General features: G+C 35.6%; 5 protein-coding genes, 2 long non-coding RNA genes and 3 pseudogenes across 8 annotated transcripts; 7 read left to right on the forward strand and 3 right to left on the reverse strand.

The window, feature by feature from the left end:
• The first annotated feature begins 1794 nt into the window (after nucleotides 1–1794).
• LOC133868222 (cysteine-rich receptor-like protein kinase 10) lies at nucleotides 1795–6071 on the forward strand. The gene is made up of 7 exons (XM_062305041.1): nucleotides 1795–2734; nucleotides 4004–4141; nucleotides 4273–4394; nucleotides 4502–4712; nucleotides 4819–5056; nucleotides 5283–5433; nucleotides 5595–6071. Exons 1-7 carry the CDS (start codon nucleotides 1942–1944, stop codon nucleotides 5925–5927), a joined length of 1986 nt encoding a protein of 661 aa, XP_062161025.1. The 5' UTR covers nucleotides 1795–1941; the 3' UTR covers nucleotides 5928–6071.
• A 6143-nt stretch (nucleotides 6072–12214) lies between these two features.
• LOC133868221 (cysteine-rich receptor-like protein kinase 10) lies at nucleotides 12215–19145 on the forward strand. The gene is made up of 9 exons (XM_062305040.1): nucleotides 12215–13220; nucleotides 13971–14111; nucleotides 14256–14377; nucleotides 14623–14833; nucleotides 15168–15405; nucleotides 15981–16131; nucleotides 16226–16445; nucleotides 17526–17539; nucleotides 19044–19145. Exons 1-9 carry the CDS (start codon nucleotides 12353–12355, stop codon nucleotides 19143–19145), a joined length of 2067 nt encoding a protein of 688 aa, XP_062161024.1. The 5' UTR covers nucleotides 12215–12352.
• A 3319-nt stretch (nucleotides 19146–22464) lies between these two features.
• On the reverse strand, nucleotides 22465–24985 carry LOC133868254 (cysteine-rich receptor-like protein kinase 10; annotated as a pseudogene).
• A 113-nt stretch (nucleotides 24986–25098) lies between these two features.
• LOC133868255 (cysteine-rich receptor-like protein kinase 25) lies at nucleotides 25099–27508 on the reverse strand (annotated as a pseudogene).
• A 55-nt stretch (nucleotides 27509–27563) lies between these two features.
• LOC133868256 (cysteine-rich receptor-like protein kinase 10) lies at nucleotides 27564–44250 on the forward strand. The gene is made up of 9 exons (XM_062305071.1): nucleotides 27564–27589; nucleotides 27943–28259; nucleotides 33228–33638; nucleotides 41539–41679; nucleotides 41823–41944; nucleotides 42267–42477; nucleotides 42798–43035; nucleotides 43694–43844; nucleotides 43939–44250. Exons 1-9 carry the CDS (start codon nucleotides 27564–27566, stop codon nucleotides 44248–44250), a joined length of 1929 nt encoding a protein of 642 aa, XP_062161055.1.
• Nucleotides 36867–38345, reverse strand: LOC133868710 (uncharacterized). The gene is made up of 3 exons (XR_009900385.1): nucleotides 38157–38345; nucleotides 37335–37413; nucleotides 36867–37164 (listed from the first exon to the last, which is right to left on the reverse strand). It is a non-coding gene; the product is annotated as an uncharacterized LOC133868710 (long non-coding RNA).
• Nucleotides 44251–46025: 1775 nt separating the features above from the next.
• On the forward strand, nucleotides 46026–51215 carry LOC133868257 (cysteine-rich receptor-like protein kinase 10; annotated as a pseudogene).
• A 1443-nt stretch (nucleotides 51216–52658) lies between these two features.
• On the forward strand, nucleotides 52659–67638 carry LOC133867952 (cysteine-rich receptor-like protein kinase 10). 2 transcript variants are annotated; one of them, XM_062304736.1, is made up of 7 exons: nucleotides 52659–53588; nucleotides 54437–54574; nucleotides 54671–54792; nucleotides 54879–55089; nucleotides 55281–55518; nucleotides 55721–55871; nucleotides 55975–56547. In XM_062304736.1, the coding sequence occupies exons 1-7, from the start codon at nucleotides 52679–52681 to the stop codon at nucleotides 56308–56310; spliced, it is 2106 nt and encodes a 701-aa protein (XP_062160720.1). In that variant the 5' UTR covers nucleotides 52659–52678; the 3' UTR covers nucleotides 56311–56547. The 2 variants fall into 2 exon arrangements, with proteins under 2 accessions (XP_062160720.1, XP_062160719.1); XM_062304735.1 differs by lacking the exons at nucleotides 54879–55089; nucleotides 55281–55518; nucleotides 55721–55871; nucleotides 55975–56547 and adding exons at nucleotides 66094–66304; nucleotides 66496–66733; nucleotides 66949–67099; nucleotides 67195–67638 and having other exon boundaries at nucleotides 52675–53588.
• Nucleotides 59126–62144, forward strand: LOC133867957 (cysteine-rich receptor-like protein kinase 25). The gene is made up of 7 exons (XM_062304746.1): nucleotides 59126–59973; nucleotides 60082–60219; nucleotides 60343–60461; nucleotides 60575–60785; nucleotides 61030–61267; nucleotides 61373–61523; nucleotides 61625–62144. Exons 1-7 carry the CDS (start codon nucleotides 59148–59150, stop codon nucleotides 61943–61945), a joined length of 2004 nt encoding a protein of 667 aa, XP_062160730.1. The 5' UTR covers nucleotides 59126–59147; the 3' UTR covers nucleotides 61946–62144.
• On the forward strand, nucleotides 64272–66025 carry LOC133867968 (uncharacterized). Its single transcript, XR_009900252.1, has 3 exons — nucleotides 64272–65187; nucleotides 65708–65845; nucleotides 65942–66025. It is a non-coding gene; the product is annotated as an uncharacterized LOC133867968 (long non-coding RNA).
• Nucleotides 67639–70898: the final 3260 nt, after the last annotated feature.

Genomic DNA, 70898 nt, shown 5'->3' on the forward strand with positions numbered 1-70898 from the left:
TGGAAAAAGACTGCTACCAGTTCAAAATCATAGCACGGAAGTCCATCGAGATTAGAGACGGAGGGAAGGGGGGGTAGATAGGGGCCATGGCCCCCCCTCAACTTTTAAGAAGAAAAAATATTGAAGTGTAGAAGAAACACCGCATATTGAAGTGAAGTGGACGGCTGAAACTCAACTGGGATGCCGTTGATAAGAAGAAAAAGATTATGGGAGTGAGTCTGGCTGTTAGGGACAACTTATGGCTGCTTTATGCATGACCCAGCCGTACATCTCTGATCCAACCACTGCGGAAGCTTTTGCTGCTCGTCGTGGAATTCAATTGTGCAGAGAGTTGGGCATCCGGAACATCATTCTTGAGGGAGGTTCGCTTGAAATTGTCACTGCCATGCGGAAGAGCGAAAGGTGGGCGCAAGCTTACAGTAGTATTATTGATGAAGCTCGGATCCTCATGTCCTCTTTCCCGTCCTAGGAGATCAGCTAGCTTTGTGCGTCGAGAAAGGAATCACTTGGCTCATGGTTTGGCTCGTCTAGTTGTCTCTAAAGGAATTAATCGCACGTGGCTGGACACGTGGCCATATTGTCTTTCCTGAAGTTTTCGGATTGGTCTATGTACTGATTAAGTTCTAATACAATTCAGTCTCTTTTAAAAAATAAAAAAATAAATAAAGCCACATTCTTTTTTGTGGAAGCAACAACTTTAGGTCACTGGATCCATTAGCACCCATGGACTCCAAGAGTGCCTGATGCAAAATTATTGAAAAAATAAGCCCAACAGTTTATGGATGTAAACTGTTACAGAAAAAAAAAATATATTAAAATTGATTTATGTTTAATTTACTTAAAATTTACTTATATATATATATATATATATATATACTTTAACCCTACTTTAAAAAAAAAAAAATTATTTAGCCCCTCCCATTAAAATGTCCGGTTCGTCCTGATCGAGATGAGGCAGTAGAAAGTTAACGTAAAGGAGGAATAAGGAAAGAGAGAAACAATATTTCTGTTATAAATATATCATTGACATCAATTTTACGATATGATAAATTTTTCTGATGTTAAATGAGTTATAATAGGAATATCAATAATCACATTTATTTTATTTCTAATCAGTATGTCAGAAAAATTGAACGCTAAATGATATATGTTAAAAATTAGCAAATACTTTTAAAGTATTCATGCTAATTTTAGCATGTCATAACTAATATAAGTACAAGATGCTATTTCTTTTTAGAATAGAACAATCTACAAATGGCACTGCTTATAAGATACAATATTAATGTAATTATAAATTTCCTCAGGCTTTAATTCAATCAAGAAACACCTTCATCACTTGAATTTTTTTTTTTTTAATAAATGAAATTGTATACCATATCTTAAAAATAAATAAAGGCATATGAAACATAATTTAACATCTTACAACAAAGCCAACAGTTTTACTCCAACAATTTTAACAAAAATAAATAAATGCCACATCTTCCCCTTCTTATTCTCATAGGAAGAATATGTAATGAGAAATGATCCATACACTCATTTCTCACAACAGCCACACAACAAGCTGATGTGACTGGTAATATTTTATTATTTTTTTTTGTAAAAAAATAATAAAATATTACTAACACGTCAATTTATTGTGGGATTATTGTGAGAATTGAGTGTAGGGATCATTTCTCGTATGTAATACTTCGAATACATACGTCAAGATGGCTAGAAAAGTCCAAACTTTAATCGTGTAATTTCTTCTTTTATCTTTTTTTCCACACCCGTATGCAGAATAGTCAAAGCCCTTCCAGCCACGATCTCCAGTCTTATCGATCTGCTGATCTGCATAATAAACCAAAAAAAGACGCATGAAGTGGGAGAAAGATTGGTAAAGTTAAGCTGAAGACACTTGCAAATTTGCAAGTAACAGAGTGATCAGTCAGAATAATCACCAACATGGCCGGCGCTGCTTTCTTCAAATTTCCCATATGCCTTGTGATCACTCTCTCCCTCTTAACCTTGCTTGTTAGCCTAATTACCACCGAAGCAGCACCTACTTACGCCGATCACACTTGCTCAAATTCAAGCTTTTTCACTCCCAACAGCACCTATCAAGCCAACCTCAACCTCCTCCTCTCCGCTCTTTCCTCTAACGCCACCCGCCCCGACGGCTTCTACACAACCAAGGCCGGCCAGGCCCCTCCCGACGTCGTCATCGGCCGTTTGCTCTGCCGCGCTGATCTCACCCCGGATCTCTGTAAAAACTGCATCTCCACTGCCATGACAGATATAAGAAACCGCTGCCCCTCCGACAAGGTGGGGCTAATCTGGTACGACGAGTGCACGTTACAGTACTCCAACGAGTCCTACCTGAACGACAAGGTGCCTTTCCAGAACTTGCCGACCAGCACCCAGAACGTCCTGGAGCTGGACCGCTTCAACCCGTTGTTGTCCAGCACGATGAAGTCGCTGGCGACGAGAGCCGCGAATTCTCAATCGGACAAGAAGTTTGCGGTGGCGGAAGAAAGGTTTACGGGCTCACAGACGCTGTACTGCATGGTGCAGTGCTCGCCGGAGATGAGCGCGGATCAGTGTATGAGTTGCTTGGAAAGCGCCATAGGCTCTCTTCCTCAGTGCTGCTCGGGAAAACAAGGCGGAAAGGTTCTGCTTCCGAGCTCTAATATTAGATACGAGATGTTTCGATTTTACAATCTGACAGTATCTGCTGGACCTCCTTCTCTTCCTCCAGGTACGTTATAAAAAGCATCAGTAGTTTGTGATTTCACGAATAGTCTGAGACTCTGAGTTCATCTTTCTTAAAAAACTAAAATCAGTGATTTGGGTCTTCTGGCTGCAAAGACCCAAATCACCTCTTTTGATCTGAAAAAAATTTATATTTGAAGAGAGGAATCCTTAAAAAGATCACAAGATCGTATTTTTTTTTACAGATGTAATTGTGTATTTTGGGTTTAGGGAAAAAACTCAAAAAAAAAAAAAAAAAAAACTTTTTGGAGAGGGGGTAAAAATTTAATTTTGAGGGGGTTCATTCATAAAATTATATATTTTGCGGGGTTTTTGTAAATTTGGGGGCAGAACTCAACGTGGTCCCGCCTTCTTTTTTATTGAGGAGCCGTTAAATGCAATAGAGTAAAATAATTACCATAATTTATTTAACCAACAAATTTTTTTCTCCAAATTAGTTTCTTTCAACCTGGTCTAAGATTGTTGTATAATCTTCTCACATGTTTTTTTTTTGAGCTGTTCTCACATGTTTTTTAATAGCATTAAAGGTGCTCTCAGAGAAACTTATTAAATATATATGTGCTTTTCCTATATTATTAAAAAAGCATTTGCTTCTCAAATGCTTAAAAGATACATAACAATTTTATAAGCCTGAGTTTGAAGAAGTGGAAAAAATATGTATAGACTCTAAGAGCATCTTCAACAGATTAGATAAAGCTCTCGTAATAGGTATTTTTAGCTAATATCACTTAATTTTCATCTTTAACAAATTAGGTTCAGAAGAGCCGAAACTAAAATTAATAAAATATTGTTTCTCTTGTCGGAGAAAGAGCCATCGAGTTGTGTGCTTTCGATATATGTACTTCTATATTTATTTTTAAAACATTGCAAAATAATATTTAAAGAAAGTAAACAGTAATAAAGAATCTGTTGGAGTTTATATTGAAAAGTTAGTAGCTAAAAATTAAAAATATGTATTTTGAATAGCTAATAAAGCCTAGTATAGTTGGAGATGCTCTTAGACCATCCCAAAAGTCAAAGTCATCGTTCAATTTCCAACTACTTTTTCTACTTAATGTTTCGGTACCTGCCAGATATTTACTATTATTGCATCTAGCATATGGATATTATTATTGTTTGAACTCTAATGTTGGAAATTAAAATCACTGTTTTATATATATATATTCCCACAACGAAGCATCATAGTTTGTTTGTTTTTTAAAGAGAATTTCATGCTTTCATTAATCACAATGACACATGATAATTGTTAATGCAGGAAAAAGCAAGTCATCTCTAATTATTATCATCGCCATTGTTGTCCCAATTGCTGGTTCTGTCGTGCTTTTCTCCATTGGCTGTTTCTTCCTGCGTAGAAGAACAAAGAAGACTTACAATACATTCCTAGCAGAAAATGGTAAACAAAAAAGAATAGCTTTAGTTGATCATCATATGTAATTAATCTCTAATCTCCTTGCAGCTAAACATTCGGCTATAATAATTTTTTGAATTATCAGAATTCAATATATTTACTGTTTTGTTGTGTAGTTGGGGTTGAAATTACATGTGTAGAGTCCCTGCAATTTGACTTGGGTACAATTGAAGCTGCCACAAACAACTTCTCTGATGATAACAAGATTGGAAAAGGAGGATTTGGTACGGTTTACAAGGTAAAATATAGTTAGCAACAAAATTTATTTATATTTATAAATACATACGTATATATGTGTGTGTTCATTGAATGTTCTATATAACCTTGTTTCAAATATATTCTCAGGGAATCCTTTACAATGGACAAGAAATAGCAGTGAAGAGGCTATCCAAAAGCTCTGGGCAGGGTGCAGAAGAATTTAAGAATGAGGTTATGTTGGTTGCGAAGCTTCAACATAGAAATCTAGTGAGGCTCTTAGGATTTTGCTTGGAAGGAGACGAAAAGATACTCGTTTATGAATATGTGCCCAATAGCAGCCTTGATTACTTTTTATTTGGTTTGGCCAATCTAAACTTATATCTACTTTTTTATTAATTTTTCATTTTGGGACCATTTGAGACTTATTTATTTCCAAGTTGAATATTTAATTTTGACAAATACAGATACAGAAAGGCAAAGACAATTGGATTGGTTAACCCGTTACAAGATTATAGGAGGGATTGCTCGAGGGCTTCTTTATCTTCATGAAGATTCTCGGCTTAGAATTATTCATCGTGATCTTAAAGCTAGCAATGTTTTATTAGACGGCAATATGAATCCAAAGATTTCAGATTTTGGCATGGCAAGGATATTTGTAATGGATCAAACCCAAGGAAATACGAGTAGAATCGTGGGAACATAGTAAGTTCTTTATTACCATAACTGTATTTTCGTAGTTTAAATCAACAAATTCATTTCTTTTCTAGCTAGTAGCTTAATTATGAGAATTGCTGATAAGAAAAAGTTGCAACCTTGATAATTTGAGAGTTCTGTTTGAACTAATTGGCCCATGAGCTTCCACAATGTTACTTTTTTATTTTTATTTTTTTTAATAAGAAACTATTACAATGGTGGTTTTGGTTTGTAGTGGCTACATGTCTCCAGAGTATGCAATGCATGGACGATTCTCTGTGAAGTCCGATGTATTTAGCTTTGGCGTCCTACTTCTAGAGATTATCAGTGGGAAAATGAACAATTGTTTCTACCAATCAGAACATGATGAGGACCTCTTAAGCTTTGTGAGTATGGATCAGATTATTTCAATTTTGCTTTACTTTGTGAAAGCCAATGTAATCGCCTCCCAGTGCTGAACAGAAAAAAAAATACTAATAATCAATCACTACTGAAAAAGTGGAAAAGATAAGGATTCTGAATATTGTTTAATGAATTATTATTGCAGATATGGAAACAGTGGAAGAATGGAACCCCCTTGAAACTGTTGGATCCAACATTGAGAGATTCATTTTCAAAAAATGAAGTCATTAGATGCATCCATATTGGCTTATTGTGTGTTCAGGAGGATCCAGCCAGCCGACCAACAATGGCAACAGTTGTTCTCATGCTCGACAGTCACTCTGTGAGCCTGCAGTTGCCGCAGCAGCCGGCATTTTTGTTTCGGAGAAAAGCAAAGAGGAACATGAATACAAAGGAAGCAGGGCATGATGATTCTACAACCCAATCAGTTCCATATTCTGTTGATGACGCATCGATCACTCAAATATACCCTCGATAGTGTGAGGAAGCGAGGTGTTGTCTGTCTTAAGTGTTATTTGCTTCCTAGAATCTAAACTTTGGTCGACTTATGTACATTCATATATAAACATAGACGCCCATTTGGAAGTAGATGTGCCTAATAAAATGCCGAAGTGAAAACAAATATGCTTGGATCCGGCTTCAGATTCTGGAATTTTATGAACGGACATGATTGTTTTGGGTTCTGATTAACCCAAACCTCATCATTTTAAAAAGCCTGAGGAGGCTGAACCAAACGTTGGAAGTATTTTTGGTTTGAAGCCAATTTTTTGTACTCTGTTCTGATTTCCTCTTAACCAAAAAAAAAATTTCTGCGCAACGTTCAAGATCAGAGAGAAGCTGAAAATGAAGCTGCAAAGTATTGCGACTTGCTGCAAGGCGGAGGTAAAGGTTGCAGAGATAGAAGCCTCATCTGTAAGAAACAGAGCAATCTTCAGATCTGGCACAGTATTTGAGAAATTGGAATATTAGGGAAAAAAAAAAAAGAGGGAAAAGTACACATAACCCCCTCAAACTACTACTTAATTGTCAATGTACCCCCTAAATTACCAATTGTGTCAATGTCCCCCCCTAAACTACCAAAAAATGTCAATGTCCCCCCTAAGACCAACAAAAAGACAAAAATAACCCTAATTTTTGTTTAATAAGACAAAAATGTACTCATAAATTCAAAAAATTAAAACTAAAACAAAAAAACTTAAAAAAAAAAAATTAAATTAAATAAAAAACTAAAAATTAAATAAAAAACGATTTTTTTTTTTTTTTTTAAAAAAAGAACAAATTTTTTTATTTAAAAAAAAAAAAAAAGCAAACTAAAAAATAACTGAGATTTATTTATTTTTTTAAAAAAATTAAACAAATGAAAAAAAAGAAAAAAGAAAAACCAGTTTTTATTAAATTAAAAAACGAAAAAGAACAATTTTTTTTTTAAAGAAAAAAAATGAAAAAACAAAAAATAACTGAAATTTATTTTTATTTTTATTTTTTAAAAAAACCAGTTTTTATTAAATTAAAAAACAAAAAAGAACAATTTTTTTTGAAAGAAAAAAAAAAAAGAAAAAAGAAAAAATAACTGAAATTTATTTATTTATTTTTTAAAAATAAAACAAATGTTTTTTTTTTTAAAAAACCTGTTTTTATTAAATTAAAAAAAAAACGAAAAAGAACAATTTTTTTTTTAAAAGAAAAAAAAAACTGAAAAATATTATTATTATTTTTTTAAAAAAAAACAGTTTTTTTTTTTGGAATAAATTTTTGTTATTTTATATTTTTTTAATAAGTTTTTTTATTTTTTATTTTATTTTAATAATTTTATGAAGGGCATTTTTGTCATTAGGGGGACATTGACATTTTCTTGTAGTTTAAGGGGGGAGATTGACACAATTGATAGTTTGGGGGGGTATATTGACAATGATTTGGTAGTTTGAGGGGGTTATGTGTACTTTTCCCAAAAAAAAAAACACCCAGTTGCTGAATTGCAAGGAGTGTGGCAGTGTGAGGAGAGGGCTGCAGGATAACTCCCCATGACCGCACCTCATCAAATTCAGGCACTGATGAACCCTAGAAACGGTGTGAAAATCCGCAGGACTCCAATCATGAAAACTTTAACAGCATGTACAAATTTATTGAGGAATTTTCATTGTAGTGCTGTAAGGTGGGAGAGGGCTGCTTTAGGGAAAAAACCAATCACTTTTAGGAGATACGTAGCTTAAGGTTAGTTATAATATTGACAAGTCTAACATTAATTATTTCACTAATTATCATCCGTCATCTCAATTTGTAAGGAATTTTGTAATAAAAATTGAACATCTGCTCTTTTTTTTTTTTTGGCTACGGTGCTTGTGCAGTGTGGAACTTTTTATTATTATTTATTCTTGCCTCAATGTCGGTTTTGAAGTTTTAAAATATAATTAAATGATTGAATTTATTTATTCATACCAGCTTAATCAAATCCAAATAAGGGTCCTGATAGACGATCACCTCTGGGCCTACTAGCATGCCCCTAATCCTTTCAGAAGCGATAAGCCTTAAGAATTTTCCATATACGCTTCTTCATCAAGGTATCCAATTGACATATGCGCCGGTTAAAGTTAACTACAAAAACGAGAACGTACTATGGGGATTGTTGCTGATTTGGTAACTCAACTAAAGGTCTCATAGCAGTCACTTCCACTTTCTGATCAAACGCCTTGGCAACTAATTGGGCTTTGTATCTGTCCACACTTCCACCAGGTTTTTCTTCAACTTTAGATACCCATTTATTTCTCATCACATTATGATTACTAGGTTGTGGACAGAAAGTCCAAGTCTGATTTTTCATTAAAGCACTGTATTCACTGCTCATTGCAGCACACCACTCTGGTTTAGCAGCAGCTTGTCGAAAAGTTAATGGTTCAAGAGGAAGATGAATCATATGAAAAGCTTGGATAGGATATCGGGTGGAGTTATAGAGTTTAAAGAATGGGAAGGCTTTGGGTTAACAAAAAAAAAAAAAATAGTGAGATTCATAATCATTTATATAGCAGTAATAGCACAATCTCACTTAGTACTTTACATTTATTTATATTCTCCACCCAATATTAGTTTTTAACAATAAAAGCTATTACAAAATCAAAAATCCTTTATTACTGAACATAGCATCCAACATTAACGATCCATATGAAACTCTAATTTGGTGACGTGTCAAATTTCAGCATATTACTAAATTTTTAGTAGTGATGAATTGATTAGTGACGTAGAAGACACGTCACAAATCATATGTCACTAAAATTTAATAATGTGTCAAACCTCTTAACACGTCACTAAATACTCGTCAGGGAAAAAAAAAAAATTTGTAGTGCCCTAGGCTTGTGGTTCATTTTGTATTGTAGATGATACTTCGTTTATGGTTAAAGACGGAGATGATACATCCGTCCAACTTCTGTCTAAAAATTGAGGTGACTGAATCACCCCCAAATAGCAAAATGGAGGTGGGCGAAACCACCCCAAGAGCCTTGGGGGTGGCTCGGCTACCCCCGTTTGGCCTGACAAAGGCCAAACCCTAAACGTTTTTTTTTTATTTGTTTTGGTTGGCCGAACCACCTTAATCGGGTATAGGCTAAACGGGGGGTTTAAAATTAATTTTGTAATAAGTTTTATTATTTTTAGTTTTTAATTTTTATTTAAGTGTAGGACATGTGTCACTTTCTTAAAGATATTGACGTGGATCGGACTTCCGTCAATTTTTGGACGGAAGTTGGACGAAAGTACCATTTTCGTTTTTAACTATAAACGAGATACCATTTACGATACAAAATAAATCACAGAGAGCAAAAAATATAAAATACTTTAACTCTTAAATTTATTATTAAATTTGTATAACTTAAGATGGTTCCATAAATTTAATAATAAATTTAAAAATAAAATGTTAAAAAAGTATTAAAAAGAAAAATAGAAAAAAAAAAAGGAAAAAAAAAAAGGAATAAGTGCAAATATCATATCTCAGTCAACCAAGTTAGTCAAGCAAACTTGAATGCTTGTCTGTCTGTCCGTCCGTCCGTCCGTCATTAAGATTTAAGACCAAGTTGGCTAGTTAAGCAACCATGCATGGAAGAAGAAAGCCCTATGAATTTGAATCGGTCAAAAAATCTATCCCTAAAAACACTTGATCAGGTCGTTGCCGGAAAAAAACTGGCAGGAATTAATAGTTTTGGAAGGAGAAATGCCCGAGGGATTACCGGCCAATATTACTATTAAATCATAATTCAATAATAATATATTACAGATTTAATAATAAGTAGTCATGCATGCAGCCTACCACTTGGTCCACTTTGAGTCCTTCAAGTGAACACCTTTTGTTCTTAAATGTGGGGTACTCCCGGTGTGTTTATTAGAGGGTGATTTGGTGAAGTTTGTTTACGTTATCGTGAAATTAACTCTCAATCATATGGATCACACAATGATTTGAGAGATTGCCCTCGATTTGTAAGACAATAAAAATTTACATATGTGCCAATTTAAGTGCTTGCAATTTAAAAAAAATTGCAAAATCAACATTATGAGATTTGAGGTTGTGACAAATAACATTTAAGGGGTTGGAGTGAGCAAGTCACAATTTGACCAAGTTTTGAATATTGAACTGATCAAATGATAGAAGCATGCAAATTTCTATCTTTGTAAGGTATGCTGGAATGATCGAAATCACAAGGCCAACACATTACCATGTTCTATTTGACGAGATTGGCCTTTCTACAAATGATCTTTAGGAACTTGTGCATTCACTTTCTTATACATACCAGACAAGCACAACTTCGGTTTATGCATATAGTATTAATATATTGGAAATTGTTATATTTTTTAAAGTATATATTTTATGTGTAGTACACAACCCTACCCCTACGTATATATACTATATATAGCATTAAACTAGGGTTAGTGCTTTAATAATTAACAGTATATATATAGTACACAAATGTAAACCCTAGTCATACCGCATACATATATATGCATGCTATATAAATACTAAACTACAATTAGGGTTCAAACCATAGAATATACCAAAATATGTACGTAGTATTAATTAAAAATTGTATTTATTTTTTAAATGGTTTATTTCATATATATGTAAAGTACACATCATTTGGTAACTAACTTCTCGTAAAAAAAAATAGACATTGAGAGGTATATCATTTTGGATATTTTTAATACGTCAAATATATTATTTAAATAAGTATGCATCAATATATAAATGCATTATATATTTAATATATTAGTGACGTGCCGCATGTAATAGGTCGGTCGCCAAAAACGCCATGTATTGGATTATTTTCTCCCATCTGAAAAAAAAAATTGTAATTTTTTTAAAATTACAATAGTTAGCCAAATGGCATTCGGGCACGTGGCCATGCGGCCACATGGAATTCGGGCACATGGCTGAATGCGGCCACGTGGGATGCAGGCACGTGGCCACGTGGTGAAATGCAACAATTTTTGTAGTGGGACTTCTATCAATTTTTGGACGAAAGTTAGACAAAAGTATCATATTCATTTTTAACTATAAACGAGATACCATTTTCGATACGAAATAATTCACGTAGAGCAAAAAAAAATAAAATATTTTAACTCTTAAATTTATTATTTAATTTATATAACTTAAGATGGTCCCATAAATTTAAAAATAAAATGTAAAAAAAAGTATAACAAAAAAAAGAAGTGCAAATATCATATCTCAGTCAACCAAGTTAGTCAAGCAAACTTGAATGCTTGTCTGTCTGTCCGTCCGTCCTTATACATCATTAAGAGTCTAAGACCAAGTTAGCATGGAAGAAAGCTCTATGAATTTGAATCGGTCAAAAAATCTATCCCTAAAAACACTTCAGGTCGTTGCCTGAAAAAAACTGGCATGAATTAATAGTTTGGGAAGAAGAAATGCTCGAGGGATAACCGGCCAAGATTATTATTAAATCATAATTTAATAATGATATATTATAGATTTAATAATAATTTTAAATGTCAAATTAATTTTTAAGACCAATCATTTCAAATTAATTAGTCACTTAAGAATTAAATTCATTTGGTCATGTTTTATCAAATAAAACAATCCAAATAAATAAATACATAATCAAAACTCAAATTAAATAGTCAATTTACATCACTTAAACGAGAGACCTAAAAGAAAAAATACAATTAGTTTCAATAGGTTTGTGACAATATCACACGATATTATTAATTACAATTGATTTGATCACTAAACAAACGTAACTGCACTTTAATATGTATTTTCAATTTAATATGTAGTTTTTTTTATTAAAAATAAGATGTCATATCAGTATAGAAAGACTCCAAAAAAATACTAGAAGAACATCTAGCATTTCTTAATTTATATAATATATAAACTTTGTGCTCCCCATGTAGTGTCTTAAAAGTTAAAAGATTAAGAAAAACCTTCGATTAGGATTTGTTGTAAAATCACATATTTTAGAAATCTAATGACACGTCAGTTTAAAAACAAAAAATTCAATATAAATGAAAACAACAGATTTATAAATGTAAATTTTATAAACTCCAATTAATTCTCCAGCCCCATTAAGATTTGAATGTTTTTTATTTTATTTTATTTTGACATTTCCACCTAAAATAAGGTGAGAAGATTCGAACCAGTGTTCATAAAGCATAGTTCCCGACTGATTAAGCTACCTTCTACACATATCTAAATGTTCTAAAATCAACTTCTTCCGTCCATGCATGGTCCCTGGCGTATCTTTTAGGTTTTGGAAAAAATAAGTTTTGTTGACCATAGTCAAAAGGCCCCAATTGCATCTCTGATCAGTGATCACCACCCGTGTCCTCTTCATATATATCTGCACCTCATTGATGAAACAAACATGGAATGGAAGAGATCGACGGGAGAGATCGATCGATTAACTGATGAACGAACCCTGCCCAAAAATGACTTCTTTCAAATTTCTTATATTCCTTTCGTCTCTCTTCGTGATTTCGTTGCTTAGCCTTGCCGGTGGCAATGAAGCAGCACCCACTTACAGCTATCACTTTTGCTCAGTCACATACTTCACCGACAACAGCACCTACCAATCCAATCTCGACCTCGTCCTCTCTTCTCTTTCCTCTAACGCCACTCTGGTCACTGGGTTCTCCAACGCCTCCGCTGGCGAGGTCTCCGGGCTATTTTTGTGCCGTGGCGACGTCAACACCAGAGTCTGTCAAGACTGCGTTGCCAAAGCAGCCAAAGAGATACTACAACGCTGCCCCTTTCAGATTGGGGCTATAATATGGTATGACGAGTGCTTGTTACGTTACTCCAACGAATCCATCTTCTCCACCATTAACTACGGGCCCGGGCAACCCCTGCCGAACCCGCAATCTATCCAAGAGGCAGAGAGAGAGCGCTTCATTCGGTTGATGGACAGCACATTGGAGTCGTTGGCGACCCGTGCGTTGAATTCTGTGACTGGAAAGAAGTTTGTGACGGAGGAAGTGGAATTCAACAGCTCACTGGCGGTGTCACAGACGCTGTACAGCCTCGTGCAGTGCACGCCGGACCTGAGTGTGTCCGATTGCTATAAATGTCTCCGAGTCGCCATAGGAACTCTTCCTTCGTGCTGTGATGGAAGACAAGGCGGAAGGGTCCTGCTACCAAGTTGTAATATTAGATTTGAAGTGTACCCATTTTACAACTTCACACCTGCTTCGCCTGCATTTCCTCCTCTTCCTCTTCCTCCAGGTATGAAAAGAGATTGTGATCCACTCCATTATCTGTCTAGGTTACTAGTAAATGGTAGATGATGGGAAAGAATTTCATTAACAAGTAATCACGTATTTGCCCAAATAAATTTTAAGTTATTTAGTAATTTAATTTTATCCCAACAGATCGATGAATCTCATTTAAATTTTTATTTTTTATTTTTATTTTATTTTATGTTATTTATCTAAATTATTAGCAATTAGAACAAGTAAATTATGATTGATTATTATCCATAAAAAATCTCTAATTCTCAATTTTTGTTTTTCCAAGTCAGCGAGTTTTGAAAATATTCTCAATTTTTGTTTTTCTAATATTAATAATTCTATTTATCACTCCTCATTCAGAATATGTGGCATGATTCCCTAATAAAAAACCAATTTTCAAAAAAATCAGATGTACTTATAACATTCCTCCAATTTAATTAATTAATATACCTTACTATCTATCATTTGAGATTATTAATGTTCTCTTCTGTCAACTCAAAAATGACATGCAAGTATCTTGTACACTTTTTAATTTTTTTATTTTTATTTTGTTTTTTTATTCAATGGATCAAAGGGGAAATTACAAAAGTATCTTGTACACTTACCCTCAATGGGGATATTTTGAGGATAATTTGAGGATCCTGTACATTTACACTTCCAAAGTATAAATTGTACGTAGCTCTTCAAGCCAATTTACAAACCACAAACCACAGCTGTTAAGCTCTTGCCCCGCTATTCTCAATGGACTATCTTATTAATCTGTAGCATGCCAATGATGCATATTGTTGTATATATGCAGGAGGAAGCAAAATGTCGTCGCTGAAAATTGTCACCATTGTTATCCCAATTGCTGTGATCTCTGTGGTTCTTTTCTTCATTACCTATTCCTTCCTTCGGAGGAGACCAAAGAAGAAACACTACACTTCATCCGAAGAAAATGGTGAAGAAAAAAAAATTAATTTCTTTGATCACGAAATAATTAATTTTATTTTATTTTCTTAAAAAAAGTCTTTGTGGTGTCATAAATTTGCGATTCAAATCTTTTCATTTTAAGAATGCTTGTATTTACTGTTTGGATGTTTAGTTGGAGTTGAAATTACAACCATAGAGTCCTTGCAATTTGATTTGGATATAATTGAAGCTGCCACGGACAAGTTCTCAGATGATAACAAGATTGGTGAAGGAGGATTTGGCGCGGTTTATAAGGTAGGAGTTATTTAGCATACTAATTTTTTAAAATGTAAAAATTAAGAATTAATTTGATGGGATTACATTAAAATAGTATTATAAATACGTGAAATATTTAATTAAAATGGAATGTGAATTATAGAGACATGATTTGAACTCATAATCTTCTCTCTGATATCATATGTTTAGCACTTATCCCAAAAGCTAAAATTGATAGGAAGAAAATTAATTTAATTATTTAATTTATATTCTAACACGTATAGGGTATCTTTTCTAATGGACAACAAATCGCTGTGAAGAGGCTATCTGGAAGACATGGGCAAGGTGCAGCAGAATTCAAGAATGAGGTTGTATTGATAGCCAAGCTTAATCACAGAAATTTAGTGAAGCTATTAGGATTTTGCGATGAAGGAAAAGAAAAGTTACTTGTCTATGAATACGTGCCCAACAAAAGCCTCGATTACTTTCTATTCGGTTTGGCCAATCTGAACTTATGTCCACTTCTTTTCTTTTTTTACCATTCATTTTATGTCTAAATGAATGCATGATTAGCCGTTGAAGAATACATTATATTAATGACTTGCAAACCCTTCAATAATTCATTTACCATGAACTTTTCACAAACTGAATCATAGCTAAGGAGCTGAAGCTCTATGAAATAATGAGAGACTAAAGTTTTTTTTTTTTTTTTTTTTTTTTTTTTTTTTTTTTTTTAAGTACTTTTCATTAAGGGATCTGAACTTATATTTCCTTAATCTGTTGAATTTCGATCCTTTAATTCTAACTTGTAATTTTGACAAAATAATAGATCTTGTCAACCGAAGACAATTAAATTGGTCAATACGCTACAAGATCATTGGAGGAATAGCTCGTGGGATTCTTTATCTTCATGAAGATTCTCGAATTAGAATTATTCATCGTGATCTCAAAGTTAGCAATATTTTGTTAGATGACAGTATGAATCCAAAGATTTCAGATTTTGGCTTGGCAAGGATATTTGTAGTGGATCAAACTCAAGGAAATACAAGTAAAATTGTTGGAACAAAGTAAGTTTTTATGTTTATTTCATCTTTGCATAATCTAAATCAACAAACTCTATTATCTTTTTGTTGGGGAGAGAAAGATTTAGGGAGTCCAACAAGAGAAAGTTAACATACATACTAAGACACCACTTCTAACCCAAAAGCCTAAGCTTATGGGCTTAGGTACATTTAAGTATATTAAGTACTATTTTTCTTTATATTTTCTTAATGTGGGACAGGACAATCACAAGTGCACTCACAACATTTTTGAATGTGAGAAATACGAAAAAGGAAAATGTATGGTTGTTGTAGTCCACAAAAACACATTAATATACATGTTTAGACATCACTCCAACCCGAAAGCTTATTCTAATAAGTTTAGTTCCACTTATGTATATTAATTACTAATAATACTCTATTTATTTTTAATCAATGTGGGATTCAACACTTACTCGGATACTCACAATACAATATCCTAGGAGATCAATTAGCTTGAGATAAACTAAATCATACTAATATGATACTAAGAACAATCTTGGATAATTTTTGTCTCATTTTTTTACTTCAACTGTTGTTTTGATGGGGGTATTGGTTTGTAGTGGTTACATGCCTCCAGAATATGTTATACATGGCCGATACTCCGTAAAATCAGATGTTTTTAGCTTTGGAGTTTTAATGTTAGAGATTATAAGTGGGAAGAAGAACAGCTCTTTTTATCAATCAGAACTTGCTGAGGACCTGCTGAGTTATGTGAGTATGGATAGTATAATTTCAATTTTTGTGTTGCTTTTATGAAAATAAAATAAAATAATATATGTTGCTTATTTTGAATGAACGAATGCAGGCTTGGAAACAATGGAGGAGTGGTACACCCTTGGAATTGTTGGATCCCACAGTGAGACATTCTTGTTCGAGAAATGAGGTCGTTAGGTGCATCCAAATGGGCTTATTGTGCGTTCAGGAAGATCCAGCAAACCGACCAACAATGGCAACAATAGTTCTCATGCTTAACAGTCACTCTGTTACGCTGCCATTACCAAAGCAGCCAGCATTTTTACATCCAAGTGGAGCAAAGCCGAACAAGCCAGTGGACCTGCAGTCTGATCAATCTATAAGCCCATCAGTTAATGAAGCATCATTTACTGAAATATACCCACGATAGTTTGCTGTTCTTTGAAATCGGTATATGTTAGTAAGTTGTGGAACTCTTTAACATATTTTTCCTTATATGTAATTTGTATTATGAATATATGGATACAGAGTATGAATTGTGGAGTGTAACGAACGTATGAAGTGATTGAGATGGAAATGTATGGAATTGAATGAATGAAAGATATAAATAATAAGACTATTCGAGGTGCTTGGCCTCGAAGGAACATGCCTACGGCCACAAGAATGGAGTTTGAAAAGAAAAGCTTATTTTAAGACCGTTACGTGAATGATTTCAGAAACATAACCATTTTAGCGTGGGTTTGAAGAGGTGGAAAAAATCTCTCCATACGCACATGGTAGTAGATAGAGACTTTTAGAGTATCATGAATGCAAAATTACTACCTTTTAATTAGATCATCCCAAAAGTCAGAGTCATCGTTCCATTTCCCACGTCCTACGCCAAAGCCTTTTGAGTTCGCAACTACTTCTAATTAATGTTTCGGTACCTACCAGCTGATATTTACTTTATATTATTGCATCTGCCATCTATTCCTACAACGAACCAACCAATGAACCATCATAGTTTTTTTTTTTTTTTTTTTTTGAAAGAGAATTTCATGCATTCATTAATCACAATGACGCAGGATAGTTGTTAATGCAGGACAAAACAAGTCATCTCTAGTTACTATCATCGCCATTGTTGTACCAATTGCTGGTTCTGTCGTGCTTTTCTCCATTGGCTGTTTCTTCCTGCGTAGAAGAACAAATTAAAGAAGACTTACAATAACATTATATACTAGCAGAAAATGGTAAACAAAAAAGAAAAGCTTTAGTTGATCATCACTAAACATTCGGCTATAATAATTTTCTGAATTATCAGAATTCAATATATTTACTGTTTTTATGTGTAGTTGGGGTTGAAATTACATGTGTAGAGTACCTGCAATTTGACTTGGGTACAATTGAAGCTGCCACGATGATAACAAGATTAGAAATGGAGGATTTGGTACGGTTTACAAGGTAGAATATATATAGTTAGCAACGAAATTTATTTATATTTATATATATATATATATGTGTGTGTGTGTGTGTGTGTGTGTTTTCATTGAATGTTCTATATATATAACCTTGTTTCAAATATATTCTCAGAGAATCCTTTACAATGGACAAGAAATAGCATGAAGAGGCTATCCAAAAGCTCCAGGCAGGTTGCAAAAGAATTTAAGAATGTGGTTATGCTTGTTGCAAAGCTTCAACATAGAAATCTAGTAAGGCTCTTAAGATTTTGCTTGGAAGGAGACGAAAAGGCTCTTAAGTTTATGAATATGTGCCCAACAGCAGCCTTGATTACTTTTTATTCAGTTTGGCCTATCTAAACTTATATCTACTTCTTTATTAATTTTTTATTTTGGGTCCATTTGAGACTTATTTATTTCCAAGTTGAATATTTAATTTTGACAAATACAGACACAAAAAGGCAAAGACAACTGGATTGGTTAACCCGTTACAAGATTATAAGAGGGATTGCTCGAGGCCTTCTTTATCTTCACGAAGATTCTCGGCTTGGAATTATACATTGCGATCTTAAAGCTAGCAATGTCTTATTAGATGGCAATATGAATCCAAAGATTTCAGATTTTGGCATGACAAAGATATTTGTAATGGATCAACCCAAGGAAACACAAGTAGAATCGTGGGAACATAGTAAATTTTTTATTACCATAACTGTATTTTCATAGTTTAAATCAACAAATTCATTTCTTTTCTAGCTAGTAGCTTAATTCTGAGAATTGATGATAAGAAAAAGTTCAACCTTGATAATTTGAGAGTTCTGTTTGAACTGAAATTATTAGGAGATAAATTGGCCTATGAGCTTCCAAAATGTTACTTCTTCTTGGTTTTTTTTTTTTTTTTTTTAAATTTATTTTTTTTAATATAAAATTATTACAATGGTGGTTTTCGTTTGTAGTGGTTACATGTCTCCAGAGTATGCAATGCATGGACGATTCTCTGTGAAGTCCAATGTTTTTAGCTTTGGTGTCCTACTTCTAGAGATTATCAGTGGTAAAATGAACAATTGTTTCTACCAATCAAAACATGATGAGGACCTCTTAAGCTTTGTGAGTATGGATCAGATTATTTCAATTTTGCTTTACTTTGTGAAAGCCAATGTAATCGCCTCCTAGTGCTGAAGAGAAAAAAAATACTAATAATCAATCACTACTGAAAAAGTGGAAAAGATAAAGGATTCTGAATATTGTTAAATGAATTATTGAAGATATGGAAAACAGTGGAAGAATGGAACCCCCTTGAAACTGTTGGATCCAACATTGAGAGATTCATTTTCAAAAAATGAAGTCATTAGATGCATCCATATTGGGTTATTGTGTGTTCAGGAGGATCCAGCCAGCCGACCAACAATGGCAACAGTTGTTCTCGTGCTCGACAGTCACTCTGTTAGCCTACAGTTGCCGCAGCAGCCGGCATTTTTGTTTCAGAGAAGAGCAAAGAGGAACATGAAAACAAAGGAAGCAGCGCATGATGATTCTACTACCCAATCAATTCCATATTCGGTGGATGACGCATCGATCACTCAAATACACCCTCGATAGTGTGAGGAAGCGAGGTGTTGTCTGTCTTAGTTATTTGCTACCTAGAATCTAAACTTTAGTCGAACACAGGGCCGGCTGGAGCCTTAGGCGGATTAGGCGACCGGCTGGAGCCTTAGGCAGATTAGGCGACCGCCTAAGGCCCCCAATTTAATAAGGCTCCTAATTTAAAAATATTAATAGAGATTTATTTTTAAAAAAATAAAAATTGAGGCCTTAAATATGATCAATACACTTAAATAAGGCCACAAATCTTGGTAAAAATAAAATTAAAAAAGGCAATAATATAATGCAAGGCCCAATTTAATAAGGCCCCAATTAATGAAGATTTATTTTAAGAAAAAAAGTGCTTACAAAAAGACGAATCATCAAAGCATTATTTTCGGTAATGCCCTCAGTCAATGCCTTAAAATATGCTGCCTAGGAGCCTTCTCCTGTCAAAAAACTGCAGGTTAAAAAAAAAATAATAAATTCAGGCCTTAATTAATTACCAACGATTTGTGAGATATGAAAAGTCTAAATTAAAGGCCTTTAATTTTTTGTACGTCTAATTACCAACGACTTGTGACTTATGAGATATGGAAGTCTCTGCATTAAAGGCCTTCAATTTCTTTGAACGTTGACGTTCAAAATAGAATTAATGAGATATGAAAGCTTCTCGTCTAATTACCAATGACTTGTGACTTATGAGATATGAAAAGTCTCTGCATTAAAGGCCTTCAATTTCTTTGAAGTTGACGTTCAAAATAAAATTAATGAGATATGAAAGCTTCTCGTCTAATTACCAACGACTTGTGACTTATGAGATATAGAAAGTCTCTGCATTAAAGGCCTTCAATTTCTTTGAACGTTGACGTTCAAAATAGAATTAATGAGATATGAAAGCTTCTCGTCTAATTACCAACGACTTGTGACTTATGAGATATGGAAAGTCTCTGCATTAAAGGCCTTCAATTTCTTTGAACGTTGACGTTCAAAATAGAATTAATGAGATATGAAAGCTTCTCGTCTAATTACCAAAGACTTGTGACTTATGAGATATGGAAAGTCTCTGCATTAAAGGCCTTCAATTTCTTTGAACGTTGACGTTCAAAATAGAATTAATGAGATATGAAGCTTCTCGTCTAATTACCAACGACTTGTGACTTATGAGATATGGAAAGTCTCTGCATTAAAGGCCTTCAATTTCTTTGAACGTTGACGTTCAAAATAGAATTAATGAGATATGAAAGCTTCTAAATTGAAGGTCTTAATTACTCACATTAAAAATTGAAGGCTTTATGTTCAATGTTCAAAAAATTGAAGGTGTTAAGTCCAACGTTCAAGAATCAAAATAAAATTAAAAATTAAAAATTAAATGCTAAGAAGATGAAAAGTCTCTAAGTTTCCATTTTAAATCCTATTCTTTATAAGTTTTTATTTTTTTATCTCAATTTCCCTATTCAAGTCTTATTTGAATTTGAATTTCTCTCTTCTCAATTTTCATTATTTCCCAATAGCTTATCATTCAAGTCCTTAAAATCATTCCATATCTGATTAGTGATTAAAAAAAAATTAATCACCAAAACTCAATTAATCAATTGCATTAATTTTTTTTTATTTGGTTTTAGGAAACATTCTAACACTAATTTGCCTTTCCTTTGACAAATCAAGTTTTACCATTTTATTTTTTAAATTAATTAATATTTATTTTTTATTTTTAAAAATGTCTCATTTAAACTTTTCGCCTATGGCCTCAAAATGTATAGAGCCGGCCCTGGTCGAACATATATATGTACATTCATATATAAACATAGACGCCCGTTTGGAAGTAGATGTGCCTAATAAAATGCAGTAGTGAAAACAAATATGTTTGGATCCGGCTGCAGATTCTGGAATTTTATGAAAGGCCATAATTGTTTTGGGTTCTTATTAGGGTTAAATACCCTTTTAGTACCTAAGTTTTGACAACTTTATTTTTTAGTATTTGAGTTTCAATTCGTATTGCAATCCGCAGATGTACTTGAGTTTTGAAAAAAATGGACTTAGTACTTTCGTCTATTTTTTTGTCTAATATTTAACGGTTTGACATGTGACATAACACAAAAAATTTAAAAATTAAAATCTTTAAAAATTAATTAAAAATTAAAATTAATAAACTTTAAAAAAATTAAAACAAAAAAAGGAGGGGTTACAAGGGCTGAGGAGACTGAACCAAACGTCATCATTTTAAAAAGCCTGAGACTGAACCAAACGTTGGAAGTATTTTTGGTTTGAAGCCAATTTTTTGTACTCTCTTTCCTGATTTCCTCTTAACCAAACAAAAATTTTCTGGGCAACGTTCAAGATCAGAGAGAAGTTGAAAATGAAGCTGCAAAGTATTGCGACTTGCTGCAAGGCGGAGGTAAAGGTTGCAGAGATAGAAGCCTCATTTGTAAGAAACAGAGCAATCTTCAGATCTGGCACAGTATTTGAGAAATTGGAATATTAGGAAAAAAATCCATCCAGTTGGCCGGGCCCAAGGAGTGCGGCAGTACGAGGAGAGGGCTGCAGGATAACTCGCCATGACCGCACCTCATCAAATTCAGGCACTGATGAACCCTAGAAACGGTGTGAAAATCCGCAGGACTCCAATCATGAAAACTTCAATAGCATGTACAAATTTATTAAGGAATTTTCATTGTAGTGCTGTACGGTGGGAGAGAGCTGCTTTACGGAAAAAACCATTCACTTTTAGGGGATACGTAGCTTAAGGTTAGTTATAATATTGACAAGTCTACCATTAATTATTTCAGTAATTATCATCCGACACTTCAATCTGTAAGGAACTTTGCAGTAAGAGTACTTGAACATTTCCTCTATTTTTATTTATTTTTTATTTATTTTTTTTACGACGATTGTGCAGCGTTGAACTTATAATTATTATTTTTTCTTGTCTCAATGTCAGTTTTGAAGTTTTAAAATATAATTAAATGATTGAATTTATTTATTCCTATCTACTTAATCAGATCTAAATATGGGCCCTGATTGACAATCGCCTCTGAGCCTACCAACAGGCCCCTAATCCTTTCAAAAGCGATAAGCTCGAGGATTTTCCATATACATTTCTTCATCAAGTACCCAATTGACATATGCGCCGATTAAAATTAACTACAAAAATGAGAACGTACTTTGAGGATTGTTGCTGATTTGGTAACTGAACTAAAAGTCTCATGGCAGTCAATTCGACTTTCTGATCAAACACCTTGGCAACTAATTGGGCTTTGTATCTATCCACACTTCCACCAGGTTTTTCTTTAACTTTAGATACCCATTTGTTTCTCACCACATTATCATTATTAGGTCATGGATAGAAAGTCCAAGTCTGATTATTCATTAAAGCACTGTATTCACTGCTTATTGCAACATACCACTCCGGTTTAGCAGCAGCCTGTCGAAAAGTTAATAGTTCAAGAGGAAGATGAATCATATGAAAAGCTTGGATAGGACATCAAGTGGAGTTAGAGTTTAAAGTATGGGGTGGCTTTGGGTTAAAAAAAAAAAATAGTAAGATTCATAATCATTTATATAGCACAATCTCACTTAGTACTTTACATTTATTTATATTCTCCACCCAATATAAGTTTTTAACAATAAAAGCTATTACAAAATCAACAATCCTTTATTCCTTTTCAGTCTATATTGGAACATAGCATTCAAGATAAACGTTTGACGTGGAACTCTTAAGTAACATACTAGATCGTACTGTACGTCTTGAGTTTATGTTCCATAAACAAAAGGTTGTAGATGCTTTATTCGGACTATCGAGGTTGTAGTTCAATAATGGACATTTCATTAACAGACCATGGCGTTGCCTCGCTTGTAGATTGATCAGTGCGGGGGGAAAATGCAGGCTCTTGCGGTGATGGTAGTGTAACGGAGCCATTGTTGAGTGTGAGAAGTATTGAAGCCATGGTGGGTCTATTAGCTGGATCTTCTTGAACACATAATAAGCCAATTTGGATGCATCTAAGGACTTCATCTCAAGAATAAGAATCTCTAAAACTTGGATCCAACAATTCCAAGGGCCTATCATCCCTCCAATGCATCCAAACTTGCAGCAAATTATCACGTAGTACACACAATGTCAAGCTTCTCTTCCCAGACGGGAAAAAGAAATTACAGTATCTGTTTGATACTCACATAGCTCAAGAGGTCTTCAGTACCTTCTGATTCATAAAAACTACTATTTTTCTTGCCACTGATAATCTCTAGAATTAACACACCAAAACTATACACATCTGACTTCACAGAAAATTCTCCGTGCATTGCGTACTCTGGAGACATATACCCACTGCAAGCCAGCACCATAAATATAACTGTGCCGCTTGAAAGATAAATAAAGTCCTTTTAACTATACTCTAATTGTTAGGATTGAATTCATAGCCAATTGCTTTTCCAAAATGATATAATACACATAACATTTGTACTCACATTGATCAAACTATACACTATATATAGTTACCTATATATGTTGTTCAATTTCAGTGATCTACATTAAATTATTACTTATTTCAAAAGCTTGAGTTCGTAGGATATAGTCGATTTAATCATATAATAATTTCTAATTATAACATTCCCCCTTAATAAGTGAGACCCAATATATTGTTGAATATTTAATTAAAATGTGACGTGAATAAATGAGAGAAGGTTTAAAGTAAGAACCTTTGCTCTTATTAAAATAAACAAGATAATAGAAAACTGTGTTGTGTGTATAGAAAGTGATTATTTATAGTTGAATAAGGCCAATTAGAATAAGAAATACAATCAAGTAACTAATGAAAAGTAATATAAAATTAAATCAACCTATACAATGAAATAAATCAGTAAGGCGAGGAAAATATCATATCTAATATCATGTTAAATCATCACTTATCACAAAAGCTTAAATTGATAGGAAATAAAAGATTTAATCATTTAAATATTATTCTAACAATCTATACGTTCGGTTGAACAATAAATGTACTCCTTAGTTTTGATGAAGCAAAGAATAAGAAAACTTTAGAACTTACTAAGTCCCCACAACTCTACTTATGTTTTCTTGTGTTTGATCAATTCCAAAAATTCTTGCCATACCAAAATCTGAAATTTTTGGATTCATATTGGCATCTAGCAATACGTTGCTGGCTTTGAGATCACGATGTATAATTCTTAATCGAGAATCTTCATGAAGATATTGAATTCCTCAAGCAATTCCGCCTATTATATTGTAACGTCTTGACCAATCCAATTCTTCTTGTTTTCTTGGGTCTACAAGTTCATTACAAAAATTACTCATGCTATATGAACAAAAGATTAGATACAAATGCATATTGATTAAAAATTACTCTTATGCAATCAAAATGGCAAAGACTATTGGATATATGTTAAAGTGGACATACCATATAGAAAATAGTCCAGACTTTTGTAGGGCACAAATTCATAAACGAGTATCTTTTTTTCTCTATCCAAACAAAATCCCAATAGCCTTGTTAAATTTCTGTGTTGAAGTTTGGCTACTAATACAACTTCATTCTTAAATTGTTCTTCTCCCTGTCCAGAATTTCTCAATAGCCTCTTAACAGCTATTTCTTGCCCATTAGGAAGTATACCCTAAGAATGTATTTCACCCAACCTTTAGAACAGTTCACTTAGTACAATTCCTAAAATCCCAATATTAAAGCTTCTGGACTCCGAATATGTGTATGAGTTAATGAGCTGGTTATACTTACCTTGTAGACTGCACCAAATCTACCTTCACCTAGCTTGTTATGATCATCTGAGAATTTGTTTGTGGCAGCCTCAATTGTAGCGAAATCAAATTGCAAGGACTCCACAATTGTCATATCATTTGCATCTACAGATGTAAAGGTACAGTGGACGTAAGAGATAGCACTACAAATAGCAGCGTGTGCAGAGAAGAGACTAATTAAATTAAAGATCGTAATAACCCATATACTTATTCTTTACCAATTTCTCCTTCGACAGCATTGTACTTTTTTCTCCTAATTAGGAAACAGCTGTAGCCCAAAATGAATAACATCACAGATCCAGCAATTGGAACAGCAATGGCAAATATCGTTGCTGTTGAGATTCTGTTTTTTCCTGCATGCATATCATGATTCAGCCACATGCGAAAACAGTACAATGGTCCTCGACCGACAAGAAGCTGTTTGTAATAGCACAAATTAAGAACTTTGGTTATGATTCAAATTTTTACATCAAGTCAGCTCTTACTTCATCCTCTTACCCTTTTATGCTAAGAGATTTTCGCAGACAACACCTTTGATGTAAAGGTCGATATCACAGAAAAATAAAAAAAAAAAATTAAAAAAAAAATAGTAAATAACTAGCTATATATACTTTTATGGTTTGTCGTCTATGTTAGAGTACTAGATGTTAAAATATTGATAAAATAATTAAATTTACTTCTTCTTACCCGCTTAAGCTTAAGGATAAGTGGTAATTTAACATAGTATCAAAGTAGAGGTCTTAAGTTTGAACCATGTTAATTTAATATGGTATCAGAGTCAAAGATTTTGAGTTCGAACCTAATTGATTATGTCATATATCTTTCATTTCAATTAAATATTTCATGTGTTGGACCTTATCTATTAAAAAATAGTTTAAGCACACACGCAAGCAAAAAAAAAAAAAAAATTAAAATATTGATAGAGTGATTAAATTTACCTCCTTTCAAATCTAACTAATACAGTTCATATATCGGCGGGCCAAAAAGTACCTTTGATGTAAAGGCGATATTGGCATATTGCCAAAAACAAATAAAAAAAAAAAAAAACTAGTAAATGACCGGCTATACTTTTGTGGTTCATTGTCTATGTTATAACTTACAACTCAATCATTCACCTACTTCGCCACGTCGGCATGACTTTCACATTGTACGGTTGTACCTAATTTTTCCAATATTGATATAAACAGTAACTAATTTCACTTCCAAAGTATTTATTGATTGAATTATAAGAGTGGAATGCTCTTAGGAAATACAATTTTTACTATAAATTTTTTTACAAATTAATATGGGAATTGATAATTGATCCCGACAATTCCTTTTCTTGTGGCTTCAAACTCTGATGGTTAATGAAATTGAAATAATTATGTAAAATAAATCTAAATATTTAATTATAATTTTTTTGATGTCAAATTATAAATGACTGTCAAGTAACACATTTTTTCCTAATTTAATAAAGCTTCGTAAAGCATAAGCAAAGATTTTCTTTAAATTGAGTTGGACGAAGTTCTTTAGACCTGGTCTATGAAAATAATATGTGTTCTTTTACGTGTGAGAATCAAATACTTTTTTTAATTATAATGACAAAATTAAATTTTTTTTTATTAAAAATGTATTTGCTCTATCAATTTTGTCATTGCAATTTTAAAATTGACATGTTGACATTCCATCACTTAATATTAAGGGACATTCCAAAATAATGATAATGATAATGATGAAGAAGAATGAAAAGCAGGGAAAAGAGTCATAAAAAAAAAAAAAAAAAAAAAAAAAATGCAGGGAAAAGAGTGGTCCACTTTACCTTTGGATCCGGCTACGGAGCTTGGAGGAGGTGGAGGACCATGCCCTCGGGCAGGCGCGGGCGCTGTGGGTGCATTGTAGAATGGGTACACTTCGTACCAAACACTACAACTTGGGAAATAAGTTCTTGCCCCTTGCTTTCCACCGCAACATATAGGAAGACGGTTTATAGCTGCCTGAAGACAACTATTGCAGTCGGTGCTGGACAGGTCTGGTGTGCACTGTACAAGGTTGTACAAATTTTGAAAATCGGAAAACTTCACTTCCTTAACCCAAAACTTCTTAACACCGATCGGAAAGTTGGAGGCCTCACGTGCCATTTCGGTCAACGTCGTGTTCACTAGCCGGTTGAACCGGTCCTGCTCGGTCATGTTCTGTGTGTTCTACAAGTGAATTCCAGGCATTACGGCCACTTTGGAGTAGATAGACTCGTTGGAGTAGCGTAACATGCACTCGTTGTACCAAGTAACAGCAACCTTCTCCCTTGAACACTCACTGGACAGCATTTCGGCTGCGTTGACCACGTATCTTTGGCACAATTCAGCAGTGACATCTCCACGGCAGAGGACGACCGTAGACGGGGCTGGAGGTGGTTTGGCCGGAGGTGGTGTTGTAGAATTCGATGTTTCCGGTGGCGTTGGAAGAGAGGGAAGAGAGGAGGGAGTTGATATTGGAACTGTAGATGCTATTTTGGGGGAAGGTAGTGTTTGCACAGAAGTGGTAGAGGTGATTTTGGGCAGCTGCGTAAGTGATCAAGTTGAGGAAGGAAAGCATGGAAAGGAACGCGAAGGGATTGAAGGAAGGCATTTTGATGAATCAATTTACAATGTCTTGATGAACGCGAGTATGAATGGTGGTTTAGATAAGAGGAGGACATGATGAGTGGTGCCGTTTCGGCGAGGTGTCTGCTAATTGACGCAAGTCTCAATCAAGTTAGTCAAGCAACTTTAATGCTTGCCTCTCCTTATTGGAGCTCGTTTTATAAACCTGACTTCAAAGAAATTCCATTTATTTCTCTTGGAAAAAAGATCTTTCTCTCTGCATAGAGGCAGAATAATCAAAGCTGCTTTTGTTGACCATAGTCAAAAGGCCCCAATTGCATCTCTGTTCACCACCCGTGTCCTCGTCATATCTGCATCTCATTGATGGAATGGAAGAGACTGCAGAGATCGATCGATGAACGAACCCTGCCCAAAAATGCCTTCTTTCAAATTTCTTATTCCTTTCGTCTCTCTTCGTGATTTGGTTGCTTAGCCTTGCCAGTGGCAATGAAGCAGCACCCACTTACAGCTCTCACGTTTGCTCAAACACAGCCTTCGCCGCCAACAGCACCTACCAATTCAATCTCGACATCATCCTCACTTCCCTTTCCTCTAACGCCACACGGGCCACTGGGTTCTCCAACGCCTCCGCTGGCGAGGTTTCCGGGCTCTTTTTGTGCCGTGGCGATGTCAACACCGCCGTCTGTCAAGACTGCATTGCCAACACAACCATAGAGATACTAGGACGCTGCCCCTTAGATAAAGTGGCTATAATATGGTACGGCGAGTGCTTGTTACGTTACTCCAACGATATTACCAGCTGTATCTTTGCTGAGCTGGTTCCAGCTATTTAGACATGTGCATATTGTATTTAGTTTAGTTAGCTTTACAGTTGTAATCGTATAGATAGAGTTTGCTTGCTGTGCAAGATATTTCTTCTGTATATATATTCTGAACGCTTGTTCTTTCTAATATATATGCAATACACAAAACAGAGAACTTTCTCTCATATCTTCTTCTCTCAAATCATTTTCTTTGTGAATGTTGAATTCTAATATGGTATCAGAGCAAGAAACCGTGGATTCTGAATCTTCTTCAATCTCCATTGATGATTATTCTAGTCCTTATTACATACATCATGGAGATAGCCCTGGCTCGATTCTTGTTTCTCAACTTCTCAATGGTGAGAACTATCACACCTGCCGGCTTTATTGATGGATCTATTATCAAACCAGTTGGAGCTACAGAAATAGTTCTTCGTGCATGGACGAGAAGCAACAACTTGGTGATTTCTTGGATTTTGAATTCTATCTCAAAGGATATTGCTGAAAGTGTGATTTACATCAACACAACGGAGGAAATGTGGCTTGATCTCAAGGATCGATTCTCACAGAATAATGGTCCTTGCATATTTCAATTGCAGAAGGCGATTTCTGCACACTCTCAAGGTAGCATGTCTGTAAGTGCCTATTACACTAAACTCAAGGGTTTAAGAGATGAATTACATAACTATAGATTCGTTCCAGAATGTTCTTGTGGTTCATCAAAGGCTATTCAAGAACATAATCATCAAGAGTATGTTATGCAATTTCTTGTTGGCCTTAATGATTCTTTTGCACAAGTGAGAGGACAAATTCTGCTTCTTGATCCTCTACCTTCTATCAACAAGATTTTCTCTCTTGTTTTACAAGAGGAGAGACAACGTGGCATTTCTATTAACCCTCCTGTTCATGAAAATGTTGCAATGTTAGCAAGAACTAATCTGCAACCACAGCAGCAGCAGTATCGATTTGGAAAACAGAGTAACCAACAACCTTCTCGAAAGGAAAGACCTGTTTGCACGCACTGTGGATTTTTAGGTCATACTATTGACAAGTGCTACAAATTGCATGGCTATCCTCCGGGTTTTAAGTCCAACAAGCCTAAGGTGTAATTTTCCTCAGCACATCAAGTTCAAGGGAATCATCTTGATTCTGAATTTCAGAATTCTCAGAACAACCAGAGTATTCAATCTCATCTTCAGGCACCTTCACTGTCCTTCGCTCAGACACAGTGTGAACAACTCTTGGCATTACTGAAACCTTCCATTCCTGACAATCATGCATCTGCTCTTCAAGTAGGTAGCAACTCTGTCAATCAAGACAACATATTTTCCACAATGTCAGGTATCCATAATTTTTCTTTAAACAGTTTTGATTTTTCACATTCTGTTTTATCTGTTATTCATTCTCAAATCTTTCAAGTTCCATCTAGTCATTCTCATGATCACAATCCGTGGATCATTGATACCGGTGCAACTGACCATATGGTTGGTTCAATTTCTTTTCTCACAACTATTACTGTTGTTGTATCTACTCAAGTTAAATTGCCTAATGGACAATTTGCTGCAGTAACTCATATTGGAACTGTTCGAATTTCCAATGATTTGATTCTCACAGATGTGTTATGCATTCCATCATTCTCCTTTAATCTACTTTCTGCCAGTAAACTCACTAAATCCCTTTGTTGCTGCCTTATTTTCTTTGCTTCTTTTTGTTTCATATAGAACATGTTCACATGGTCGACGATTGGACTGGGTAAGGAGAAAGATGGACTTTTTTACTTGCAGCATAACTCAGGCAATCCATCTTTTTTCAATTCAGCTTTCTCTGCTATCTCAATAAAGGCCCCTTCCACTGAGATTTGGCACTACCGCCTTGGCCATCCTTCTCAACCTAGACTAGCTTTGTTACAATCTTTGATTCCTAGTGTTTCTTTGCATTCCAATAATATTTGTACTGTTTGTCCTATGGCTAAACAACGCAAACTTTCATTTCCTGTAAGTCATACTTGTACTGAATCTCTATTTGATATCATTCACTGTGATATTTGGGGACCATTTTCTGTAAATTCAATAAATGGTTCTCGTTTTTTTTCTTACAATTGTTGATGATCATTCTCGATTTACTTGGGTGTATCTCATGCACAATAAGTCTCAAACCAATTCCATTATACAATCTTTTTTTAGTTATGTTGAGACTCAATTTCAGACTTCCATAAAATGTCTAAGATCCGATAATGGTGCCGAATTCAACATGTCTGCATTTTTTCTTTCGAAATGGGTACTTCATCAACGAAGTTGTGTAGCTACCCCTCAACAAAATGCAGTTGTTGAACGAAAACACCAGCATCTTCTTAACATTGCTAGAGCTTTACGTTTTCAATCTAACCTCCCTTTATCTTTTTGGGGAGATTGTATTCTTAATGCCACCCATCTTCTCAATCGGTTACCTACCCCACTTCTGTCCAATAAGTCCCCTTATGAAATTCTTTTCAACCGCATACCATCATATACTCATCTTAGGGTCTTTGGATGCTTATGTTTTGCCTCTACTCTAACTCATAATAGATCCAAATTTGATTCTCGGGCTAAATCTTGTGTTTTTCTTAGTTATCCTACTGGTGTCAAAGGCTATAAAGTTTTAGACCTTCACACCCATTCCACTTTCATTTCCAGAGATGTTGTTTTCCATGAATCCATTTTTCCATTTTCTCATTCTTCTTTTCCTAATTCTGCTTCTCCATAGAATCAGAATTTTGTTCTTCCCCATCCTGTTTCAGATATTACTCCTACACATTCTGCCTCCCTTCCTACCTTTGAACTCAATTCATCTCCCATATCTGACTCATCTTCCGCACCCAATTCAGCACCCAGTTCTCACTCTCCTTTATCATCTGATCCAGTTGAAAGCAGTCTTGTTTCTATCCCTATTCCCTCTCAATTCCCCTCCTCGAAAATCCTCCAGAATTCGCAAACCTCCTAGTTATCTGCATGATTTTCATTGTCAACTAGCATCTTCTTCTACTCAAACCTCCTATGACTATGTGAACAAGGCTGTTTGTAACAATTCAGGTACTTCTTATCCTCTTTCATCCTCTTTATCTTATGATCTTTTATCTTCTTCTCATAAAATGTTTAGTCTTTCTGTTTCTTCTCATCCTGAACCTCAATTTTATCATCAAGCTATTAAGTCTCCTCAATGGAGAGATGCCATGAATTCTGAAATTGCAACTCTTGAATCCAATAATACTTGGTCTTTGGTTGATTTACCCCCACATAAGAAACCCATTGGTTGTAAATGGGTGTTTAAGATCAAGTATAAATCTGATGGTTCTATAGAACGCCACAAGGCTAGGTTGGTAGTCAAAGGTTATACTCAATGCGAGGGACTTGATTATCATGAGACATTTTCACCCGTTGCCAAATTAACCACTGTTCGATGTCTTCTTGCTATTGCTGCAACTAAACAGTGGCATCTTCATCAATTGGACGTGAACAATGCTTTTCTTCATGGTGATTTGGATGAAGAAGTATACATGACTCCTCCACCCGGTTATGTTACTAAGGGGGAGAATAAAGTTTGCCGGTTACTCAAGTCTTTATATGGCCTTAAACAAGTTTCTTGCCAATGGTTCTCAAAATTTTCCACTACATTGCTTGCTCTTGGTTTTCATCAATCGAAAGCTGATTATTCTCTATTCACTAAAGTGTCTGGCTCTACTTTTGTTGCTTTTCTAGTTTATGTAGACGACATTATCCTAGCAAGCAATGACAGTAATGCTATTTCAGACCTTACTTTGTTTCTCAACAACAAATTTCGTTTAAAAGATCTTGGTAATGTGAAGTTTTTCCTTGGTCTTGAGATTGCCCGTAGCTCTAAAGCCATCTCTGTTTCTCAAAGAAAATATGCCTTAGACATTCTTGAAGATTGTGGTTTCTTAGGTGCTAAGCCGGCTAAATTCCCTATGGAACCAAATCTAAAACTGTCTAGAGATGCTGGTTCTCTTGTTGCAGATCCTTCTGTCTATCGTAGGCTGATTGGTCGCCTGATTTATCTTACTATCACTAGGCCGGATCTTGCCTTTTATGTCCAACTCCTAAGTCAGTACATGGACAAGCCTTGACAGCCTCATCTAGATGCAGCATATCATGTTTTGAGATATTTGAAAGCCACTCCTGGTCAAGGGATTTTCTTTCCCTCCAATTCTGATCTTCAGCTTAAGGCATTTCGTGATAGTGATTGGGCTGGCTGTCCAGATTCCCGGCGATCCGTCAAGGGTTTTGTGTTTTTCTTGGGGATTCCCTCATCTCCTGGAAATCCAAGAAACATCAGACGGTTTCTCATTCTTCAGCTGAGGCCGAATACCGTGCCATGGCCTCTACAAGCTGCGAACTTACTTGGCTCACTGCCCTGCTTCATGACTTTCGTGTTCCTCATTCCCAAGCTTCCCTTTTGTATTGTGACAGCAAAGCTGCTTTGCATATTGCAGCTAATCCAGTTTTTCACGAGTGAACTAAACACATTGAATTAGATTGTCATCTAGTTCGGGACAAGATTCAGCAAGGCTCTTTGCGCACCATGCATATCAACTCTCAACTCAATCTTGCTGATCTTTTTACAAAAGCCGTTGGTCTTACTGTTTTTGCTCGTTTGTTGCCCAAGATGAATGTTCTAAACATTTTTTGTTCAGCACCTTCATCTTAAGGGGGAGTATTACCAGCTGTATCTTTGTTGAGCTGGTTCCAGCTATTTAGACATGTGCATATTGTATTTAGTTTAGTTAGCTTTGCAGTTGTAATTGTATAGATAGAGTTTGCTTGCTGTGCAAGATATTTCCTCTGTATATATATTCTGAACGCTTGTTCTTTCTAATATATATGCAATACACAAAACAGAGAACTTTCTCTCATATCTTCTTCTCTCAAATCATTTTCTTTGTGAAAGTTGAATTCTAATAAATCCATCTTCGCCACCATTAATGACTTTCTTGGGACATCCCTGCCGGACACGCGGGTAATCCTAGAGGCAGAGATAGGCCGCTTCATCGAGTTGCTGGCCAGGACAATGAATTCGTTGGCGACTCTTGCGTCGAATTCTTTGATGGGAAAGACGTATGCGACGGAGGAAGAGGAATTCAACAGTTCACAGGTGCTGTCACAGACGCTGTACAACCTCGTTCAGTGCACGCCAGACCTGACTGCGTTCGATTGCCATAAATGTATCCGACGCGCCATAGGAATTCTTCCTTCGTGCTGTGATAGAAAACAAGGCGGAAGGGTTCTGCTACCAAGTTGTAATATTAGATATGAATTGTACCCATTTTACAACTTCACAGCTGCTTCGCCTGCATTTCCTCCTCTTCCTCCAGGTATGAAAAGAGATTGTACGCGATCCACTCAATTATCTCGATCTCTAGGTTATTAGTAAGAACATTAAGACGTAACCATGTATATGCCCAAATAAAATTTTTTTTAAGTAACCATTAGAACAAGTAAATTACGATGGATCCTTATCCATAAAAAAAATCTAATTCTCAATGGCCATTTTTCCAAATATTTGAGTTTTAAAAATATTATATTATTTTAAAAATAGGGAAAACCACTATCCCTTTAGCTATCAACAAATTTGTAATGTCCCTTCCAATTTAATTTTAACAATGTCTTCTAATCTATCATCTGTAATGTTTTCTTGCGTGTTCAAAGTGCTAAAAATAATAATGTTTAAAAAAAGAGTAATGTTTGTTGCATAACTTTTACACAACTCAAATAATTTTTTTAAAAGATCAATCATTGAATATTGAAAAGAGAAACTCTATTTCGTAGACGAGCATACGACCGTCGTACGACCCTGCTTATGTGGCATCGTTCTACCTCAGCGAATTTGAGAAAGAAAGAGGAGGGAAAAAGAAAAAAAATATAAAAGCATTTGAGATTAGAAGAGGGAAAACGAAAAAAAACCAATCTCAACATTTGAGATTCAGAATCCTTTCTCTCTCATTCTTCTCCATCTTTTTCGTTTTCCCTAGCCTCCATTTTGATTCAAAATCCATAACTTTCATGTCCGTTCTCCACCGTCAAGAAGTTACCACCGTCCGTTCTCCACTGTCGACGACCATCAAATACCAAGTTTTTGGGTTTCGTCGATAGTAAGCTCGACCGTTTACCATCTTCCGTTCTCAGGCTTTTTGGTTTGTGGGTTTTCATCGTCAACAACCACTGACCGGTGACGCAAAACCAGGTTGCGGGTTTTTTTTCCTTCTTCCGGCTAGCTTGTGAGTTTGGTTTTTTTCTCTTACTCTCTCTTGCTTACGGTTTGTGCACATCAAGGACGCTGGATCTATGCTTTTGATCCAGAGTAATCACGGTATCACGGTTGAGCGTGTGGTTAAGGTAATTCTCTCTTCCTCTCTCTTTCGTCTGCCTCTCCCCATCGTCACTATATCTGTTGCATATCCGCCTACCTTTTGTTATTTAAATCTTGTGAATTTCATCTTCAAAAGGTTTTTATTCTATGATTGTGGTGGTGCGTATTATCCCCTATTTCTTTTGGATAGGATATCGTTGTTAATCTACTGAATACATATAAACTATTTCACGGTTTCGTAAATTGTTGTAAATGGATATTTTACGAAGCTTTCCCCCTTTTGCAAAACCTTGGAAAGTGTTTTGGTTTTGATGAACAAACGACAATTCTCTGAATTTTGTTTTTATATATCGTGGGTATAAGCCACATGTCTATTGATCTATTTGATTCTTTGGCTTTTTTGGGTTCTCTAAACAGGGATAGAGTAGTAGCCCGTACGATTTTTTTGGGTTTGCTTTGGCTTTAGTAGTATGGAATGGGAATGGGAGACTCTGTTAGTGGTGGTGGTGGTGGTAGATTTCTGAACCCGTGAATTCTTCATTTCCAGAAGATGTGTCTCGAGCTCAAGTGTCTTCTTTGGTACTTTTTTTTTTTCACATTTTTGTTTGTGTGGTTGATTTTGGGTTATTTTGTTGATGCTCTGTTTCATAGCTGAGAAAATCCTTGGCTGAAAGCCAAACAATTTGCTGGGTAGTGCGAATCCTTTTTTCTTATTTCTTGGTTCACATTCTAGAAGAGAATTTGAGTGATAATCTTATGCTATTGTTTGGTTACGAAAGAGAGTATTTTCAAGTTTTTTCTTTTTTGCTCGCGCTAACTTTATTTTCAACTTGTATTTAATTTTAAGAGAACAAATCTGTTTGCTTTGTAGAGAAAATGCTGATAGTTCTTCAATTTTTTTTTCTCTAACCAAGGTAAAAGAACAAATATTTTTATTTGAAGTTTATTTATTTATGTTTTTGGTATTGATCTATTGGTGAACTGAACTTTGTCTTAGTGATTTCTTTGTTTGTGACTGTAATCAATTATGGGTTTCATGCTGGTGTTTTGCAGCTTAAGCTTACTCAACAGACCAATGTTACTGCCCTGCAATCACATTTTCTGCAAGTTCGTTTCCACTGCATCTTGATCGTGATCTTAGTCTTTGTTCTTTATTTTTTTTTTTCACAAATTATTCTTGATTTAATTTGTATTCTGGGTTTGGATTTTTGAGACTCTTTGCAGTTCCTGCATACCCATTTCAAAGATTTTTTTTTTTTTTTAAAAAAAAAAGGTCTGGTAATTAATTGTCAACAATAATCTACCCCATACAGCTTCGGTATACTCAAACGTCATGCCTAGAAATTGTTCGATGAAATTCATGAGAAATTTTTGTTCTTGGAGTACAATGCCTAGAAGTTTGTCTCATATCTATGTGAATTCCTACAAAGGGCCTATCAGTGAGAAACTTCAATATTATGGGAGTTTAGATGAGGAAAAAATCTCAGTGGATAAAATGAAGCAATCATCCATAAAAATCTCATGCAGTGTAAGGCTTCCAGTTCCTCTCTAATGTGCAGTCCCGTCAATGTTGATTTTTTGAGTTTGTAGTTGACGTAATTTATGTTGGTGTTGTATCATGTACACAATAGAACTGATGTTATTTTTGTGTATAAGAATTGCATTATTTTGAAAGTTATGTTGTTTCTATTGATCTTATCTTCATATATAAGAACTACATTATGTTGAAAGTTAACATGTGTTTGTTAAAATGAACAAATAGAGTTACAAAAACAACATATTTCCTTACTTCATTGATTATATCTCCAAGCACTGAACTCTTAAGAACAATGAGAACTACAAAAATAGAGTTACAAAAATCACATATTTCCTTCACTGATTATATTCTTCACATCTTATCATAATATTCAATATCATAACAAAATGCATGGTAACAAAGATTGCAAATTTGTTGAAGACAACAAATTTCTTTTTGTTGAGATCTCCTTCCTGCGCTTGCTTGAAGGTGCGCTCAAGTGCAAGAAGGGATCCTTCCTCCTCACTTTAGGCAATTTTGTTTTTCATTTTTCTACGTTTTCCTTGCAAGCAAACAGATCATGAAAGTTTTTTTTTCAGTCTAATATCGATATATATATGTAGATACATATGACGCAGCAAACACCCAAGGTTCACTCAACAGAGCAAAAAATAGGGGGAAAAGGCAACCCAATTTACTTGCACACAACCAAAGAACACTGAGAAGTCTCGTCTCTTTTCGGAAGATAATCAAATATTTATTTTCAATTACAACCATATATAGGCATACCCATTATTGTTGAACAAAGAAAACATGACCAAATGAATGTTCATTGAAATGGATATAACTAGATGAACTTGCTCCCAGCTGCCTTAATTCATGCAAGATGAAAATGACCACCAACATTTCAGATAGGATAAAAGGGTTGGCTATGTTAGAGGTGAAGATGACTCTTAAGTAAGCGCAGGAGAGCGATTCGGGCCTGAGTTGTTTTTTTTCCTTTCACCTTGAGTTCCTGCAAATGATATGATAGAAATCTAATAAATTTTTAAAGAAAACTTTTTTTGTTCTTTCTTTAACCTTTTTATTATTCCTTTTGTTATATATTTGGTAAATTATAAGGCTCCTTCTAGGTCAGGCAAGAAAAGCAAACAAACAAGAAATTAGAGGAACTGTCAAATTTACCTCTAGTTTCTCAGCATCGTCTACGACGTCCAAAGTAGTGAAATCCCTTAGCAATATGGATGAGGCAGGCGCAAGTCTCCTAATTTTGACAATGAAAGACAAGTCGATTTAGCAAAGCATTAACTAGCAACAAACCACAGTTATTGTTTGGCTTAGGACCACAATGATTAATTTATATCCTTTCTTGGAATGACAGCTTCATTGACACTGACTGTGGGATCTGAATAGAAACAAAAAAAAAAAAAAACTGCCAGCAGTCAAGATAAATTAGCTCAATTGAAAAATTACATCCAAGCTGATTTTTCCACAAGGTCTCACATCTTAATTACTAATAGGAAAAAATGGATATAACCCCAAAAACAAAATTCAATTAGACCATCCACGAAGTTAAAATGCATCACACCCATCGCAACCTGATCTATGCTATACATACTAAACTCAACTCCCTTTCCCAATCAACAATTAGTCCATTAAAAGCCAAGCAACAACAAAAACCGAATGGAAGTTTGAATGGAAACCCAAATCGTAGTCAATAAATCTATCCAATAACCCAAATGCATAACTAAATGAGCCACATATCCATTATAACAAGAGCAACAATCATATCCATAGATCTAGTTAAACTAACACTGAAAATGATATCCAAAGGCTTGAAAAACCATAAACACAGCAGGAAGACAATAAATGTAACAGATCGGAGAAAACTCAGTGTTAGCCAAAACTTCATCTAAACATAAACAACCATACACAGTTACAAACTCGTGTGGATCACAGTACCAGAAGAATCAAAAGGAAAAACGAAAAGAAGAGAGAAAGGTTTACCTGGTGGTGGTGGCTCGGGTCGTGGGTTGCTCCGGGATGATTTACCCTCAACGAAGGGGGGAGAGGGCGGAGGCGACCAACCCGCGTGAGATTGGCCGGATGGTGGTGGCAGGAGCTGTATTTGGTGGTGGTGGCCTGGTGGGTGGGAGAGGAGGGAAAAGTTTTGGGGGAAGAGGGGGAAATGGAAATGAAAAATGAAACAAACAAATTCGGTTTTCAGGATTTCGTTTCGTTTTTTTCTTTTTTCAAAAAAGAAAATAATTAATTAATTAAAATAGCTGACGTTGACAGAGCCACGTCAGCAGTTGTAGCCCGGTCGTAACTGGATCTACGAAATAGCAGTCCCCTATTGAAAAAGGAAAAGAGAAATGATCCCTACACTCATTTCTCACAACAGCTCCACAACAAGTTGACGTGGCTGATAATATTTTATTATATTTTTACAAAAAAAAAAAAAAACAAATCAAAAAAATAATAAAAGAGAAATGATCCCTACACTCATTTCTCACAACAACCCCACAACAAGCTGATGTGGCTGGTAATATTTTATTACTTTTTTTGTTTTGTTTTCTTTTCTTTTTGTAAAAAAATAATAAAATACTACCTGCCACGTCAGCTTGTTGTGGGGCTGTTGTGAGAAATGAGTGTAGGGATCATTTCTCATAATAAAATATTACCCGCCACGTCAGCTTGTTGTGGAACTGTTGTGAGAAATGAGTGTATGGATCATTTTTCAAAGGAAAATGTTAGATTTACAACACCAATACAACATTTCTCATACTGGGGTCCACCATCATATGAGGGGTTGTTGTGCAGTTGTTGTATTGGTGTTGTACAAGAATCAAATCCCATTGAAAAATGATAGAATTACTCACGGTGCACAACATATGTACTACACCAAGACACAATGAAGTGGGGCCCACACATTAGACCCCACTCCATTATGTTTTGATATAGTACACCTGTTGTGCACTGTGAGTGCAAGAACCACTCTCCTTGAATATTTAGGACTCACATGTAAGAAAACAAATCAAATGGTTGATCATTAAAAAAAAAAAAAAAAAGTAGTTAGTGTTGTGCAAAAGTTGTGCAAAAAACATTTCTTGCATTTTCTTTTGAGAAAGAGAAATGATTTGAAAAAGAGAAATGATCCCTACACTCATTTCTCACAACAGCCCCACAACAAGCTGACGTGGCTTGTAATATTTTATTATTTTTTTACAAAAAAAAAAAAGAAAATAAAACAAAAAAATAATAAAATATTACCAGCCACGTCAGCTTGTTGTGGGACTGTTGTGAGAAATGAGTGTAGGGATTATTTCTCTTTGAAAAATGATCCCTACACTCATGTCTCACAACAGCTCCACAACAAGCTGATGTGGCTGGTAATATTTTATTATTTTTTTACAAAAAGAAAAGAAAACAAAACAAAAAAAATAATAAAATATTACCAGTCATGTCAACTTGTTGTGGGGCTGTTGTGAGAAATGAGTGTATGGATCATTTTTCTTTTCTTTTTTGTAATTTTTTTTTATAAGGAAACATATATTATAACCAATGATAAATTGAGAAATATTGCAAAAATTAAAATTGAGGGGCATTACAAATTTGTTAGTAGTTAAAAAGAGCAAATATAGTCTCTCCTAAAAATTGGACAAAAAAAAAAAAAAATAGTTTCTCCTAAAACAAAAAAAAATTAATAATCAATAATACATGGGGTTTTTTTGTTTTTCAATTGAAAGAGAGTCACGTCACGTCTATTTCTCGTTTGCCTTTGAAGAGTTCGTACTTAAAGACAAAAAAGTAGAAATCATATTTAATTTTTGTAGAATTACACTTATTTCAACAATCTAAGAGCATCCTCATCGAGCTCGGTAGTTCAAACTTTTCACCAAATTTTGCTTAAACTTCTCAAAATTTCTCCTGCATCAAACTCTTCATTCTTTCACCAAAATGAATCTTGTCAAATTCTATCACCAAATTTAACGCTCAAAATCTATACGCCAATCTTTTTTTTATTGTTTTATCTCATTCTCGTGCCTTCTTCCCTTCTTCACTGTCATCTCCCTCTGACCTTCCTCCCTTTCTTCACGCCCAAGCCCAAGATTTTGTTTTCCACACCTGGCTCGCACTGGCGGAACCCTCGGCACCCACGGCTTCCTCAGCAACAACGGCGCCGGCGTGTCGTGCATCCAGAGAGAGATCGGCGCCAGAATCCACTGCGAGGCAGCGGCGCCCGGATCCAACCACCGAATCGTCCTCCTCGTCGGATCTGCATTGAAAGCCAAGTTAGTCTTCTAGCTCCTCGTCCCTCTGAAATTGGTAGAAAATCTGAGCTCCTCGTCGTCGTCGTCGGAGAAAATCCCTTTTCTCTAGCTCCTCGTCGTCGGATCCGGGTTTCTAGCTCCTCGTCCCTCTGAAATTGGTAGAAAATCTGAGCTCCTCATCCCTCTGAAAGTCGTCCGATCTGGGTTGCCTTCAAATTGGTAGAAAAATAATTTTTTTTTTGGTGATTGTTGTGGTTTGGGATTTGATTTAAGAGAGTGGGATGAAAATTGGTAGAAAATCCTGCAACCTAATTTGAAGTTTTTGATTACGTGGGTAGCCGACTATGGTGAGAGTGTTTTTGTTTGGAAAATTTGATGTTCATACAGTTAAATTGGTTGGTGTTCAAACTAATAAAAAACAATTTATAATTAAAATAGAGAAATATTTAGAGAGTCTGATGTAGGAAGTGTTTCAAAAGTGAGAGATAAAATCAAAAAAGTAGATTGTTTAGATTAAATTTGGAGAAAATTTTGGAGAGTTTGATGAGAATGCTCTAATAATATGAATTTCCAGAGTAGTTCTATTTATCCCTCTTCATTCTTATAAATGAATATGTAGCGTGATCTTCTAATAAAAAATCAATTTTCATGCCCCAAATGTTAAAAAAAATTATATGTACGTATAACATTACTTCAATTTATAATTTCTCCTGATATTTCAATTTAATTAATATATCTTACTATCTATCATTTGAGATTATTAATTTTTTTTTTTAATTCAATGGAGGAAAAAGGGGAAAGGGGAAATTACAAAGTATCTTGTACGTACAGTTACCCAGTTACCCTCAATGGGGGATATTTTGAGGATATTTGAGGATCCTGTACATTTACACTTCCAAAGTATCCGTTGCCTCCACAGTAGAAACTGTAGCTCTTCAAGCCAATTTACAAACCACAAACCACAGCTCTTAGGCTCTTGCCCCGCCATTCTCCCATTCCCTTGCTTTAGAATTTATTCCCAATCAAAAGTCCATTGGTCATTGCCAGCCACAGAACAATGGACTATCTTGTTAATCTGTAGCATGCCAATGATGCATATTGTTGTATGCATGCAGGAGGAAGCGAAATGTCGTCGCTGACAATTGTCGCCATTGTAATCCCAGTTGCTGTGATCTCTGTGGTTCTTTTCTTCATTGCCTATTTCTTCCTTCGGAGGAGACCAAGGAAGAAACACTACACTTTATCCGAAGAAAATGGTGAAGGAAAAAACAAATTTCTTTGATCACGAAATAATTAATTTAATTTTTTTTTTTAAAAAAAAAGTCTTTGTGGTGTCAAAAATTTGCTATTGAAATCTTTTCATTTTAAGAATTATTGTATTTACTGTTTGGATGTTTAGTTGGAGATGAAATTACAACCATAGAGTCCTTGCAATTTGATTTGGATATAATTGAAGCTGCCACGGACAAGTTCTCAGATGATAACAAGATTGGTGAAGGAGGATTTGGCGTGGTTTATAAGGTAAGAATTATTTAGCATGCTTAGTTTAGATATTCATATGCACCCTACAGAGGTTAAAGTATATTTTCAAGGTGTTAAAAAAGCTTAATTATTTAATTTATATTTTAATACTCTCACTTATGTGTGGCATTAAACTCCTCATTAATATATAAGTGAGGCCAATGCGTAAAATATTTAATTAAAATGAGAGGTGAATTATATATAGAAATATGGTTCGAACTCATGACTTCCGCTCCGATACCATATGTTCAGCTCTTATCCCAAAAACTGAAGTTGATAGGAAGAAAATGAATTTAATCATTTAATTTATATTCTAACACAGGGTACCTTTTTTAATGGACAAAAAATTGCCGTGAAGAGGCTATCTGGAAGACACGGACAAGGTGCAACAGAATTCAAGAATGAGGTTGTATTGATAGCCAAGCTTCATCACAGAAATCTAGTGAGGCTACTAGGATTTTGCGAGGAAGGAAAAGAAAAGTTACTTGTCTATGAATACGTGCCCAACAAAAGCCTTGATTACTTTTTATTCGGTTAGGTCAATCTGAACTTACGTCCACTTCTTTTCCTTTTTTACCATTCATTTTATATCTATATGAATGGATGCATGAATAGCCGTTGAAGAATACATGATATTAATGACTTGCAAATCCTTTAATAATTCATTTACCATGAACTTTTCACAAACTGAATCAAAGCTAAGGAGCTGAAGCTCTATGAAATAATGAGAGACTAAAGTTTTTTTTTTTTTTTTTTGAAGTACTTTTCATTAAGGGATTTGAACTTACATTTTCTTAATATGTTGAATTTCGCCCCTTTAATTCTAACTTGAGTAATTTTGACAAAATAATAGATCCTATAAACCGAAGACAATTGGATTGGTCAAGACGTTATAAGATTATTGAAGGAATAGCTCGTGGGATTCTTTATCTTCATGAAGATTCTCAGATTAGAATTATCCATCGTGATCTCAAAGTTAGCAATATTTTGTTAGATGACAATATGAATCCAAAGATTTCAAATTTTGGCTTGGCAAGGATATTTGTAGCAGATCAAACTCAAGCAAATACAAGAAAAATTGTTGGAACATAGTAAGTTTTTACGTTTATTTCATCTTTGCATAATAATCTAGATCAACAAAACTCTATTATCTTTCTGTTGGGGAGAGAAACATTAGGGAGTCCAACAAGAATAAGTTAACATACATATACTAAGACCCTACTTCTAACCCAAAAGCCTAAGCTAATGGGTGTAGGTACACTTAAGTATATTAACTATTGTTTTTCTTTGTACTTTCTTAATGTGGGATATGACAAGCACAAGTGTGCACACAACATTTTTGCATGTGAGAATTATCGAAAAGGAAAATGTATGGTTATTGTAGTCCACAAAAACACATTAATATACATTTTTAGACATCATTCCAACCCAAAAGCTTATTCTAATAAGTTTGGTTTCACTTATGTATATTAACTACTAATACTCTATTTGTCTTTACTCAATGTGGAATTCAACACTTACTCGTATACTCATAATACATTATCCTTGGAGATCATTTAGCTTGAGATAAACTAAATTATAAAACTAATATTATACTATGAACAAACCTTGGATAATTTTTGTCTCATCTTTTTACTTCAGTTGTTGTTCTGATAGGATTCTACTAATATGATACTATGAACAACCTTGGATAATTTTTATCTCATCTTTTTACTTCAATTGTTGTTTTGATGGGGTATTGGTTTGTAGTGGTTACATGCCTCCAGAATATGCTATGCATGGCCGATACTCCGTAAAGTCAGATGCTTTTAGCTTCGGAGTCTTAGTGCTAGAGATTATAAGTGGGAAGAAGAACAGCCGTTCTTATCAATCAGAACTTGCTGAGGACCTGCTGAGTTATGTGAGTATGGATCGTATAATTTCAATTTTTTGTGTTGCTTTTATGAAAATAAAGTAAATAATATATGGTGCTTATTTTGAATGAACGAATGCAGGCTTGGAAACAATGGAGGAGTGGTACACCCTTGGAATTGTTGGATCCCACTGTGAGACATTCTTGTTCAAGAAATGAGGTCGTGAGGTGCATCCAAATGGGCTTATTGTGCGTTCAGGAAGATCCTGCAAACCGACCAACAATGGCGACAATAGTTCTCATGCTTAACAGTTACTCTGCAGTTACGCTGCCATTACCTAAACAGCCAGCATTTTTACTTCAAAGTAGAACCATGCCGAGCAAGGCAGTGGACAACTCATCAGTTTCGTTGTCTGTTAATGAACAATCATTCACTGAAATATACCCTCGATAGTTTGCTGTTCTTTGAAATCAGTATATGTTAGTAAGTTGTGGAACTCTTAACATATTTTTTTATATGTAATCTGTATTATGAATGGATACAGAGTATGAATTGTGGAATGTAATAAACGTATGAAGTGATTGAGATGGAAATGTATGGAATTGAATGAATGAAAGATATAAATGATAAGGCTATTCGAGGTGCTTGGCCTCCAAAGGAAAACAATACAAATTCCTACTAATTTCTTCAGTCGCCTATTACCTATTGGGTCTCCCTTTTACAGACCCAATCGGTTAATCAAGTGGACCCCTTCTAATCCACTAATCCAAACTTCAACCCCCTCACACTACTAATATGTCCCTTACATTTCTTACTCTTTAGAAGCAGGAGTTTGAAAAAAAAAAGCCTACTTTAAAACTATTACGTTAATGTTTTCGCAAACATGCAACGAAATAGATTTTAGGTTCTTAGAAAACTTTGGAAATTCCATGCTTTTATCACGCCTATCTTCCTTTTTTGATCTTAGGGGTGTGCAAATTATTCCATTACTGACTACTGAAAACCCGTCGACCGCCACCGAATCGCCTTCGACCGCCTATCATAAAATTTAAAATTTGAAAATCGGAATAAAAATAATTTTTGAAATTGTTGTCGGTAGGTAATCAGTGAGAAGTTTTTTGTTGGTTACCGACCCGAGTACCAAAACGACGCCGTTTTGGTACTCTATATTTGATTTTTTTTTTTCCAAACCACATCATTTGTTGTTGAAGGTCCATACACACACAATGACGATTAATCTAACCCTAGATCACTCCCTCCCTGCCGCTCAAGCCTCACGCCCATCTGCTTCCCTTGCTCAGCCGCCCACGCCTAGCCCGCCAGTTGCCCGTCTTTCTCTCTCTCTCTCTCTCCCGCCTCAGTCACTGCGGTTTATGGAGTTAGAGGGTGGTGAGGGTCATTTGGTCAGGTCAAGGTGGTTGGGTGGCTGAGTCTGTAGCGGTGGCCGAGTCTCTGGTAATCATTTACTCATCCACTCTCTTTCTTTGGAGTTCACTTTTCTGCATCTCTGAAATTTGGGATTTTTTTTTTTTTTTAATCTTCTGACATCAATATGTATCCCCCCCTCCTGTATTTCTAAAGTTCCTTCCCTCTCTCTTCATTCTCTTGTGACCTTGTCTGTGTTGTTGAATTTTGTTACTTTCTTATTAGATCTTTGATGCGCTTTAGGATCTTTCATGTGAATTTAATTTCCTAGAAAGTGGTCGTTTTTCGCTCTCTCAGATTTCATATAATGATTTCATTCCTTCTTCTTTCCTTTTCGTTGTTTATGGTGTTTCCGACACCGATATACCCAACACCCACCCCTATCTGATCTTGACCGTCTCTCTTCTAACAGGGCATGTATACTGGTGTTGATCTCAACCAATTGTTGCTTTATTTCTGTGAACTGACCCAAATGCTGCTTCACGGAATCCATTTGTAAGGAATATATATTAGTAGCGTGAGTTAGAAGTCAGTAAGTTGAAAAATTTACCATACGAATATGTAATACTCCAAACCACATACGTGTAGATAGCTAGTAAAGTCCAAACTTTAATCGTGTAATTTCTTCTTTTTCTTTTTTTCAACCCGCACACAGAATAGTCAATCCTTTCCTGCCTCTCCAGTCTGATCTGCATAATAAACCAAATAAAGCCGCACGAAGTGGAAGAAAGATTGGTAAAGTGAAGCTGAAGACCCTTGCAAATTTGCAAGTAACAGAGTGATCAACCAGAATAATCACCAACATGGCCGGCGCTGCTTCCTTCAAATTTCCCATATGCCTTGTGATCACTCTCTCCCTCTTAACCTTGCTTAGCCTAATTATCACCGAAGCAGCACCTACTTACGCCGATCACACTTGCTCAAATTCAAGCTTTTTCACTCCCAACAGCACCTACCAAGCCAACCTCAACCTCCTCCTCTCCGCTCTTTCCTCTAACGCCACCCGCCCCAACGGCTTCTACACAACCAAGGCCGGCCAGGCCCCTCCCGACGTCGTCATCGGCCGTTTGCTCTGCCGGGCTGATCTAACCCCTGACCTTTGTCAAAACTGCATCTCTACTGCCATGACAGATATAAGAAATCGCTGCCCCTCCGACAAGGTGGGGCTAATCTGGTACGACGAGTGCACGCTACAGTACTCCAACGAGTCCTACCTGAACGACCAGGTGCCTTTCGAGAACTTGCCGACCAGTACCCAGAACGTCCTGGAGCTGGACCGCTTCAACGCGTTGTTGTCAACCACAATGAAGTCGCTGGCGACGCGATCCGCGAATTCTCAATCGGACAAGAAATTTGGGGCCGCCCAAGTAAAGTTTACGGGCTCACAGACGCTGTACTGCATGGTGCAGTGCTCGCCGGAGATGAGCGCGGATCTGTGTATGCGTTGCTTGGAAAGCGCCGTAGCCTCTCTTCCTCAGTGCTGCTCGGGAAAAGAAGGCGGAAAAGTTCTGCTTCCGAGTTCTAATATTAGATACGAGTTGTATCCATTTTACAATCTGACAGCAGTATCTCTTTCTCTTCCTCCAGGTACGTTATAAAAAGCATCAGTAATTTGCTCGGTAAAAATTAATTTTAGTTCCTTGAAATTGAACAGAAGAACTTCCTTTAATTTTAGTTCCCCTACTTTCGGTCTATAAAATTGTTATCTATCCTTTTAGCATGCTTTTTAATAGTGATTTGTCAGTTCTTACCTGTTACAACAATGTCACTAACATATAAAAATTTTCATACGAACCAAATTGAAAAAAAGTTGGATCGAGTTATGACTTTGAAGACACGTAGGCCCTGTTTAGTAACCCATTTCCCCTCCCCTCCTCTCTCCTTCAATCATTTTTTTTGTTTGTGTCAGTACCGAAAAGTGAGAAGTCTGAAAAAAAATTTGAACATTTATTTTATATTCCCATTTTACCCCTGTCTTTGAATATAAAAAACAAAAAAAAAAAGAAATAAACTGAAAGGTTGGGGGTAAAATAGGAATAGAAATAAATGTTGCTTTTTCAAGAAGTCAACATTTTATCCTATTCCTATTTTACCCTCAACATTTTAATAATATGAAGAACAAAAACAAGGGAATAAATTGAAATATTGGGAGTAAAATGGGAATAAAGTAAAATGTTGAAAAGCCAACCGGTCAGTAGTCTATCAGCCGTACTGACACAAACAGAAAAGAATGATTGAAGGAGAGGGGAGGGGAGGGGAAATGGGTTACTAAACAGGGCCTACGCATCTTGTAATTTTCCTGTTCAAACTAAAAGCAAAAAAAAGTCAAAGCTGCTTTTGTTGACCAGTGTGACATCCCACATCGCATGGGAATGAGGATGTGCTTATATGTATAAATGCACCCTATATGACACAACGCGTTTTAAAGCCGTGATGGTTATAAACCTATCAGAACTCCGCAGTTAAGCGTGCTTCTGCGAGAGCAATCCCAGGATGGGTGACTTCCTGGAAAGTCTGATATGGGGAGCCAAAAGCGAACAGTATTGTGTCATTGGGGGTGGGTCGTTACAACCAGAGTCAAAAGGCCCCAATTGCATCACTGATCACCAGATTCACCACACGTGTCCTTGTCGTAACTGCGTCTCATTGACGAACTTATTACGCAACCAAAACAAAAGATGAAACAAACATGGAATGGAAGAGACAAGAGATTTTGATTAACTGATGAACGAACCCTGCCCAAAAATGGCTTCTTTCAAATTTCTTATATTCCTTTCGTCTCTCTTCGTCATTTTGTTTCTTAGCCTTGCCAGTGGCAATGAAGCAGCACCCACTTACAGCTCTCATTATTGCTCAAAGACTCAAACTCAACCTTCTTCACCGCCAACAGCACCTACCAATCCAATCTCGACATCGTCCTCTCTTCTCTTTCCTATATCGCCACACGGGCCACTGGGTTCTCCAACGCCTCCGCTGGCGGGGTCTCCGGGCTCTTTTGTGCCGTGGCGATGTCAACACCACCGTCTGTCAAGACTGCGTTGCCAACGCAACCATAGAGATACTAGGACGCTGCCCCTTAGACAAAGTGGCTATAATATGGTACGACGAGTGCTTTTTACGTTACTCCAACCAACCCATCTTCGCCACCGTAAACGTAGTGCCCGTGGTATCCATGTCGAGCACGCAGGTTATCCTAGAGGCAGAAAGTGACCGCTTCAACGAGTTGTTAGCCAGGACAATGAATTCGCTGACGACCCTTGCGTCGAATTCTTTGACGGCCAAGAAGTTTGCGACAGAGGAACAGGCGTTCAACAATTCACAGACGCTGTACAGCCCACGCCATACCTGACTGTGTCCGATTGCGAAATATGTTTCCAAAGCGCCATAGGAGGTCTGCCTATGTGCTGTGGTGGAAAACAAGGCGGAAGGGTTCTGCTACCAAGTTGTAATATTAGATATGAATTGTACCCATTTTACAACTTCACAGCTGCTTCGCCTGCATTTCCTCCTGCTCCAGGTATGAAAAATACTCTGGTTCTCTATAACATCATCAATTTGATGTAAAAATTCGATGTTTTTCTCTTCCAAATCTGGGATTTTTAAGAATTTTAGTGCTCTGACCTTTTTTTCACTAAGGTCTCTAACCATCAACATGAACTTAAAAACTAATCGCAACGGAGATGACACTACCATGTGATATATTATGGTTTTGGCCTGTAGCTTTTGAGGTTGGGCCGCCATTGCAGTATAATCTGTCTGATATTGCAATTTACGCAGGAAAGCAGTAGTTGATCTGACAAATTTGACAATGGACTACCTTAATCGATCTGTAGCATGTCGATTGATGATACATATTGTTGTATGCAGGCGGAAGCAAAATGTCGTCCCTGATAATTGTCGCCATTGTTATCCCAATTGCAGTCTCTGTGGCTCTTTTCTTCACTGCCTATTGCTTCCTTCGGAGGAGAGCAAGGAAGAAATGCTACACTTTATTCGAAGAAAATGGTGAAGAAAAAACAAATTCTTTGATAATGAAATCTAATTATTATTATTTTTTTTTTTAAGAGTCTTTTAAGTTTTTTAAGTCTTGACACTTTTTCATCTTAAGAATGATTCTATTCACTGTTTGGCTGTGTAGCTGGAGTTGAAATTACAACTATAGAGTCCTTGCAATTTGATTTGGATACGATTGAAGCTGTCACGGACAAGTTTTCGGATAATAACAAGATTGGTGAAGGAGGATTCGGCATGGTTTATAAGGTAGGAATTATTTAGTATGTTAAGTGAAGAGAGATTCATATGCACACTAAAGACTGTTTTAACGTTGTTCGAGTATGTTTTCAGGGCACCCTTTCTGATGGACAACAAATCGCTGTGAAGAGGCTATCTGGAATATACAGGCAAGCTGCAATAGAACTCAAGAATGAGGTTGGATTGGTAGCCAAGCTTCATCATAGAAATCTAGTGAGGCTACTAGGATTTTGTATGGAAGGAAAAGAGAAGTTGCTTGTCTATGAATACGTGCCCAACAAAAGTCTTGATTACTTTCTATTCGGTTTGTCCACTTCTTTTCTTTTTCACCTTTCATTTTATGTCTAAAAGAATGCATGATTAGCTGAAGAACATTGCACAAATTAAATGGAAGTCATTTAATGCTAACTTGAGTAATTTTGACAAAATAATAGATCCGGTAAACAAAAGACAATTAGATTGGTCAACACGTTACAAGATTATTGGAGGAATAGCTCGAGGGATTCTTTATCTTCACGAAGATTCTCGGATTAGAATTATCCATCGTGATCTCAAAGCTAGCAATATTTTGTTAGATGGCAATATGAATCCAAAGATTGCAGATTTTGGCTTGGCGAGGATATTTGTAGTGGATCAAACTCAAGGAAGTACAAGTCAAATTGTTGGAACATAGTAAGCTTTTATCTTTATTTTATCTTTTGCATAATCTTGATTAAAAAAAACTCTGTTGTGTTTTTGCATGTGAGAATTACAGAAAAGAAAAATGTAATGTTATGGAATAGTCCGCCAAGAACACGTTAATATACTTGTTTAGACATCACTCCAAAGTTTGGTGCCACTTATATATATTAACTACTTACTCAATTTATTTTTGTTCAATGTGAGATTTAACACTAGATTCTACTAATATGCATATGATACTATGAACAACCTTGGATAATTTTCTTTCTCATCTTTTTACTCCAATTGTTGTTCTAATGGGGGGTTTTGGTTTGTAGTGGTTACATGCCTCCAGAATACGCTATGCATGGCCGATACTCTGTAAAGTCCGACGTTTTTAGCTTCGGAGTCTTAGTGCTAGAGATTATAAGTGGGAGGAATAACAGCTGTGTCTCTGAATCAGAACATGCGGAGGACCTGCTGAGTTATGTGAGTATGGATCGGATAATTTCAATTTTTGCGTTGCTTTTATGAAAATAAAATAAAATAATGGGGCTTATTTTGAATGAATGAATGCAGGCTTGGAAACAATGGAGGAGTGGGACACCCATGGACTTGTTGGATCCCACTGTGAGACATTCTTGTTCAAGAAACGAGGTCGTCAGGTGCATCCAAATGGGCTTATTGTGCGTTCAAGAAGATCCGGCGAACCGACCAACAATGGCGACCATAGTTCTAATGCTTAACAGTTACTCTGTTACGCTGCCATTACCAAAGCAGCCAGCATTTTTACATCGAAGAGGAGCATAGCCGAACAAGCCAGTGGACCTGCAGTCTGATCAATCTACAAGCCCATCAGTTAATGAAGCATCATTTACTGAAATATACCCTCGATAGTTTGCTGTTCTCCCAAATATGTTTGTAAAAGTTGTGGAACTTGTACTCTAATATGCATACTCCTCTGATATTTCGAATAAACAATGTTTGGTTCTGTTGGCTGGTTGTTTCCAGCATAACACACTTCAAGGCAGTAGATTATGCAATGAAAACACACGATAATAAGGAAAAAAGTTGTTACAGAATTTTCTGCAGAAGATTGAGCAAACCAGAGGAGGAAAGCAGAGCAAAAAACCAGAATTTTCATTTTTTATTAAATTATTTTAATAAAAAAATTATGTTCTCACACGAATTAAGATTCTCAAACCTTATTTTACGATTAAAATTTTATTTTATTTTATATAATTTATTCACCTGCCACGTGGCAAGCATTAAGATACCATATTCAGGAGTTTTTTTAAGTAAAAAAAAGTATCTCTCAAAAAAATAGAAAGCAGCTTTGGTACTCTCTAGACTTTTTTTTTTTTTTTTTTTTTTTCATTCATTTAGTTTGTCAAATAATATACTGATTTAAGCATTAAAGTGTTCTCGGTCCATCAGAGATTAGCCGACAAATTTTCAATAACCATTTTTTATATTTTGCAGATGGCGCATCGTCAATTCGGTAGTAAATAAAAAATTTAAAAAAAAAAAAAAAAAATCCATCAAGAGAAACAGTCAAACTGTTAATAGGAAAAAAAAGAAGGAAGAAGCAAAAAGGGAAAAAGAGGAGGCTAGGAGGGATTAACATCGCTAATGGAGACTACCACCACAAGTCAAGGATGCAATGATAATGCTTTTATTTTGATTAGCAAAGACAGCCCAACTAACTAGATTTTGCGCAGAATAGAGCTAGTTACGTACCTAATATTCCAACTAATGTTTTTTGAGTGGTCGATTTTATTATGCTCTAATATTCCAACTATAAAAGTCAAATAATGATCGATGGTTATCCATGCTATGGCGGCAAATAACAGTGGATGCCAGCAATATTACATTTGTATTGCATCACTAATTCTTAGAGTTATCCTAAATTATACATCATTTTATATGGTAAATAAAGTTCACGACGGGTTCGTGTGATAAATTATAATTATAAATAATTCATTAAACTTCTTTTTTTCTACTAAATTAAAAGATTTTGTTAGTTTACCACGTTATAGCTAATAGAAAATCAACACGTGGCCACTCCAAACATAGAGAAGGCCTTGTACCACCCTCAGAAGTAGCCAGGCCACCCGTGACAATTACTCATTTGCTATTTTTTATTTTTTTTAAAAGAATAAAGTAACTTCTAAGTTTTATTTATTTATATATATATATATATATTTTTATAATGGACACATATCGATTTTTTATTGAGTATGACGTGACAAACTAATAAAATCTGTTAATTTGATAAACAAAAAATAAATTTATTTGTAATTATATTTTACTATATAAACTTTTTATGAATTTTTTATACCACAAAAATTAATTTGTAGTTTAGGCTAATTCAAAAGAAAAATGGTACAATTATCCTTTTATTTTATCGCATATAATTTACATTAGCTTTGACCTTCTTTTTTGACTAACGCTTGTGAATCATCCCTTCACGTTCGGGGCCCCAGTCTTATTTATTAGAGCAGTGACTTAATTCAACGGCCCTCACCCCAAGAAAAAGCCATTGATGCTGATCAAATTTTCAATCGCATACCTGCAAAGGCCAAAAGCAAGTGGTCCGTCGATAACAATGGGCTTGCCTAGCTTCAACCTCTGCGCGATGACCACCCTTTTGCTCCTCCCCTTCCTAATTAGCTTCCTTAGCCAAACCGGAACTGAAGCTGCTGCAACTTACCTCTACCATGTCTGCCCAAACACAACCACTTTCACGGCCAACAGCACCTACCAATCCAACCTCAATAGCCTCCTTGCTTCCCTCACCTCCAACGCCACAAGCAGCACGGGGTTCTACAACACCACCGCGTCGCCCGGGAACTCCGTCGACACGGTCTACGGCCTCTTCCTCTGCCGGGGTGATCTCTCGGCCGACGCCTGCCGAGACTGCGCTGCCGACGCAACCAAAGACGTGGTCGATCGCTGCCCCAATGAGAAAGTGGCCGTCGCTTGGTACGACGAGTGCATGTTACGCTACTCAAATCAGTATATCTTCTCCCGAATGGTTACAGACCCTAGCATTTTCATGTGGAACACAAGGAATATATCGGAGCAAAACCGGTTTGACCTGCTGGTGAGGACAACAATGAACGACTTGGCAAGTGGGGTTTCAAATGTTGGGTCTGGGGCCAAGAAGTTTGGGACAAAAGAAGCCAATTTCACCGCGTTGCAAACGTTGTACGCCCTTGTCCAATGCACGGCAGACCTGTCGGGTTCCGATTGTAATAGCTGCCTCCAGATAGCGATAGCAAATCTGCCGGGTTGTTGTGGGGGAAAGGAAGGGGCCAGAGTTCTGTTTCCTAGTTGTACCGTTAGGTTTGAAGTTTACCCGTTTTACCAGTCAGTAGCAACTTTTCCTCCACCTCCGGGATCGGTGGTAGCGCCTGTACCTCCACTTCCTGGATCAGTAACAACACCCAAAGGTAAGTTTTTTCCTTTTCGTTTCTTTTTTCTTTTTGGGTTGGGTGTAGATGGGAAAAGCCTCTTACCCATCAAGATTGCACAGCACATATGCACGATACAAAATATTTGGTGTGGGATATGTGTGCTAAACACATATTCACCTCGTGAATACCGCCCTATATGTCTTGTCTTGTGTATATTATATGCAATATCTCATATATTTTGTATTATGCATGTATTATGTAACCTTATTGTGCAAGATTGTGCACCAATTACAACCCGGGGTAAATACTGGATTCAAAGAAGTTGATGTAATTTTACTGCTTTCTCGATCTCCTCGCTTTTTATTAAATTTGGGGACTTCTTTTGTGTTTTTTCTTTTCTTCTCTCTCTTTAAGATTTTGGTTGATGAAAGTATGGGCCGTATGGCTGCTCTTGAATTTTATTGAATAGAAAAATGCAAAACTAATTAGTCTCGATCTCTATTTGCAAATATATTCGAGTCCTGACCCAACTTCCGTCAAATATTTTGACCCAATACATTAATGTGCCATGTCACCCTCCACCAAGAGGTACACGTGACTTATTTGATTACTCATAACCGACAAGACATGTTGGACTTGACATTAAGTTAAACTTCTAAATATGTTGGTTTATTTATTACTTTTAAATTAATCTTTAGAATATAGGAGATAGTGTTCTGCCCAATAGTTTAAAGGTTGTCTCTCACACCTAATTAATCAAGACTGTCTACCGTATAGACGTATATATTCTATTCAACAATGGTTGTTATCTTGAAAGCAACTCTAATTATAAACCATTCTGGTAACCTTTAGCTTATGAATGCAAGTGAATATTGTTTATGCAGGAAAAGATCAAATCTCACCGCTGACAATTATTGCCATCGTCGTTCCGATTTCTGTCACTGTTGTTCTATTCGTGATGGGATACTACTTCCTTAGTAGGAGAGCAAGAAAAAAATACAATGCTGTACGGGAAGAAAATGGTAAACAATAATTAATTTGATTTTGTGCATTCTAATATTCATTTCCAAATGTTATATATACTTTTAGCTACTTACACTTACTGTTTTGTTGTGCAGCTGATAATGATATCACAACTGTAGAGTCCTTGCAATTTAATCTTGCTACAATTGAAACTGCCACCAACATGTTTTCAGATGATAATAAGCTTGGTAAAGGCGGATTTGGTGTGGTTTACAAGGTAATTAGAGGATTTTTATTATGCAATTAGTGCATGCAAATTCTGTCTGACAGTGTTGAAGATTTTGATCATGTTTGCATTTTCAGGGTACCCTTCTTGATGGACATGAAATAGCTGTAAAGAGACTATCAAAGAGTTCTAGACAAGGGACTGGAGAGTTTAAAAATGAGGTAGAATTGGTAGCCAAGCTTCAACACAGAAATCTTGTAAGATTATTGGGATTTTGCTTGGCAGGAGAAGAAAAGATACTTGTCTATGAATTTATGCCCAACAAAAGCCTTGACTACTTTCTATATGGTTTGTTTCTTATAAATATACATTTAATTTTCTTGTATGTTCTTAATCTTACAAGAGTTAAATTACCTTTCTGTATTATTCTCTTGACTTTATTTGTTTTTCCCTTAGCTAACTGAATATATATATATATATATATATGAGACTTTAGTTGATTATTCTAATACGAATATTAAATTTTGATGCATGTATAGATCCCGCAAGAAAAGGACAATTGGATTGGTCGAGACGTTACAAAATTATTAGAGGAATCGCTCGAGGGATTCTTTATCTTCACGAAGATTCTCAGCTTAGAATCATACATCGTGATCTTAAAGCAAGTAACATTTTGTTAGATAAAGATATGAATCCAAAAATTTCAGATTTTGGGATGGCAAAGATTTTTGGAGTTGATCAAACTCAAGGAAATGCCAGTAGGATTGTCGGCACATTGTAAGTTCTTAATGTTTGCCAATTTTTGCACAAAAAAAAAAAAAAATCAATAAAATAGCTTGGGTTCTAGAGTACTACTAGCGATCGAATTCAGTTTATTATATATAATTATAGTTTATATTTAATGTTGTTAAATATGTTATGTGAATTACATTGTCTTATAATTAACTAACATCGTTGTATCAATGATGCCGATTTACAGTGGTTATATGGCTCCAGAATATGCTATGCATGGACAATTTTCTGTAAAATCTGATGTGTATAGTTTTGGTGTTCTTGTTCTTGAGATTATAACGGGCAAAAAGATCAGTTCTTTTTATCAATCAGACGAGGATGGAGACCTTCTGAGCTATGTGAGTAATATGAACCAAATGTTGTTTTTCTATATATGTTAATTCAAAACATCATAACATCCGTATGCGTAACACTGTAACATTACTTGACCAATTGTTGCAGGCTTGGAAACACTGGAGGGATGGAACATCCATGGAATGGTTGGATCCAAATTTGGAAGATTCTTACTCAAGAAATGAAGTCACCAGATGTCTCCATATTGGCTTACTTTCTGTACAAGACAATCCAGCCGACAGACCCACCATGGCATCCATAGTTGTCATGCTTAACAGCTACTCAGTTACATTGGCATCACCTCAACAACCAGCATCTTTCCTTAGTACTCGAACAGAGCAAAGCATGCCATTGAAGGAGTGGGTCTCCTCACATCAATCTACAAGCAAATCAACGCCATGGTCTGTCAATGAAGCATCGATTACTGAAGTATACCCTCGATAGAACCATACTGAGTTGTATATATATATGATCGAGTATTGTTTAAGAATTCAGAGTTCATACACGATAATAAGCTTGCATATCCAATATGTATAATTTTCAGGAGAATTTATTCTTCAAAGAGTTCTTGAAATGAGACCATGATGCTAATGGGTTTGCATCGAATTATGTTTCACAATTATGGTATCTTTTCATGCTTAATTGTTTTTCACTTATCGGTAGATGTTTAACAATGTCTTCCTCACTTGCGAGTTCATTACCGTATTTATTACAATTATTTTACTAATAAAATGTAGGAATAATAATTTATGTTTGCATGTCAGTGCGAGTCGTGTTGAAATATGGGTATAAAATTATATAGGTCAACTTTAACCCTAACCCGTTTAATTAAACGAGTCAAACTACTCAACCTTAACTCATTAATTTTGTGTTACGTTCACATCGGTTCACAAATCCTGTGAAAAATTTTCAGTCCTAAATGTCACGTGTTGAATTTGGGTTATGTTGAAGTATAGATATAAGATGAAAGTTAATCTTACACTTCGTGTCATATCACACGGCTCAGTGTCTCGCTCATGACATTCAACCTCATACTTCTTTCACTTGACCGTTGACGCATGATTATCGTATAGCTTTTTTCTCTGTTAATATGATAATATTATTTATTTATGTTAATTTTATTCTATAATAACATTTTAGAGGACTAATAGCAGTTTTCTAAATCTTCACTCTTCTTTTTCTTTTCTTTTTTACTTTCATTAAATTAAGGAAATAACCAAAGAATCAAAAGTTATACCCCTTATATAGGGAAGCAAAAGTACTTCATTTAACATTATTTAATATAAAAAAAATTTCTTTTATCTTTTATTTATCTAGCATTTATTTCAAACAATATTTAAATGATTTTTTTTTCTCTAATTATTTAATTTAAAAAACACTCAAATGGTATAGAAAAATGATAAGAGAAGTTATTGTGAAATGCATTTTAATAAGAAAACAAAAAGTGATTTAATTCTTTAAATTGATGAAAAGTTTAAAGGAAGCTGCTAGTACTTTTATAGGGCTAAAAATTCTCCAAATAAAAATTAGAATTGCACCTAATTCAAGCAACTAATTGATAGAGATCAAGTTCTTCGAAACTCCATTGGGTGCCTAATCTATCACGTCACTCATTAATTTCATATAATTTTCCATATGCTTTAGCAATCAAAAACACAGGAAAAAGAAAAATGAGCATGACCGAGTTTGGGTCTCAACATTCTTGAGAAAATTGGAAAATGTTTGTCAACGCGGTTCAATTAGTTGATTCTTTTTTTTTTTTTTTTTTTTGTGGTATAATGGTTGGAAACGAGTGGTTTATTTTAAAAGCAGATGTCAAATCATCCCTTTTTTTTTGGGGTACGGTGGTAGGTATCAAATTCTCTTTGAAATTGGTTGTTTTTCTCACTACAAAGTTTACAGTACAAGTTACTGTAGCCATATGACCAGATAGTCATGTGTATAATGAACACATTTAGCCATGTGTATTTAGACTTGCAGACTTAAAAAAAATTCAGATTTGCAGACTGACCAGCCCTGTGTTTGCGCAATCTCAACCCTAGGCTAAGCTTAAGCTTAAAGCTTGCTGTTTTTTTTTTTCTTGGCCACTTTTTCCTTCCTTTAACATTCTCACCCAAAACTCTAGAACGAGAAGAAATCCCTCGGCCCAAAAAACCTGATGAGTGATGGACTAATGATTCTCCTGAATCCAGATGGATTAAACGCATCGTGTAGTCTATAGATAAAGGCCAAGGAGCAGCTGGCCGGGTGCTCCTCAAGGAACTTCATGTGAGTTTTGAACTTCAGTGGATTCTTAAAGATTTTTTTTTCTGGGTACTTATGATTTTTATTTGTGTAAGGTGGCTTGCATGCATAATGTATTGGTCTGTTAATTAGTGAATTTTTTTTTTTTTTTTTTTTTTTTGTGTTTAATATATACAAATGCTCTGAGGTAAAAGTTGAAGTTGAAACTGCTATTAATCCTCCAAAAAAAAAAAAAAAAAAAAAAAAAAAGAGGTTGAAACTATGAAACTGTCTTGTTTTGTTGGGCGGCATTAGGTGACTTGGTGCTCGGTGGGTTCACCATTTGGTGTGAAGGTGGGACATGAACAGTAAAACCCATAATCTTACCTTGCAAATAAAATAATGAAATCAAGTACATAATTCTAAATAAACACGAACTTAAGAAAATCCCAGGTTATATATATATATATATATAAAAATTATGATCTTATAAACTGAGCATCTAGGAAAGGAATTGTCTGCTTTTATTTTACATAAACACGTTTTTACACCTGCGTTCGGACCCTCACAAAATATTTTGATTCCTCTCCTGAGTGGACAGTCATGAGTTGTCTTTTTCTTTTTTTTTTTCCTTTAAGTATGTCATGAGTCGTTGATATTAAATATTTGGATAGTTACGTACAGTTTCAGCCAATTATACACCGTCCAAATCCATTATTGCAGGGGACCTCAATCCCTTTGCTCTCTTCTGCAACTGGGATCATCTCCCTAAACTTTTCTAGGGTAGGCACATCCGCACTGGCTTGACTTCTGTTACAGTCGAGATTAATTTCTAATTAAATCATTCGAAATTACAAAAACTTTCCACCCATCCGAATTATTTTATTTAAAAATTATGCTAATATTATAGTAGAAGTCATGTAGATGCCATTTGATTAGCTATAATATAATAGTTGATTTAGAATAGTTTCTAAATCTAAGAGACAGATTAATTACAACTCCCAAGTATTAATGATCCTGAGCGAGAGCAAGATATTGATCACAAGAGAATATTGGCCATGCCTTCTTTCAATGTCTCCATCGTCCCTCTGCTCCTTTCCTTGCTCTGCTTGCTTAGCTTCACCGGTGAAGCAGCTGACCGCGTGCACAAGTGTTTCAACCAAATCACTTCCACCCCCAACAGCACCTACCGGAGTAACCTCAACCAGCTGCTCTCTTCCCTTTCCTCCAACGCCACGAGTGAAAGTGGGTTCTACAACACCACCGCCGGCCAAAACCCCGAGACCTCAATTTACGGCCTCTTCCTCTGCCGTGGTGACATCGCCACCTATGACTGTCAAGACTGCGTGGCAACCGCAACCAAAGAGGTTGTTCAGCAGTACTGCCCCTCAGAACAAGCGGCCGTGACATGGTACGAAAAATGCATGTTACGCTACTCCAACGGGCCCTCGTTCTTCTGCACCATGGACGAAGCGCATAGATTTTCTATGGGGGACGGGTATAATGCAACAGACCCAGATAGCTTCCAGCAGCTGGTGGCAACGACAATGAATGAGCTGGTTGCTCGCGCCGCAAATGCTCCGTCCGGTGCTAAAAAGTTTGCTACGAAAGAAGCCATTTTCAATGAATCGCAAACGATATACAGCCTTGTCCAGTGCATTCCTGACCTTTCCAGGTCTGGTTGCAACAGTTGTCTTCAGGCACTCGTAGCAAACCTGGCGGTGTGTTGTGGTGGACAGCTTGGAGGCACATTTATGGATCCTAGTTGTAACCTCAGGTACGAAATATACCCGTTTTATCAGAAACAAGCCGTCGGGGAACTGGCTCCGACACCGGTGCTTTTTCCTCCTCCAGCTCCAGGTGATCAAGGCACGAGACCAAAAGGTAAAGTGAAAACTTGCTACACGCTGTTTTTACTATGTTTCAAACATAATTTTCAACAATTATACTGCTTAGCATGCATGCTCATGAAACAATTTATTGTTTATGTAGGAAAAAGCCTAATCCGATTGCTAGGAATTGTAGCCATCGTTGCTTTAATTGCTGTCTCTCTGGTGCTATTTGCTATGAGCTACTACTTACTACGAAGGAGAGCAAGAAAGAAGTTAAATTCTCTACTGGATGAAAATGGTAAAATATATATTTGTAATTCATAGTTTTTGATATTTTAACAAAGATCGTATTTCTTCTTTTTTATATGCTTCCACACTCCAAATTTTCAAACAACGTTTGCCCTATTTGTGTGCATAGCAGCCAATGAAATTACAAGTATAGAGTCCTTGCAATTTGATTTGGCTACAGTCAAAGCTGCTACAAACCAGTTCTCAGAAGATAACAAGGTGGGAAGTGGTGGATTTGGTGAGGTTTACAAGGTATGGAATGGCTACTCTTCTTCTTTGATTGTTATTCTTTATTGTTTTTTTGTTGGGAATTCATAAATTTTATAAAGTAAATTGTATTAACTGCTGGTCAAACTAATTCTTAGGGTATACTTCCCAATAGACAAGAAATAGCTGTGAAAAGACTCTCAAGAAGCTCTGGACAAGGTGCAGAAGAATTTAAGAATGAGGTTGTCTTGATAGCAAAGCTTCAACACCGAAATCTTGTGAGACTCTTGGGATTTTGCTTAGAAGGAGAGGAAAAGATACTTATCTACGAGTTTGTCCCCAACAAAAGCCTTGACTATTTTCTATTTGGTCTGTCCTAATTTTTAGTCAAATCCCCAATTCCCTTGTTTGTCTTGCAAAATGCGTGGATTGAGATTACATTTCAATTTTTGTTTTTCTTGAGTCTTATCATATCTCCAAGGATCAAGTTCATTAAGGAAGGGCTCATTTTTGCAAGAGATAGAGTATATGCATGTGCTATTGAAATGGATGCAGTAGTTAAATATGTATTTTACTTTGATTTGTATATTTGAATATTGAATTTTGTTTGCAGATCTAGAGAAGCAAATACTATTGGATTGGTCAAGACGATACAATATTATTAGAGGAATTGCTCGAGGGATCCTTTATCTTCATGAAGATTCTCGGCTTAGAATTATACATCGTGATCTTAAAGCTAGTAACATTCTATTAGATGAGAACATGAATCCAAAAATTTCTGATTTTGGCATTGCAAGGATTTTTGGAGTTGATCAAACTCGAGGAAACACCAATAGAATTGTTGGGACATAGTAAGTTAATTACCAATATTTTAAAAAGAAAAGTTCTTAATCATTACTACATACATTTTAAAGGTTTTGTGTTCTTTTTAGTGACATCATTGAGTTGATTTGCAGTGGTTATATGTCTCCAGAATATGTAATACACGGGCAATTTTCTGTGAAGTCCGATGTGTATAGTTTTGGTGTCTTAATACTAGAGATTTTAAGTGGCAAGAAGAACGATTCTTTCTGTACGTCAGAAACTATTGACAACCTCTTGAGCCAGGTGAGCATCCAACAAATACTGCAAGCTTTAGTTTCTTTTGTAATGCCAGCATCATCACCACTGAGGGAGAGGCTATAAGAATATTTGAACAATTGATGCAGGTTTGGAGACATTGGAGGCGTGGAACATCCTTGGAGTTGTTGGACCCGAGTTTGAGAGATTCTTATTCAAGAAATGAAGTTGACAGATGCATCCATATTGGCTTACTGTGTGTTCAGGAAAATCCCGCAGAAAGACCAACAATGGCGTCAATAGTTGTCATGCTAAGCAGTTACTCTGTTACTCTATCATCGCCTCAACGGCCAGGGTTTTTCCTTCATAGTAGAACAGAGTCAAATGCGCCAACAAATGGACTGGAGGCAGATCAATCTACAAGCAATTCAGAGCCATTGTCCGAAGCATCAATTACACACCCTCGGTAGTATACTTGAACAATTACCCAGTATACGTATATGTTATTGGAACCTCATCAATCTACAATCCAATCAATTGCACCTCTTTTTCTTCAACCCTCCCTAGCCCCTGTTTTTCTCCTTTCCCCGGTTTTTCTTCTGTCTCTTAGGCCTGAATATGCATGTTCAGATAATTTATCAATAACGTTACTCTTTATGCCTATTTATTATACTCATTCATAATATATATATATATATATATAGAGGCCCGGTACACTCACGAACTTACTATGAGACCCAAGATCAGAGATATCAAACAGCCCTTATAATGACTTTTGACTTTAATTTGTCTAAACTTTTTCAATGTAGTTCATTTTATCATGGGCGTCTAAGTTTGTTCTCACTAAATGAATTAGTTCTTTTCTACGTATTGGCTATGTTCCAGCAGGTGATTAGGAGTTTGGTTTGGAGCTAGACCCGTTGAGATTGGGATAAGAGTCGCATAACAAAACACAAAGAACTTGTGTCCTAACTAAAATGGATCCAGGTTCAATTATAATACTACATGCATGGAGCTTGTACATGGAGATACTCAAACAATGCCTAAGCTAAAAACAAACTTATCCTCAGTAAGATGTGGGGTATAAGAATATGTAAATTAACTCAATCTATTAAATTAAACGGGTCACTCTTCAACTCTTATTTACTAATTTTGTGCTGGGTTCGTGTAAAAAATTACTAGCCCTAATGTCATACGTCATATTCAGATTGTGTCGAGATATAGATATAAAATTATATAGGTCAATCATAACCCAATTTATTTAATTATACGGATTAGACCTCTCAATTTTAATTTTTTAATTTTGTGCTGAATTCGTGTTAAGATTTTCACATGGTATCAAAAATTGTCAATCATCATCCCCCACCCTTATGGAGATTTGGATACTAGGAAAAAAAAAAAAAAAAAATACACCTGAGGAGGATAGGGGAATGGTTTGTGAGAGTGAGAAGATAAAAGCTAGGTAGGGGTGGGCAAATTATTTGCCTACCGCTTATAGAACTGAACCGAACCAAATCGTCATCGACTGCCTACCGACTAATTTTATGAACTTAGTGTCTTTATTTTCTCGGTTCTTCCCTTTTTCTTTTCTTTTCTTTTTTTTCACACCCATACATAGTTTTCCAGCAGCTTTTACCTACAAAAGAAAGAGAAGCCTTTTTACGGACAAGTTTCTAGAAGACTCTGGATTCACAACACACATTTTCAGCTACTACGAACTAAGGTTTAATAAAATACAACGAAAGTTAAAAGAAAAATTAGTCAAAGCACATTAATTGGTAACATATTCAGTATAGTATAAGGTGTTATGTGTGGGATACGGTGAAGTAGAATGTTAAAATACATATAATTTTTTTTATAGATATTTAGCAATACACAAACGAGATCATAGAAAAAGAGAACAAGAAAAAAACACCCAACCCCACTCAAACAACCCATTACGTGAAAAATAATTGCACAATTAAACTTATTACATAGAGAATAACTCTTACTGCATTGAAAATAACTGAATCATTGATCAAACAACTTCAGCCTGCTACGTAGCAAGCATCTAAATGCCATATTCAGAAGTTTTTCACGTAAAAAAGAGTCATCTCTCAAAAAAAATAGGAAGTGTCTTAAGTTCTCTTTAAACTTATTTTCATTTACTTATTTTGTCAAACAATATGTGACTTAAGCATTAAAGTATTCTTGGTCCATTGGAGATTAGCCAACGGATTTTCTGTAAGCCATTTTTTCTATTTTGTAGATGGCCCATCTTCAATTTGGCAGTTACAAATAATAAAATAAAATAAAATAAAATAAAATGCATCAACACAAACAGTCAAACGGTTAATAGAAAAGAAAAAACAAAACATTAAAAAAAAAAAAAAAAACAAAAACAAAAAGAAGCTAGCAAAAAGGAAAAAAAGAGGAGGCTAGGAGGGATTAACATCACTAATGGAGATGACCAGTGACCACCACGAGTCAAGGATGCAATGAGAATGCTTTTATTTTGAATAGCAAAGACGTACAGCCCAACAAACTAGTTTTTACGCACGCCAGTTGACAATTCGATTAGCTTTGCTTATGAAGCAAACCTAGTTACCTAATATTCCAAATAATGTTTTTTGAGTGGTCGATTTTATTATACTGTTAATATTCCCAACTATAAAAATCAAATAATGATGGGTATCCATGCTTTGGCGCCAAATAATTTCACATATATAATTTGCAGTAGCTTGACCCAATGACCTTCTTTATTTATTAGAGCATTAATTTAATGATTTTATTCAACCGCCCTCACCCCAAGAAAAAGCCATTGATGCTGATCAATTTTCAATCGCAGGCCTGCAAAGGCCAAAAGCAAGTGGTTGGTCAATAACAATGGGCTCGCCTAGCTTCAACCTCTGCGTGACGACCACCCTTTTGCTCCTCCCCTTCCTGATTAGCTTCCTTACCCAAACCGGAACTGAAGCTGCTGCAACTTACGTCTACCATGTCTGCCCAAACACAACCACTTTCACCGCCAACAGCACCTACCAATCCAACCTCAATAGCCTCCTTGCTTCGCTCACCTCCAACGCCACAAGCAGCACGGGGTTCTACAACACCACCGCGTCGGCCGGGAACTCCGTCGACACGGTCTATGGCCTCTTCCTCTGCCGGGGCGATCTCTCCGCCGACGCCTGCCGAGACTGCGCTGCCGACGCAACCAAAGACGTGGTCGATCGCTGCCCCAATGAGAAAGTGGCCGTCGCTTGGTACGACGAGTGCATGTTACGGTACTCAAATCAGTATATCTTCTCCCGAATGGTCACCGACCCTAACGTTATCCTGTCGAACACATAGAATATATCGGAGCAAAACCGGTTTGACCTGCTTGTGAAGACAACGATGAACGACTTGGCAAGTGGGGTTTCAAATGTTGGGTCTGGGGCCAAGAAGTTTGGGACGAAAGAAGCCAATTTCACAGCGTTGCAAACGCTGTACACCCTTGCCCAATGCACGGCGGACCTGTCGGGTTCCGATTGCAATAGCTGCCTCCAGATAGCGATAGCAAATCTGCCGGGTTGTTGTGGGGGAAAGCAAGGGGCCAGAGTTCTGTTTCCTAGTTGTACCGTTAGGTTTGAAGTTTACCCGTTTTACCTGTCAGTAGCAAATTTTCCTCCACCTCCTGGATCGGTGGTAGCGCCTGTTCCTCCACCTCCTGGATCAGTAACAACACCCAAAGGTAAGTTTTTTCCTTTCCGTTTCTTTTTTCTTTTTGGGTTGGGGGGGTAAAAAATACTGGATTCAAAGGAGTTGATTTAATTTTACTGCTTTCTCTCCTCACTTTTTATTAAACTTGGGGACTTCTTTTGTGTTTTTTCTTTTCTTCTCTCTTTAAGATTTTGGTTGATGAAAGTATGGCTGCTCTTGAATTTTATTTAATAGAAAAATGCAAAATTAGTCTCTCTATTTGGCTATTTGCACCCATTTACCATTATCTGTATGTGATATAAAAATTGGCTGAGAATTGCTTACGGTAAAAAACAAAACGCAAATAGACTGACCCAACTTCCGTCAAATTTGACTCAAATATTTTTTTTTTAGTCCTTTTGTATTGATTTGACATATTTTTTTAATAAAAAAAAAAAAAAAAAAAACTACATCTGGTAACTGATTGTTATCTTTAGAAAGCAACTCTAATTATAAACCATTCTGGTAACCTTTAGCTTACGAATGCAAGTGAATATATATTGTTTATACAGGAAAAGATCAAATCTCAACGCTGACAATTATTGCCATTGTCGTTCCGATTTCTGTCGCTGTTGTTCTATTCGTGATGGGATACTACTTCCCTAGTAGGAGAGCAAGAAAAAAGCACAATGCTGTACGGGAAGAAAATGGTAAACAATAATTAATTTGATTTTGTGCATTATAATTTTCATTTCCAAATGTTATACTTGTAGCTACTTACATGCACTTACTGTTTTGTTGTGCAGCTGCTAATGATATTACAACTGTAGAGACTGTAGAGTCCTTGCAATTTGATCTTGCTACAATTGAAACTGCCACCAACATGTTTTGTTATGCAATTAGTGTGTGCAAAAATATCTGACAGTGTTGAAGATTTTGATCATGTTTGTATTTTCAGGGTACACTTCTTAACGGACAAGAAATAGCTGTAAAGAGGCTATCGAAGAGTTCCGAACAAGGGGTTGGAGAGTTTAAAAATGAGGCGGTATTGGTAGCCAAGCTTCAACATAGAAATCTTGTAAGACTATTGGGATTTTGCTCGGAAGGAGAAGAAAAGATACTTGTCTATGAATTTATGCCCAACAAAAGCCTCGACTACTTTCTATATGGTTTGTTTCTTATAAATATACATTTAATTTTCTTGTATGTTCTTAATCTTAAAAGAGATAATAGGTTAAGTTACGTACCTTTCTATATTATTCTTGACTCTATTTGTTTTTACCTTAGCTAATTGAATATATATATATGAATTCTGTATTGATTATTCTAATACGAATATTAAATTTTGATGCATGTATAGATCCAGCAAAAATAATACAATTAGATTGGTCGAGACGTTACAAAATTATTGGAGGAATCGCTCGAGGGATTCTTTATCTTCACGAAGATTCTCAGCTTAGAATCATACATCGTGATCTTAAAGCAAGTAATGTTTTGTTAGATAAAGATATGAATCCAAAAGTTTCAGATTTTGGAATGTCAAAGATTTTTGGAGTTGATCAAACTCAAGAAGATGCCAGTAGGATTGTCGGCACATTGTAAGTTCTTAATTAATGTTTGCCAGTTTTTGCTAAAAAAAAAAAAAATAGATTTTTGTAGAAAAAAATAGCCTGGGGTCTAGAGTACTACTAGTGATCGAATTCAGTTTATTATATATAATTATAGTTTATATTTAATGTTGTTAAATATGTTATGTGAATTACATTGTCTTATAATTAACTAACATTGTTGTATCAATCATGCCGATTTGCAGTGGTTATATGGCTCCAGAATATGTTATGCATGGACAATTCTCTGTAAAATCTGATGTGTATAGTTTTGGTATCCTTGTTCTTGAGATTATAACGGGCAAAAAGATTAGTTCTTTTAATCAATCAAACGGGGATGGAGACCTTTTGAGCTATGTGAGTAGGATGAACCAAATGTTTGTTTTCCTATGTTAATTCAAACATCATAACATCCATGTAACACTGTAACATTACTTGACCAATTGTTGCAGGCTTGGAAACACTGGAGGGATGGAACACCCATGGAATGGTTGGATCCAAGTTTGGAAGATTCTTACTCACGAGATGAAGTCACCAGATGTCTCCATATTGGCTTACTGTCTGTACAGGACGATCCAGCCGACAGACCCACCATGTCATCCATAGTTGTCATGCTTAACAGCTACTCCGTTACAATGGCATCACCTCAACAACCAGCATCTTTTCATAGTACTTGGACAGAGCAAAGCATGCCATTGAAGGAGTTGGCCTCCTCACATCAATCTACAAGCAAATCAACGCCATGGTCTGTTAATGAAGCATCGATTACTGAAGTATACCCTCGATAGAACTGTACTTTTCATACTTAATTGTTTTTCACTTATTGGTAGATGTTTAACAATTTCTTCCTTATGTGTAAGCTTATTACCGTATCCATTACAATTATTTTACCAATAAAATTTGCAATGTTAGGTTTGAGTCGTGTTAAAACATGGATATAAGATTATATATGTTTATTTTAATTCTTGCCTGTTTAATCAAACGGGTCAAACCTTGTAATTTTCACTAGTTAATTTTGTGTTACATTCATATTGGTTGGCAGGTCGTGTGAAAATTTTTTAATCCTAAATGTTAGTTGTTGGGTTCGGATCATCTTGACGCATGGGTATAAGAATATACAAGTCAATCATAATTCAACTTATTTAATTAAATGGGTTAAATCTTTTAATTTTAACGTTTTAATTTCACATTAAATTTCTTATCAAATTTGTAAATTGTATAAAAAATTGTTCTCACTGATAAAACGACGATGTATCTAATAGCTTTAGCAAAAGTAATATGGTCGTAATAGTCCAAAAAGGTTACCCAAGGCATAATATGATCAATAATCCAATAGAAGATCATGTGAAAAATAACAACAAAATGAAAGTTAATCTTACCCTTGTCATATCACACGGCTCAGTGTCTCACTCATGACTTTCAACCTCATACTTCTTTCACTTCACCGTTGACGAATCATTATCGTATAGCTTTTTTCTCTGTTAAAATGATGATATTATTTATTTATGTTAATTTTATTCTATAATAATATTTTAGCTGACTAATAGCAGTTTTATAAACCTTTTTTCTTTTTTAATGAAAGAAAAAACTCTTAAGAAACTATTGAATCAGGTTTTTTCTTATTGTTCATTAAATCAAGGAAATATTAAAGGGCAACAAAGGTAATTTATTTAACATTATTGAGTATTATTTATTGAGTATTTATTTGAAACAATATATGAATGATTTTTCTTTCTTTTCTCTTTTTCTTATTATTTAATTTAAAAAATATTTAAATGGTACAAAAAAATAACAAGAAAAGTTATTATAGAATGCATTTTAATAAAAAAGTAAAAAAAATGGTTTAGCTCTATAAATTGATAAAAGGTTTTAAAAAATTTACTGCTAATACTCTTACAAGACTAAAAATTCTCCAAATAGAAATTAGAATTACAGCTAATTCAAGCAACTAATTGATAAAGAGTTCTTAGTAACTCCATTGGTTGCCTCTATCACGTCTACTCATTAATTTCATATAATTTTTCATATGCTTTAGCAACAAAAAAATACAGGAAAAATAAAAGGAAAATGCTTGCTGGGAGACACTCATCTGACAGAGACTCCGGGATGTCAGATGACTCCGGGGGACGGATGAGTGTCCCCTGTATAGCAAGGCTCAAATAAAAATGAGCATGACCGAGTTGAGTTCGTCTATCCGGCTCACCTTATCACACTATAGTCCGACTTTTTTGCCATGTGGCATTTTTTTTCGTTTAAAAAAAAAAAAAAAACCTTAAGCTTCTAAAACACGCTAACCTTCGCGTATCATCAGACCTTACCCACTCTTTTTCTCCAAAATTTTCAAAAACTCCCTCCCAACAAATCCTCCGCCGCCCTCTCTCTCTCTCTCTCTCTCTCTCTCTCCGCCTTTTCTATATTTCGCCGCCAACCGCCGGCCAGTCGCGCCACCCACTGCCTACCCGATCTCTCCACGGTTACTCTCTCTCTCTCTCTCTCACTCTCAGCTCACTTGATGAAAAAATAGTGAACTAACAACCTGTTCAGCTATAGTGCTTACCCAAATTGCACAAACTTGATCTTCCAGAGCCTTCCGCCAAACTTGATTGTGTTGATTTTGCATCTTGCAAGCTGCTTCTATTCTCAGGTTTTTGCTTCTAATCTGAGTCTTTTTGGGATTTTGTTTCACTTCTGAAATGCCGTTGAAGTGATTTTGGGGATTTTGTTGATATGGCTTTGTCATGATTTTGGTTTCTTAATTGTTTTTAGGGTTTTCTTTGGTTCAATTTCAGGGTTTTCTTTGATGTCAAAGCTTTTAGTTTTGGAACAAAACAAAAAGGAGATTAGGTGTCATTAACTGATATATTTTAATTGCAAGTTTCGATTTCTTTTTTCAATTTCATTTTGAGATTATCTGCGTTTATTGATGCATTTTATTCTCAGCTAGTGAAATTATTGTGTGTGACACTTAGCTAGATTGTAGTGTGCAACTCTGCATTGCCTTTGCAGAGATTTGTAAATCTAGATACACCAATTGATTAAATCTCTTGAGCCTTGTGTTTTTAGCGGTTTTTAGATTTTGGACTTTTCACTTTTCAGTGATAGTGTTTTATAGAATGTTTGGCCAAGAAATAAAAAGTTTGCCAATTGAACTGCTCTTGACTTGAATAAGGATTGTTATTATTATTTCCTGAGCAATTTGAACTTAGGATTAGAGTACTATTAAACGTGGCTCTTGGATGTTCTGAGAGCTGTAGTTTGATACATCGTACCCGTTTCTACAAATTAACTATTATTAGACAGTAAGAGCATGATTTGGATCTTGTATGTGGGTGTATTTTTTTTTTTGCTTAGAATTTGTTAGATGCTCAATTGCAGGCTGTGGGTGCCAACATTTAATGTCTATTTAACTACTAGCTTTGGAGTTCATATCTTTCCTTCCAATGTCGTTCTTGTTTTTGTCATTTTGAGAAAACACTATTTTTTGGGTTATAATGCTTCATTGTCATGACTGTTTCAGTGTTCTATTCATTAGTTGCCACCTAGAGTGTTATTATGGTGATTCAAAGAGTAGTGAAGTTTACATGGGATTTGTTTTAAGTTTAAATTCAATTTCTTTGTTCTAATGTCTGAGTTAATTGGTCAAACTGAGTTTGGGCTAAACCAAGGGAATATAAAAAGAGAATGTAAATACAAAAATAGTTGAGTTGAAGTTTAGTAGAGATGAAATATGGGTTCACGTCGGGCAGTATTTGACTTACAAGGCAAAATGGTTAAAGCTGAGTGATACTGGTGTTCGCATATTTTTTTTTTCGAGCTTCTCCAAGTTTAGACTGGCTTCTATCCATGTATTCTGAGCTTTTTATGGAATCACAAAATTTAAGATTGGTTTATTGAAGCGAAATGTGGTACATGTGTTTATGGTATTTTATGAATTACTTTGTTCTGTTCTCATAGATGTGTCTATTTCCTATTAAAAGTTTGTTACTGTTTCATGTAGGCAATGAAAATTGTGCTTCAATGTGGAGTTTCTTAGTTACCACAATGGTGGAGAACGATACTGAGATAAATGGTGATGATTCTAACAGCCTGTCCGAACATGAAAACATCCACCACAATCCTCGAATATTTTTTTTTTCTTTGGTGACAACCTTGTGTA

Source organism: Alnus glutinosa, chromosome 5 (assembly GCF_958979055.1).
Source record: "Alnus glutinosa chromosome 5, dhAlnGlut1.1, whole genome shotgun sequence".
Taxonomy (NCBI): Eukaryota; Viridiplantae; Streptophyta; class Magnoliopsida; order Fagales; family Betulaceae; genus Alnus; species Alnus glutinosa.

Excerpts from the sequence above, each read along its gene's own strand:
- LOC133868222 (XM_062305041.1), top strand. The coding sequence starts at position 1,942 with ATGGCCGGCGCTGCTTTCTTCAAATTTCCCATATGCCTTGTGATCACT. Across the intron at positions 5,057-5,282 it reads AGTAGAATCGTGGGAACATA|TGGCTACATGTCTCCAGAGT; the intron begins GTAAGTTCTTTA and ends TTTGGTTTGTAG. Across the intron at positions 5,434-5,594 it reads ATGAGGACCTCTTAAGCTTT|ATATGGAAACAGTGGAAGAA; the intron begins GTGAGTATGGAT and ends TTATTATTGCAG.
- LOC133868221 (XM_062305040.1), top strand. The coding sequence starts at position 12,353 with ATGAACGAACCCTGCCCAAAAATGACTTCTTTCAAATTTCTTATATTC. Across the intron at positions 14,112-14,255 it reads CACTTCATCCGAAGAAAATG|TTGGAGTTGAAATTACAACC; the intron begins GTGAAGAAAAAA and ends TTGGATGTTTAG. Across the intron at positions 15,406-15,980 it reads AGTAAAATTGTTGGAACAAA|TGGTTACATGCCTCCAGAAT; the intron begins GTAAGTTTTTAT and ends ATTGGTTTGTAG.
- LOC133868256 (XM_062305071.1), top strand. The coding sequence starts at position 27,564 with ATGATGAGTGGTGCCGTTTCGGCGAG. Across the intron at positions 41,680-41,822 it reads CACTTTATCCGAAGAAAATG|TTGGAGATGAAATTACAACC; the intron begins GTGAAGGAAAAA and ends TTGGATGTTTAG. Across the intron at positions 43,845-43,938 it reads CTGAGGACCTGCTGAGTTAT|GCTTGGAAACAATGGAGGAG; the intron begins GTGAGTATGGAT and ends GAACGAATGCAG.
- LOC133867952 (XM_062304736.1), top strand. The coding sequence starts at position 52,679 with ATGCTGATCAAATTTTCAATCGCATACCTGCAAAGGCCAAAAGCAAGT. Across the intron at positions 53,589-54,436 it reads ATCAGTAACAACACCCAAAG|GAAAAGATCAAATCTCACCG; the intron begins GTAAGTTTTTTC and ends TTGTTTATGCAG. Across the intron at positions 54,793-54,878 it reads GATTTGGTGTGGTTTACAAG|GGTACCCTTCTTGATGGACA; the intron begins GTAATTAGAGGA and ends TTGCATTTTCAG.
- LOC133867957 (XM_062304746.1), top strand. The coding sequence starts at position 59,148 with ATGCCTTCTTTCAATGTCTCCATCGTCCCTCTGCTCCTTTCCTTGCTC. Across the intron at positions 59,974-60,081 it reads TCAAGGCACGAGACCAAAAG|GAAAAAGCCTAATCCGATTG; the intron begins GTAAAGTGAAAA and ends TTGTTTATGTAG. Across the intron at positions 60,462-60,574 it reads GATTTGGTGAGGTTTACAAG|GGTATACTTCCCAATAGACA; the intron begins GTATGGAATGGC and ends ACTAATTCTTAG.